This window comes from Arvicola amphibius, chromosome 10, assembly GCF_903992535.2.
Source record: "Arvicola amphibius chromosome 10, mArvAmp1.2, whole genome shotgun sequence".
Lineage (NCBI taxonomy): Eukaryota > Metazoa > Chordata > Mammalia > Rodentia > Cricetidae > Arvicola > Arvicola amphibius.
The window spans coordinates 31,501,174-31,573,262 of record NC_052056.1 but is presented as its reverse complement, the minus strand read 5'-3'; the positions used below and the strand labels follow the sequence as shown (position 1 = coordinate 31,573,262).

General features: G+C 36.3%; 1 protein-coding gene across 3 annotated transcripts; it reads right to left on the bottom strand.

Annotated features, from left to right (window-relative positions):
* Positions 1-29,533: 29,533 nt before the first annotated feature.
* On the bottom strand, positions 29,534-53,796 carry LOC119825183 (casein kinase 2 subunit alpha' interacting protein). Of its 3 annotated transcripts, XM_038345899.1 has the most exons (3): positions 45,752-45,884; positions 31,541-33,578; positions 31,229-31,335 (listed from the first exon to the last, which is right to left on the bottom strand). In XM_038345899.1, the coding sequence occupies exons 2-3, from the start codon at positions 33,287-33,289 to the stop codon at positions 31,315-31,317; spliced, it is 1,770 nt and encodes a 589-aa protein (XP_038201827.1). In that variant the 5' UTR covers positions 33,290-33,578; positions 45,752-45,884; the 3' UTR covers positions 31,229-31,314. The 3 variants fall into 3 exon arrangements, with proteins under 3 accessions (XP_038201826.1, XP_038201825.1, XP_038201827.1); XM_038345898.1 differs by lacking the exon at positions 45,752-45,884 and adding an exon at positions 53,687-53,796 and having other exon boundaries at positions 29,534-33,578; XM_038345897.1 differs by having other exon boundaries at positions 29,534-33,578.
* Between the last annotated feature and the right edge of the window lie 18,293 nt (positions 53,797-72,089).

Genomic DNA, 72,089 nt, shown 5'->3' with positions numbered 1-72,089 from the left:
GAAACTGCTTTTGCCTGTGACAGGTCAAAATAGAGGTAAGTGGGAAAACTAAACTGAATCCTGGGAGAAAGTATGTGCAGTCAGTGAGATACCACGTAACCGACTCCGGAGACAGATGCGCCAACACATGCCAGTAGCCCACGAGCTCATATTGATACACAGATTAGTGGAGATGGGTTAGTTTAGGATATAAGAGCTAGCTAGAAATAGTCTAAAGCTTTTAGCCAAACAGTATTGCAAATAATAATGGCTTCTGTATGATTATTTCGAGGCAGGGTGGTCGAGAAATGAGCTAGCAGCCTCTGCCAACACAGCTGAGAACATAGAAATCTTGAGCATAGAAAGCAAGCAAGCAAGGTGACTGGGAAAAGTAATTGGACAAAATCTCACTGACAAAAAGAGAACAGAATGGAGGGAAGCTGTGAGTGTCATAATCCAAGAAAAAGGTCTTCACTTCCTTTTTATTTAACATACATGCGCTGGAGTGTCTTCACTCCCCTGTGCTGCTTCTAGGCATTTGGAGTTATCTACAGAGCAAAGTAGGCAGAGGAGAAAAATGGCTAAGCATATGCCATGTGGCAGGAAATTAAAGAATGATGGTGAGAATTAACATGAAAGATGACAGGAGATGGTGCTTTCTAGCTTTGTATAGTTGCAAGCTTTAAATTGTCCCTAAGACCTTCACCACAGTGAAAGTGCAAACAAGTCTCTTATGTTCTAAGATTACATAGGATCCCCAAGGATATGTCCGGGAAGGAAGATGCTCCTGAGGCCACTACCTTTTCATCTTTTCTTGTTTAATCTTTTGCTTTGCTTTGTTTGAGACAGAGCCCAAGCTATTCTAGAAACACTATGTTACCTAGAAGGGCAATCCCTCTGTCTCAGCCTCCCCAGTGAAGAGATTAGAGGTGTGAATCACCATTGATGGAGGACTCCCATTGGCTAATAAAGAAACTGCCTGGCCCATTTGATTGGCCAGCCCTTAGGTGGGTGGAGTAGACAGAACAGGAAGAAGGAAGTGAAATAGATGGCTCAGGCAGATTCCACACCTCTCCTAAGTTAGTCAGACCACCGTGCATCTCCTCAGGGAGACAGATGCAATAAAGCCAGCCACCAGGTCGGAAGTGCTGAATCTTTCCTGGTAAGACACCATTCATGGTGTTACACAGATTATTAGATATGGGTTAGTCAAGATGTGAGGAAGAGGCTGAAGTTAATGGGCCAGGCAGTGTTTAAAAAAATACAGTTTGTGTGTTGTTATTTTGGGGCATAAGCTAGCTGGTGGCCGGGAGCTGGGCAGGATGAAAAGCAGGCCCGCAGCTCACACTACACACCATGACAGCCACCATCATTCTCATGGAGCCTGATCTTCAGAAGATTCTTGATCAGAATGGCCTTCAGGTTAAGTAAGGGTGGCATGAAAGTGGTAAGTAGATCACCACGTGACTTCCCAGAGAAACAAAGGTGACTGTATACATTTTAGTATTTCAGAAATAGACTCATGTGATGATTTTGCGAACTGGAAAATCCAGCATCTTCAGGATGAGCAGCAAGTAAGACAAACATGAATGTCAAAGATTTCTATTGATCTCATTTAAAATCACATTCACAAACCATCCATAAATTTAATGCTATCATGTCCCAGAAAATTGCTAGTGCAAAGGGATCTCCAAAGGTACTTTAGAGGATTATTTAACATGCCCACCAGGATGTAATGTAGTTCACACAACTTATCTCAGCAGCTCTACATAAGCCAACACTTCTACTTTATATTTTAAGGGGAAAAAATCTCACATTCACCATTCTGAATTCGTTTCTTTTCTCTTTTATAATATAATGTGGAGAAACACATTCAGCATTGAAAGTTGTGAAGTATCCAAAAATAGTCAATCTGGTTCTCCTTATAAACACTTGAAATATAGCCATTTAAACATTTGCTTAACTTGTACTTATTTGCAGAGTTAAGTGCTCAGCGAGCCATAAAAGAGTCAGGGTGACATCAATCTATAGATTTATTATTGCCATTAATATGTAGCTTGGGGAGGGTGCCCAGAGCATTAGTTCTGAGTTATATATAGATTTCTAATTGCATCAATAACTGTAGTATGTTTTACTAGTCCACTCTATAAAACACACAAAATCATTGGAGGTAGTTTAAAAGGAACATTTTCAGTATGCCATTTGGAAAAATAATCAGTTTCATCAGTGATGTTTGCTTTTTAATTTTTAAAAGATCTTATTTTTAGTTGTGTATGTGTGTGTGTGTGTGAATGTGGGGTGTAAAATGAGTATAGCCAATGAAAGCCAGAAGGTCATCTCTGATTTCTCTGGAGTGTGAATTATAGGCAGTTGTGCACCCACCAATATGGGTTCTGGGAGTCCTCTGCAAAAGCAGTATACACTTTTAACCCCTGAACTACTTCTCTGGACCCTTTTGTATGATTTTAAGGTATTTAGGTTATGTATATGTGTGTTTGCTTGTGTGAGTTTGTGAGCACCATGTGCATGCATGAGCAAACACAGGCACTGGATCTCCTAGAACTAGAGTTACACACTGCTGTGATCCCCTGAAACTAGGGTTCTAGACTGCTGTGAACAGCAACAGTGGTGTTGGGAACTGAAACTGAGTCCTCTTCAAAAACAGTCAGGGTTATCTCTCCAGCCTCAACTTTCTAAAAACATTTGTAAATATCTCTCTTCTGAGTTAGGTTGTGTGGCTGGCAGCATCTCTACTAACTTTAAAGAAAGTCATTGGTGCTCAGTCCGGTACACCAATGTGTGGCTCTGTCTCTATTTTCATCCATCGCCAGATGAAGGTTCTATGGTGATATGCAAGATATTCATCAGTATGACTATAGGATCTGGCCTTTTCCTGATCCCTCTCCTCAGCTGCCCAAGGAACTAGCTGGGGGCATCTCCCTGGATACCTAGGAACCCCTCTAGAGTCAAGTCTCTTGCCAACCCTAAAATGGCTCCCTTAGTTAAGATATATACTTCCCGGCTCCCATATCCACCCTTCCTGTATCCCAACCATCCCATTCATCCACGCTCTCCCCATCCTCCCCTTCACACTTTTCCCTCCCCATCTCCCTATGAGGAGCAGAAGGAGGGAGAACATGAGCAAGGAAGTCAGGACTGCAAGGGGTGCTCCCACCCACTGAGTTGGTGGGGCTGATCTAATCGGAGCTCACCAAGGCCAGCTGGACTGGGACTGAAAAAGCACAGGATAAAACCGGACTCCCTGAACATGGCAGACAATGAGGGCTGCTGAGAAACCAAGGACAATGGCACTGGATTTGGCTCCTACTACATATTCTGTCTTTGGGGGGGGGGGGAGAGCGGGGGAGGGGAGGCTAGCCTGATTGGATGCTCACCTTCCTAGACCTGGATGGAGGGGGGAGGAACTTGGACTTCCCATAGGGCAGGGAACCCTAATTGCTCTTCGAACAAGAGAGGGAGGGGGAGTGGAGGGGGGAAGGGGAGGTAAATGGGAGGCGGGGAGGAGGTAGAAATTTTTAATAAAGAAAATTAAAAAAAGAAAGTCATTTGGATAGAACAGTTACTCTTCTATGGGCATTACAAACACTGACGTCTAATTTCCAGAGGTTGGGACATTATCTTCAGTTCCTTTTGAGCATAATTTAAAATGTGTAAAGGAGCCGATGTTTAGAATGGCACCATTAGTGAAAAATGGTATTGTAATTGTTTTCATAGGCAGAGATAACAGGGAATTAGGAAAGATTATAACACATAAAGTCTTTTGGTAGTCCAGTGAACTGCACAGACAGAAAGAAAAAAAACGTGCATTTTAAAACTATTCAGCAAGGAAAGGATATTAAATGAGTAAATCTTTACAACCAGCTAGTGCAAAGGGATCTCCAAAGGTACTTTAGAGGATTATTTAACATGCCCAGGATGTAATGTAGTACAATTATTTGTAGTGGTTCTATGCTGTTTTCTTTTCTTTCTTCCTTCCTTCCTTCCTTCCTTCCTTCTTTCTTTCTTTCTTTCTTTCTTTCTTCCTTTCTGTTTTAATGAAGCTGCTATAACAAGTCGCAACTTTTGTATAAAAAGTTAACACCGGGGATTTTAAGAAAGGAAATCACTCAGCTATTTTGCTAATATAGATTCTGCGTTTTTGCATCATTTCAAGATTTCCAAACAGTGAGCAGTCTTATAGCATACTAAAGGCTTTTGAGTGCCACATAAAAGTCATCAAGAGCCCAGTAGCACAGACTTTATTTTCTAAAATATCTTTTGAAGAAGAGTTGCTCTCCTTGATACAGTACCAAGGTTTGCTCTCTAAATTTTAACTTCAAAAGTGGATTTTTCACTTCTCTTTGGCCATATGCATGCTTCTGAGATATAATATTTATAGAAGTATTTTTACTATGACAAGGGTCTAATTTATCAATCAGGGAAATCTTTATATAAAAATATAAAATAGAAATATTGGCTGAGTAAATTTAAAATACATTGAGATGTGTACTTGTCCAATTTTGTTGGCTTAGTTATATATAAAAGGAGTGAAATCTTGTATTTCATGCAAGACATAATTTATCCTGATAGGATTGATTGATGTATCATTCTTGTACTCTTCACTTCCAATCACCTAGTTATCTATAACTCAATCAATACTCAACAGCACAGCACTTGAAAGTAAGGGATGGTGCTAGACAGGTGAAAATGTTCTCAATCTTTTCAAAGCCAAAGAATGATGATTGACATCTGTGGTAGTGATATAGCAAAACAGAACAAAATGGAATTTCAATAAATGAAAAGTAAATTATATTTTGTTATTCAATCCAAGAACAGATATTTTATACTGATTTCTACGCATATGTCACAATTAGTGACTACTTGTATCATGAATGATTCAGGATAATTTTTAATGTATTATTAAGCATATGCTACTATTTTTGCATATACCTGAGAAAAGCAATGGTTTGGCTCACATATATAGATACCTTTAATGCATGTTAATGTTTTTTAATCAATGAGAAGCTTAGAATTTTATTTTTGCATCCATTTGTACATACATTTAATTTGTTTAGAAACTATGTGCATAGTGTAATAATTGTTGTGTAAGCTTATCAATAATTGATTAGACACATGCATAGAGTACCAAATAATATTTTTTAAAAAGCAGCAGTGCTCCTAATCTGGCCATAGTGATGCATAATCTAAGTATTTAGGAATCATAGGTAGGAGGAGTGTCATTCACTGAACACTAACACCAACTACAGTGAATTCTAAGCTAGTCAGAGCTACATAGTGAGACCCGGTTAATCAAAGAAACTCATGCACTTAAAGCCAATGTTCCTATTGGTAAAATCCTCTTCATGTTTAGTGTCTGAGCGCCATCTAATTAAAAATTACCCCTGGTTTGTATCCTATGAAGTGAAGAACTAAGTAAGACATGGAAAAGCAAAAAACATAAGAAGACATAAAAACCAAATAATGACATGAAGATTAACAGCATAGTTTATTTTGACAGGTACATGTTTTAATTGAGTGTTCAAAGTCATGTGAATTATCCATTTGTGGGATTTTTCTTGTACAAGTATGGGGACAACTGGATAGGCATATGAAGGAAGGAAGGGGTGCTGATGGAGTACATGTTAAAATTTATGAATCACAAATTGACCATGAAATATACCTTGAAACATATGGAAAAAGACATTAAAAGAGGCAGTGTCCAAATCATTTTAAAGAATTTTATTTGGAATATTCCATTTGTACATCATACTTTGTATTTTAAGTAAAATCAACATTTACTTATAATGAAAATTAAAAATGGTTATAATTTCATCTAATGATTAGAATGGTAATTTTCATGAATTTTTGTTTCCCATTCTCAATTACATAGCGAACAAAGTTCTGTATACCTTCATAACAAAATATAATAAGTCAAATGTCACACAGGTTTGTTCACAGGCCAATTTGATGGGAAGGCTCTTGACTCTAGCTTGGGTAAAGGTGAAATTAAAACTAGCCAACACAAGGATGCCAGATGCCATAGGACAGAAACAATATCAAAATCAGAAGGAAAAAGAAGAACATCTAAAGACGTTTACTTGCACTATCAGATGACCAAAATTAAGTGAATTATACCCAAGAGTTGCCCAGGATGTAGAGGCCCGGCTTCTTTATGCAGTACATTAGTTACAGATATAATACAGCACTTGGGAAGTATGAAATAAAAATGAACAGGCATGACAACCCAGCATTTCCTTCCCTAAGATTTATCCGATCATTGTAAGAACGTCACAGGGAATATAATCTATATTAGAAATAAATAATTTGACACATCAATGTAAAATAATGTCCAAATAGCTAAATAAATATGGGACACAAAAATAACTGAAATATGTAGGCAAACTTTTAAAATGAATGTAACTATCTGTAAATTAGAGGAAATTGGAAATATAGTACTGAAAGAAGAATCCAGAAGATTTTTAACACTTCTATTAGTTAAATAAGGGAGAGCTGAAAATGAAGGTTTATGTAACGGGGTTAGGAAGAGGAAAATAGAAAGACCAACAGAAAAAAAGAATGCAGAAGGGAACATGTTTGGATTAATGATGCTTCAGAAATAAATCATTTTGTTAATCTTTCTAAAACTACAACACTCGTGCAGGAACATTATATAATTCTAAATGCAAACAAGATATTTGTATAATTATCTTTTGTATGGTGTTTCCTAGGATGAAACAAATAACTCAGAAATTGGGCCCTGTAAATTTCACTTACTTTATGAGTCATAGGAAGCCTCCTTCCAGGATGGAACATTTCAATTGACATTGCGACATGATGTCATTTGTGTCCTTCACATATCGTGAATATACCTTTGACTTAAGATTCTCTACCAAAACATATAAACCTATTGAGCATAAGGAACCATATTTGTATTCTACTAAACAGATAAATTAAATATTTGTGGCTTTTCCTAAAGATGTATATTTAGATTGTTTAAATTTTGTATCTACTAAAAAAAAGCCACAAACTTGTAAAACACAAATATACCTTTCTTACAAACTGTCTTACTTATAGAAGTTTAACTACAGAATAAGTACCTAAACAGAGTGATGAATTAAAGATTATATAAATTTTAATTATCTGTTGTTACCTCCAGATTAAAAATGATTTCATTTAAAAATTAAACACCTAGAGTTTCTATTTTTAATGTTTACATATTTGAGTCATATTAAATTTATTTTAATCTGAAGGAATTAGTGATGATATAATTTTAATGAATCTGTTATCTTGGAAACAGGTACGAAAGCATCATTTCCTCACATTTCCTACTTGCCAGTTTTTCCTAGGATGTTCAGTCTTTCATTGATTTTCATTCCTCTTAATAACATAAAACTTACATTCATGCTACAGTGTTGTATTTTAAACTGTAGCTTTTCTTAATGTCTTTCTTCGATATTTCCTTTGATATTTTCAAGTGGCAGTTTCAAAAAAATAAGTTATAATTTTGTCACGTTTAAGGAAGTTTGTCATAGTAGTTTATGTGGCTAAAACTTTGTTTATTAGTCACACATTGAAGTATGAACATATTAATTATTTTAACACAACAGGGTAGAAACAAATCACATTGTCTTTTTAAAATTTTCTTCTTATGAGCATTGTATTTTCTAAACAAGCTCTTCTACATTTTATTATCTTTTAATTACATCAGTGAATGGTTTTACTAATTGTATTTCTAAGTTTATTATTTTTAAATAGTAATTAAAATATATTTTTTTCTTCTCTTCCCTTTTTGCCCTTGAACAATACCTTCAACCTGCTGAGTTTATTTAGTGTTACTTAGCTTTCATGACTGACCACTTGGTTTTAGATAATGAATTAGGAAGCTCTGTCCTAGGAAAGACTATTTCTCCTCCTCTCACCATTCCTTGGTTGTCTGTAGATCTTGTCTATGGGTAGGGATCTGTGAGATTCCTCCCTTCCACATTTGCATATGTTTGTGTTGTCATTATTCAGGTCTTGTTAAAGCAGGCTGAAGTAGCAGGTGATTTCTAGGATATACTACATATGAAAGCTAATACTTTTCCATAATAATTTGTCAAAATTATTTTGCCAGATATTTCTATATTTGAAATTTCTAGTCATATACTCATGTTATATACAGCAAGAATAATAATTCACACTTTCACTTCGATTTTGACTTTCATTAATACTTTCTCTTGACAATTTGCATTCGTGAGAAATTTTCTAATAATACTGAGTAATAATGGGGATAACAACTCACTATCTATGTCTGTAGAATTTACTGCTGACAAAATGCAAGAGTTTGAAACAAAAACAATATTTTTCTTCTACATTTCTTTGCTCATTGTTATGTATCTTGGAAGTTCTTCTGCTTATTTTATTTAGGGTTATTCTTCTAGATGAAATACTCACTGTTAAGTTTATCTTGTTTTCATACCCTGCCACAACATTCTATGTTCTTGTTCTTACAATGTACTTTTTCTATAACATACTGAGATTTTCAGCACTGAAATTCTAAAGTGTATAGTTAATCCCAACACTTGAGAGGCAGAGGCAGGTGGATCTCTGTGAGTTCTAGACCACCCCGGGCTATATAATATGTTCCAGGACAACCAGAGCTACACAGTGAGACCATGTCTCAAACAAAACGAAACAAAACAAAAGGATGCAGAGAAAAAACAAAAATGCCCCAAATTTTTTTAAGTCTTGAAACAAGATATGGCTAAATTATTTCTGCTACCTCTCCTTGTAAAATCTTACATTAGCTCTCAGAATAATTTTCAAAGAACAGGAAAACTTTATTCCCTGAATGAAAGTGATAAAGACATGCTTAGACTTAACTGTTCAACACACCTGTAACTATCTGGACATGGCTCAGTTACCATCCACAGTTTTTTATGGTGTTAGTTTGAGCCTCATGGTGGCAAATTGGAAAGTTAAAGAGGTTTTAAGGGTTGAGCCCAGTAAGGGGTTCTTTGCACCACTGGAGAAGCACCATCAAAAGATATAAAGATGCTTCTCATTGGATCCTTGTTAATTCTCTCAAGAACTGTGCTATAAAAGCTTGAGTCTGACTTACAGATGATACAAGACCAATGACAGACATTAAGACATTAAGAAAATGTTATTTGTGGTCAGAGTCAGAGTAGGCACAGTAGTGAATCCTGGGACTAGAACTGAGCCTTACTCCCTATGAGTGTTTTTTTTTTATGCCTGTGGCTGTGGTCAAAGGAGATGTGAGGCTTATAATATTCTTATCTCTCTTCCTTCCAGAGCATGTGTACAATTTTTAAGCTATATAACTTTTCTATGTATATTCCTGAAGACCTATAATTCTTCCTCTCTTAGAAGCCATTTATTACCTGTAGCTCTTCAAGTAGGGGTGGGACCCTGTGAGATTTCCTTGGTCCTAGATGGAATGTCAACCATTATTGTCTCTGTGAAGGTCATATTTAGGGCATTGTTACAATGTTATAGGTGCAGTGTCCCTGTTACTTACAGAAGAGTTCCAGAGAAGACAGACATGTTTTGGACTTGGGGCTTGTACAATTTCTCTAGTCCCAAGTGGCAGTCCATAAACACTCATAAATATGAGCAGCACTAAATTGACTCAGTGATAATAATGATGACATGAACTTCAGATGGAATGGATAAGGCACTGGAGGAGTGGTGGGGTTGGGGTAATGTGGGATGGAAATAATTAAGAGTGAGTACTCATGTATGAAATTCTGAAAACTAATAATAAAAATAAATGTGTAAAGAATTCTTAGCAGCCATGCTCTCTGGCAGGGGCACAGCCTCTCAGCTATGGTGCAGCGCTAACCTAGAGCCTCATGGGGCTCCTTGGTTCCTTCTCTAGTCTGAAGGAGTTGAAATGTGTTCTCCCTATCCATTATAGTTATTAAAGAGTTCATCTGTAAACCCACCTGGAGACATCTGTTATTTTTATATGTTGAACTGTCTGAACATTTTCCTCTTCCGTCTTCCAGTTACTACTCTGTTGATTTGTTTTAAATTTCAACCTGGATTGATTTGGTTTTTAATTTCCCTAGGAAATTACACACTTCACAGTTTGTTTTTTAAACATGTAGGGACCTAAAGGGGAAAATTGTTCAAATCCCTCCATTCTTGATAAATTTACTCATTCCAAAGTATAGTTTGGTGTATTTTGGCTTCATCCAAATTTTGGTCAGATAAGGATGCAGACTGAACTAGATAAAACCTAAAAAGAATTTCATCAATTGTGACTTCATCAAATAGTAAAAACAGCCTAGGAATAAATGTTCTTTGGGAATGTTTGACTTCAAGCATAGTATACTACTTCCCAAAAAAACTCAATAGGCCCACTTTTTCCTCTGGCACTAAAAGAGATTTGCGTTTTCTTGAACAATGGATGAAATCCAGGCTTGCTAGCTGAGGCCATGCCTTATGAAAAGTTGGTGTATTTAAGTGTGAAAGTAACCATTCATGCCGCATGTCAAAGAGCTTACAGTATAGAACACAGAAGTGGGACCGAGTCAGTTACCAGATAGTCAGTTCTTAACTCCACTCAGCTCCCATCAGGGCATATTCATAGAGAAGAATGGGGTGTGGCTTGTGGAAGCCCTTCAGAGCTACTGAAAGCAGAACTTATATAAGATCTGAAGAGAAATCTACACTCGAACTCTGTTTTCTTTCGTTGGTACCAAGCCCACCCATTTCTGCACATATTCTTTAAACTTTGTCAAGGCTATAGTCACTTCTTTATTTCATTAAAGACTATGTTTTCTCTGTTATTTGGATTTGTGTTCTGGTTTTTCTCGTGGCATTTTTAGAAGACAAATTGAATTAAAGCACTTTGCTCTCTCACATTTAATCTAAAATCAAGTTTCTTATTCAATTTTGTCATTTCTATTTTAGGATTATCCAAAATATTTTTAACAACAAATTGCATCTTAGTAAGCTAAATAGTTGAATAGAATAACCTGTTTTCATCCCAATAATTAATTTTTCAGTTGATTTAGCTTAAGATTTACTTTTAAACATATCAGCTTCACAATACATATAATCTAATATAATATGGATGTTAGGTTTTGTAGATACTTTAGAATTCTGTCTTTAAAGTTATAAATTTCAATTTTGGTATTTTATTTCAAAAGTCATAACAATATGTAATGTGTTGGATTTATTATTCACTAAAATGAGTGTGGTGATTTAACTATATTAATTAAATAAGAAAAGTATGAGAAACTGAGAGTTCAAACATGTACATCTGTTCTCAAGCCTATACATGCCAAATCTATTGCTGGTTTTATTTAAATCACTGTGGAGCAAACTCTTCCTTCTGTCATATGTACTCATCCTGAGTTTCCCAATTAATTTCTATATTTACTTATATTTATAACAAGGGAAGGATTTGATTATAAGAGGAAGAGATTTTTTTTAATATTCTCTCAAAAGTATATTCATTTCACCTATCATTTCTCATTATTCTCTTAGGACATTTCTCTTTTCATTTCTTCATTCAGCTGTATGTGTAAGCAAGAACTTAACATTTGCCAAAATCTGTGCTCATTTTCTGGAAACATAATATTGAGCAAGATGAATACTGCCTGTCCCTGCATCTCACTAGAAATATGGCAAGAAAGTTATTTTAAAAGTGAACTGAAAAGTATAATGTACTTTGACAAATGCTAACATAGAAAAGGCACCATGGCTAAGATACCAGAAAAAGCTCAGACACCCCAACTTAGAGAGTAAGAGACAATAAAAATGAGTATTTGTGGGTGTGGCATCATCTTTCCATGTTAACTCTCTATTACGGCCCTACGCTTCGAAGGGCCTCTTGCCTGCCAGGGCACTTGGTACTTTATTTAGGAGGTTTGAACAGTCTTTGAATTTAGAAGACAGAAAGCCATTTTTCTCATTGTTTGTAGACATTAGTATAATTACTTCTCCCATGAAGTTTGATTACTATAAAGAGATAAATCACTGGAATCAGCCAAAAACAAATCAATAGAACATATTGAAATGAAAAAATAATCCTTGTGTTCTCAGGTATCTGAGCTTAAAGGCTCATGACTGTAAATTCAGAATTTTAAGTTTGAAGATTCATGACTGTACATACAAGATTCCACCAACTCTTTACTTATTGAAGAAAAATTGACCTGTTTTATTCCAACAATATTAAAATTATAGACTACCTTCCAAATAACATTTACAGCTTTATAGCTTTTTCTGGACTTTCTATTGACAAAAAAGAAAATTCAAATTTTTCAGTTTATTAAAATAAATTTCAAAATATATGAGGGTCATGTGAAATAAAATGATTATTGTAAGCTTAAACATGAAAATAATTTTTCTTCATCTATTTTGGCTTAACCATCAGATAATACTCTAAAATATCTTAAATTAAAAAAAACTACTAACAATCATTGTAGACAATCATACTTTAATTGTCTATTAATTGAGATCATTCAAGCCAATTTACATGTCTCACACGTGTACTTTTAAATAATGCCATTGAGATATTAGACATTGTCCATGTAATAAGTTTCTAGATAAATATTTCTTGACACTATGAGAAAGATGTTGGTAAATAAATTACTGACATTGAAATAAAGAAATAGTATACAATGGGATATTTTCACCAACACATCTACTGTATATGATATGTTACATCTCAAAGGCTGTAACTCTATAAAGGCTGTAAAGCTCTATAATTAAAACACATTTTTTTCTGAAAGATTTTTGATTTCTTACATTGATATAATCAACCAAAATTTTACTTCACCCAGATATCTGGACCTAGGACCTTGAAAATTGACTGTATGTTTGTAACTTTCCTACTTCATAGGATTATTCCCTTGTCGTGGTTTGAATAGTGATACCCCAACTGGTAGTCTCACATGTTTGAATTCTTGAGCAGTAGGAAGTGGCATTATTGGGAAGTTTGGCCTTGGTGATGTAGGTGTGGCCTTATTGGAGGAATTGTGTCAGTAGGGGTGGACTTTGAGGACTGAAACCCACCAGCTACACCCAGTGCGGCACACAGTTTCCTAATGCTACCTGATCTAGCTAGTCTTCTCCAGTACCATGTCTACCTGCATGTCACCATCATTATGATAATAGACTTCACCTCTGAAACTGTAGTTCATCCCCAATTAAGGGTTTTCCTTTATAAGAATTGCCATGGTCATTGTGTCTCTTCACAGCAGTATAAACCCAACACATCTCAACAAAGATACAGTGTTGATAGAAAGGATAATAGAAAAACTGCTTGACTGAATGGACAAGGCATGGGTGGGAAGTAACAAAATGGTGATATGTGTAAAGATTTGAAATATTATCTCCTAAATATTCAAATTAGGAATCTGAATATGTAGGAGATAAAACATGGCAGGTGAGGAATCCAGTGAGAATCCTCATGGTTTTTTTTTGTTTGTTTGTTTCAATGAGAAAATCCTGAAAGGAGACTAAAGGGAAGCAATCCATAGGGTAGATACTCAAGAGAAAGGATCTATGACCTTTTGTGCACACTTCATGCAAAGTTGAGATCCTAATAGACATTGAAGCACATCCCTTAGATACAAAGGAGACATTTCGGCGATAGGGAAAAAAATGGCTATAATAAGTTTTCCATCAAGATGTTGAGAAAGTAACTAACAAAGGGGATGTGTTTTCAGGGAATCAGAATGTAAGTAGTTACTGAAACTGATAATGGATGGTGGGAAAATGGAAATTTTAGTAGCATCAAAAAGGTTTGGAAAAAGCATGATTTAAGAGGAATTATTGACTGTTTTACAAGGACATACAACAAGGTTACTGAGCAAGGCTGAGGAGCCCATTAAGTTCTGGAGATATTAATTTATAGTGAGCCCATGAGATCCCAGGTGGTCACTTCTAGCACTTTCTTGACTACTCAAGTTTAAGTGCAGACAATTTATTGTTAGACTTATTTCCAGAATTGAGATTCTGCCAAATAGGTACCTCTAAAAGAGAGTCAAGGAAGTTTACATTGAAAAGAGAATGTTTAAAAGAAGGACCTACTTAATCTAGGTTGCAGAGCAAGAAAAAAATTAAAATCACCAAGGCAGTGAAATAAAAAAAAATAACAGACTAGAATTTGATGGTAACAAAATGATCATGATGATATTTAACAAACAAAATAGCAGAAAAATGATAATGTAGCTAGCTGAGAGAAAAGGAGAACTGGGAGGTTCAAAGGGGATAAAATCTGATGACTCTGAAAATCTGGTCTGGAGTTAGATGGGAAGTCAAGGAGATCGGCCATGCTGCCATCCTGGCATCCTGGAATTCTGGCATTCGTCTAGCAACAGCTACTGTTTAAAGATAGAAGAGCATTAAGTCTATTCAAATTGATATAAGGAGCACAAAAGGTATAAAAGAGGACACATATTAAGGAGCAGGTACAGCTGATCACAACCAATATCACCTTTATTCTCTACAAAATTCAAATTTTGTTCTAGATAGTGATACAATTATTAAAATATATTTTATTTTGTAGCATTCCTTTCAGGATATTTTACATGACAGTAACTAGATCTTCAAAAATGGAGTAGAAGGTAACAGTCAGATGCTGACATACTCAGTTGGAAGAATGGTGACTAATGTGTGCCATGATTATCATTAATGAATAAAGAAACTGCCTTGGACTGTTGATAGGGCAGAACTTAGGTAGACAGAGAGGACTAGACTGAATGGTGGGAGAAAGAAGGAAGGTGGAGAGGGAGACACCATGGAGCCACCAGAGATAGATGTGTTGAAACTTTGCTGGTAGGCCAAGACCTTGTGATGTTTCACAGATTAATGGAGATGGGTTAAATTAAGATGTAAGAGTTAGCCAATAAGAAGCTAGAGCTATATCCCAACCATTGGATAGAGAAAATGACAGAGCCCCACATAGAAGCTCCGGATTGAGCTCCCAAGGTCCTGATGAAGAGCAAAAGGAGGGAGATCATGAGCAAGGAAGTCAGGACCGTGAGGAGTGCATGTACCCATTGAGACGGAGGGACAGATCTAACGGGAGACCACCAAGTCCAGTCGGAATGGGACTGATGGAACAGGGGACCAAACCGGACTCTCTGAATGCGGCTGACGGTGGAGGAGGACTGAGAAACCAAGGACAATGGCAATGAGCATGAACTCTACAGCATGGACGGGCTCACTGTGAGCCTTGTCAGTTTGGTTGCTCACCTTCCTGGAGTTATGGGGAGCTGGGAGGACCTTGGACTTAACATAGTGAAGGGAACCCTGATAGCTCTTTGGCTTGGAGAGGGGTGGAGTGGGGGTATGGGTGGAAGGGAGGGGAGGGAAGGGGGAGGAGGAGGGGAGGAGATGGAAATTTTTAATAAAAAATGAGAAAAAAAGAAGCTAGAGCTAAGGGATCAAACAGTAAATTATTAATACAGTTCCTGTGTGATTATTTTGGACCTAAGGTAGCCAGGCAGACAGGACAAACAAGCAGACCCTCTTTCTACAGGTGACATTTCTGTCATTCATCACCTTTTCCTGGTCCTCAATGTTGACACAATAACTGGAGCTCAAGATCCAAAGTGGACCCACAGGTGAACATAAAGGATAATACTAAAAAGTAGGACCTGGATGCTCAACGATACCTTGGCGTTGCCATACTCCTCTGACGTCCTACTTCCAGATACTTTATGTGGGAACAAAATGCCTTTCTGGATTTAGCCACTGTTTACATAGTTTTGATTATTTGTTTGTTTCTCTTAAATTCACTCAGTTAGTATGTGAATTCAAGTTACATTTAAAAGAATATTTTTTCAAGTGAGGTACTTTAAGAGCAAGGAAGTAAGCTACTGCCTGTAATGATTGTAAAAAGTCCTTGTTGATTATAAAATTAGAGACACAAGCAAATAGTACAAAAGAGAAAAAGAAAAACATCATGTTGACAGTATGAATGTTTTATTCATTAGGAGATGGTTTTGAAAAGAGAGTAAAAAGATAAGAAGTCATTGGACACTTTATGTGATGGTTTGCTTTGGTATTAAGAAATGCAAAGCCAGGCATGTTGACAGAAGTTGAGTGTTTGAAATGAGATTTTATGAATTCAATACCTACCTGGGCTATCAAAGAAGACCTATTTTCAAAACAAAGCAACTTATTTTGACAAGGGAGAATTATAGTTGAGTATGTATAATATTGGATATGCACACAATATATGTGCTTATAATTCTATATGAGGAGAAGGAGAAAGGGGAGCATACAGACCAAGACAGGCACTATTAAATGATGTGAATTTCTACTTATGTATGCTGCTGCTCTAAGTGAAATATCTAAATGAAGTAAAATCAATTTAAGGTTCTCAATTGAAATAAATACACACAACAACTAAAGACATGTAGGTTTTACACAATAGTGCACAGACTGCAAGATATGCTTTCACCTGCATAGCCTTAATTTGTGTTTTGGCTGGTGCTTACAATGGGATACTTTATTAATGAAATATATTTAGGCTTTGATCAGACTAACTTTAAATTTTCACTCAACTTCTAATTTATAAGTATTCTGGGAGGGTCTTATAGTTGTGAAGTTTTGGAATTAAAACTGAGAAGTTCATAGTGCCTTTGAGAAATAAATGTTTCAGGAAAATTCTGTGGCATACTGTTTATGCACCAGCAGACACTTTAATAAGCACTTCACTCGTCTACTGAAATTCTATCCAAGCCAAATAATATAAGGAATAAAGTTATCTCTTAGCTATTTCCTTCAAAACACAGCTATCCTTTTCAAGACTCTACAATTCTTTACCCAAATGATTCTTGGTAAATATTGAGACATGGGCTAGGGAAACGGGTTGCCTAATTGTAATCTTAATGTCTCTATCATCTTCTCCCAATCCGTCTCCAGCCCCGAACCAACTCTGTAGCACACCATCTGCTGTGACCTCCCCTCCTCTCTGTTCTCATCTCCAGCAGGTCTCACAGATCTCCTCTTGCCTCCCTGCTACCAAATTCAGCAGGCTTTCCCTGGGAACATGCCAACCAAGGCTCCAGAGAAGCAGGTCGGTCAGCAAAACAGGTAGTCTAACTTCAGATCTTCACTCTCTTTCCTTATCTCCAAACAACTCAGTAGCAGACCATATGTTGTTGCCTCTCCTCACTCTCTCTTCCCATTTCCAGGGGACTAAGGAGTCTTAGTAGAACACTCTGATTTCTCCTCTCCTGTGGACACCTTCATACTCCTCCTCACTTCTAGCCATCCCCATTCATAAGTGTCAACTCCTATCCTCCTAAAAGCACATTCTAAGGGTACACTCATTGGCCATAGTTGGAAGGAGATTCCCTGCCAGGGAACCCCGAGAGGAAGAGAAACAAAGGACCAAAACAAACACCCAGCAAAGACAAGACCAGATATCATCACCTAGAATTACAATCATCCCAACCCAGGTTTCAGATGCCAGTGTAAAAACACAATAACAGCCAGAACAAATTGTCTTCACTACCATTCAGCAACCCTCACATAGTAGGCTATAAGAAATTCAATATAGCTTAAACACAAGACAAGGACTTTGCCAGGTGGTGGTGGCACACAACTTTAATCCCAGCACTGGGAGGCAGAGATGGGTGGATCTCCATGAGTTAGAGGCCAGCATGGTCTACAGAGTGAGTTGTAGGACCGGCTCCAAAGTTACAGAGAAAGCATGTCTCGAAAACAAACAAAAGAAGAAGAAAGAGAGAAAGAGAGAACGATCTCAAAATATCCTTTATAAATACAATAGACATTCTTAAAAACGAAATGAATAAATTCCTTAAAGAAATCTATAAAGACATAAACAATCGTGAAAGGAAACTAGTACTTAAAGTGGAAACAGAATCGATAAAGAAAACCCAAACTGAGGGAAATCTGGAAATGAAAAATTTAGTAATTTAAATAAGATTCACAATGGCAACCCTCACCAGCAGAATGAAGGAGAGAATTGAGTCAATGAAGATGAGTTAAAAGAAATGGAGTTCTCATTCAAAGAAAATGTAAAATCTAAATAACTCAAGGAATAAAACATAAAGAAAATAGGAGTCATTATGAAAAATCCAAATATATGGATACTGTGATAGAGGAAGGAAAAGAAATACAGATCAAATGAAAAGAAATATTTCTAAAAAACAAAAAAGAAAATTTTTCCAACCTAAAGAAGGAGGTGCTCATGAATGTACAAGAAGAACAAAGAACATCAAATAGGCTAGACCAGAAAAGATTTTTTCCCTAGCATGTATTAATCAAAACACTAAATATACAGAAGAAAGAATATATAAAGCTCAAAGGGAAAAACTAAGTAAATTATAAAACGATAACTACAAAAATAACACCTGACTTCTAAATGGAGAGACTAAAAGCAAGAAGGCCCTAGATGGATGTTCTTCAAATTTTAAGATACCAGAGATGCCAGGATAGACTACTATGACCAGAAAGCATTCAATCACAATAAACGGAGACAAAAAGAAGCTCCATGGTAAACCATGTTTAAGCAGTCTCTCTACAAATCCAACAAAACGAAAAGCATTAGAGGGAAAACTGTAGTCTGAAGAGGTTTATCAAACACAAGAAAACACAAGGGCTAAATAATCCTAGACAAATAAATTAAAATAGGAAGCAAATCCACACCACAGAAACAAAATAACGGAAATCAGCAAACAGTACTCATTGATAACTCAATATTTATGGTTTAAATTCCCCCCAAAAATAGAGAGACTGGTACTGGAAAGAGACTCAGGATCCATCTTTCTTCTGCATCCAAAAAAAAAAAATCACACACCTCAATATCAAAATACTTGCCAAATGAATGCAAGAACACATCAAATCAACCACCATGATCAAGTAGATTTCATTTTAGAGATTAAGGAATCACTCAAAATACAAAAATGAATAAATGCAATAAACCATATAATCAAAATGAAAGAAAAATATACACGATCATCTCATTAGATGCAGAAAAGACCTTTGACAAAGTCCAACACCCTTTCATGGTAAAAATACTGGATAGAATAGGGATACAAGGGATAAAGGAAATTTATAGCAAGTCTATGGTCAACATCACCTTAAATGGAAAGAACTTTGAAGGTATTCCACTAAAATTAGGAACTTGACTAGGTGATCCACTCTCTCCATAACTATTCAATATAGTACTTAAAGTCTTAGCTAGAGCAATAAGACAACTAAAGGAAATCAATGAGATACAAGTTGGAAAAGAAGGAGTCAAAATGGTTTTATTTTCAGATACTATAGAGAATATATATAAGTGAGTCTAAAAATTCCACAAGTGTTGGGAACAATTGGAGTCCTGGCCTTCAACTGCTCTTTCCTGCTAGAACCTTCTAATTGAAGTTACTGAAAGCTGTGCCTTGCCTAGAGGATCAGAGGATGGGATTTTCACCTGTTGGCCATTGACTGCTGTGTATTTAAGCCTCCATGGTGCTATTAAAAGAGGGCTTTGCACCAGTGATTGGAGGTCCATGTGTCTGTCTGTCTCTGTGTGTGTTTCCTCCACCTCCAGCCCCTTGCCAGAAGCTCGGGAACTGGATTCTAATGCATAGAGCGCAGATGGGGGGCGCGGTGCACGGTGCACGAGGAAACTCTTATAGCTGATAAATACATTCAAAAAAAGTAGCAGGATACAAATTTAACAAAATCAGTAGCCTTTCTCTATATAAACAATAAATGATCTAAGAAAGAAATCAGGAAAATACACCTTTCACAATTACCTCAAATAATGTGAAATGTCATGGGATAACTCTAACTAAACAAGTGACAGACTTAGGTGATAAGAACTTTAAGACAATGAAGAAAGAAATAGAAGATATCAAAAGATGAAAATATCTCCCATGCTCATGGATGAGTAAGATTAACATAGAAAAAAGGCCATTCTATCTAAAGCAATCTACAGATCCAATGCAATTCCCATCAAAATTCCAACACAATTGTTTACAGATTTTGAAAGAGCTAGTTTCACCTCTATATAGAAGCACACAAAAAATGGGTAGCTAAAATACTCCTGAGTAAAAGAACTGCTGAGAATATCACCATCTCTGACCTCAATTTGTACTACAGAGCAATAAAGACATTATAGTCAAAACAGACATGTTGATTAACAGAATCCAGTTGAAGACCTCCTGCAACCATCCTCACACCTGTAGACACCTGAATTTTTATAAAGAAGACAGAAGATATTTTATGCTATTTGTGGCTATCGTGAAAGGTGACGCTTCTCTAATTTCTTTCTCTGCTTCCTTATCCTTTGTATATAGGAGGGCGACTGATTTTTTGGAGTTGATCTTGTATCCTGCCACGATACTAAAGGAGTTTATCAGCTGTAGGAGTTCTTTGGTGGAGTTTTTCGGGTCGCTTATGTACACTATCATATCATCAGCAAATAACGAAAGTTTAACTTCTTCCTTTCCAATTCGGATCCCCTTGATCCCCTTGTTTTGTCTTATTGCTATTGCTAGAACTTCAAGTACTATATTGAAGAGATAAGGAGAGAGTGGACAGCCTTGTCGCATTCCTGAATTTAGTGGGATAGCCTTGAGTTTCCCTCCATTTAATTTGATGTTAGCTGTCGGCTTGCTGTAAATAGCTTTTATTATATTTAGGAATGACCCCTGTATCTCTAATCTCTCCAAGACCTTTATCATAAAGGGGTGCTGAATTTTGTCAAATGCTTTTTCTGCATCTAATGAGATGATCAGAGGACTGAGAAACCAAGGACAATGGCAATGAACATGAACTCTACAGCATGGACGGGCTCACTGTGAGCCTTGTCAGTTTGGTTGCTCACCTTCCTGGACTTAGGGGGAGCTGGGAGGACCTTGGACTTAACATAGTGAAGGGAACCCTGATGGCTCATTGTCTTTGGAGAGGGGTGGAGGGGGGTATGGGTGGAAGGGAGGGGAGGGAAGGGGGAGGAGAAGGGGAGGAGATGGAAATCTTTAATAAAAAAATGAGAAAAAAAATAAAAAAAAGAAGACAGAAATACACACAGAATAAAGGCAATATCAATACCAAATGTTCCAGACCAATTGCAAGGCTGCATGTAGAAGAATCAAATGGATTTAGTCTTATCATTCTTCATAAAACTCAACTCCAAATGGATCAATGACTTCAACATAAAACCTGGTAAGCTGAACCTGACAGAAGAAAAAGTAAATAATACCCTTGAACTCATTGTCACAGGAAAAATCTTTCTAAACAGAACACCATTAGCACAGGCACTATGGTGAACAATTAATAAATACAATCTTATGAAACTAAGAAGTTTCTACATGGCAAAAGAACAACATCATTCACACAAAGTGAAAGCCCACAGAATGAGAAAAAAATTTATTAACTCCACAAATGACAAAGGGCTAATATCCAAAACATATAAAGAAATCAAGCTAGATATCAAGAAAACAAATAATTTAACTTAAAAATGGGGCACAGATATAAACAATGAATTCTCAATAGAGGAAACTCAAATGGCTGAGAAACTCTTAAAAATGCTCAACATCCTTAGTCTTTAGGGAAATGTAAATCAAAACAACTTTGAGATTCTATCTTACACCTCTCAGAATGGCCAAGATCAACAAAACAAGCAACAGCTAATGCTGGTGTGGATGTGAAGTAAGAACACTACTCATTCAATGCTGATGGGAGTGGAAACTTGTATAGTTAGTGTGGAATTGGTGTGGTGACTCCCTAGGAAGATAGAAATTAATCTACTTCATGATAAGCTATACCATTCATGGGCATATAAGGAAAGGATGCTTCCTCCTACCACAAAGACACTTGCTTGACCATTTTCATTGCTGCTCTATTCATAATAATCAGAAACTAGAAATAATTTAGATGTCCTTCAACATAAAAATTCATAAGACTATGGATAAATCTGCCATTAAAGAAAATGAAATTATGAAATTTACAGGAAAGTGACTGGAACTAGGTAAAAATCATTCTGAGTGGGAAAACCAAGTTCCAGAAAGATAAATATAGTATGAATTCTCTTATATGTGGATATTACTTGTGAAACTAATGACAAGAAAACTACAGTACATATAACATAGAAGTTAGATATAAAGCAATGATCATTTTTGTCCTAAATTATGCAAAATCTATTATGTCATCAAACTGCAACTATAATTAAAGCACAAAGCAGATCCAATGAACTAAGAAAAATAGACTAACCTTTGTTATCTGAGAACAGGGTGAGAATATGCTTCCACGAACGAGATGATTCTTACATTTGCTATCATCTGACCTTGGATTTAGAAAAAAAAAGTTCCTGTTGATTGTAAGGTACTAGTTTATAATATGTGGCTGTAGCTACCCATGAACACTAGGTTGATATTCCAGTTCCACATTTTCTGTTTGTTTGCCTTTCTTGTTGTTTTTTTCCCCATGGAAGACTTTAAGCTTCAGAATTTGAATGATTTCTCAGAGATTTCAGAGTTTGGAAGAAAAGTGGCTTGCATAAAATGAGCAATTTATGTCATGTATAAATGAAGACTGAGGTTAGTTACACTTTAACTTGATAACTTTAGAAACTTGCACATTTTATGAATTTACATAAAGCAAAAAATGATGGTAGTTTACATATGTCACAGTAAGTAAACATGGAGCGATGAATATAATGTATTAGTTAACCCAGAGGCTACTGGTAATTATTTGCTACACTGTCAAGAAGAGCATGAAGAAGGACATCATGTCCTGTGGAATTTAGTAGGGAACAGGCTTAGCTGTTATGTTGCTACATATAGCTCCCCTGTGCAGACAGCGCGAAGGGCTATTGAAAATATATATCTTACTTGGTTTTCAGGTGAAGAAGGGAGATTAAAAGAAAAAAAGTCACTGCACAATTGTCCCATAGTTGCCCCACGTCGAGAATTTGTATACAAAACTCCTTGATTAATTGACACTAGTGGAGAAGAGGACAATGTATGGTGGCAATTGTCAGCAAGGACCACAGTCCTCACAGATTGATATTAAATTAAGACAAAGATATACTCATGGACTTTTTCTTAGAAAAGAAGAAGCTAATAATATACGTTTGCATTCTACTCTAGTGTTCTATTTGCCAAGAAGAATCACAAAGGCTGTTCTAGAACAGAAGTTAAAGGAACTGCCGGAAGAGCATAGGAAAAGGAGTAGTTAAAAATAGCACTTAAGTGCAAATCAAATTTGAATTTTGATTTTGGAGGCAGTGATCTAGTCTACCTATCAGAGGAACAAAGCTTCATAGAGACCCTGAAAAGAGGGATAAGACAGGGACCAAGGCTACCAGGAGGTGGCAGGTGCTGCTACTCTCAGGCAGTCTGCTTACTAGTTTGTCTTGGTCCTCTGGACACCCTGCTTTCTCCAGTCTTTCCTACAATTATCCATCATATTCATTTATATTCACATAAAATTTCCCAAATAATTGAAAAAGCAATGAAATGGATTTTATAACATTTATAAATTAAAAGATTCCTTTTAACATCTGGTAAATCATCTTCTCATATTTCCATTAAAGTCATTGAAGATGAAACTTAGCACTCTAAAGTTGAACATCTCTGGCTACAGAGTATATGGAAAGAAAAGGTGGTAAGCCAACCTGGAACTAATCTTACATGTAGCCTTTCTACACTCTCAGAAACATACATCAGCTGTCAAAGCAATCTTCTCAAACTGTACTATAAAGACCTGAAGTTCGCAATGGACAGGCCAGGCACCAGCTCTGAAGAACCCTGCACTAAGATTTACTTAAAGATTTCAAACTGTAGGTCTTCAAGTCCAGGGGCAAAAGAGAGAAAACCTGAGCTTCCCAGGAAGCTTCTATGACCTTCCTTCCTGTCTTGGCTTTTGCATATGTTCTTTATTCTAGAAGAACAACATGCCAGGTTTTCAAGTACTGTTTTTAAAGCTATTATCTTACACTTTAAAGTATTATCAAATGTCACCAATTTGTGCCCAGAAAGTGGTGTGGCTTATTTAATATTCAGTGGTCCATGCCTTAGAAATTCATAAATTCTGGGGTATTATTATTATCATTATTATTAGGTAATAATTCTCTAGAAGCATGTGATAAGTAGCAATTATTCCACATGGAAGATGACAGTGATTCATTTAAAAGAAGCTCCATTTAATAAAATAGATCCCAGCTGCCTAATTTTTTTTGGGGGGGGGGCAATACTGTTGTGGTTGAAAAGTAAGGGAAAGTGTCCTTCCTAGACAAACAAATAGATCAAAAATCCCAGGCATTTAAATATTTCAACCTAACAATTACAGAAAATGCATGGCAAATGACTACCTGAAAGGTTAAACTCCCTGAAAACATGTCAACACTCTTAGATTCAGTGATTTCGTCAAACAAAAAAAAATCATCCCAATATCCAGTACATTTCCATACTGTGTGTGCCCTGGCCAGTTCACTACTAACAACTTACATCCAGAAAACTTCTGTTGAAAGAAGATGGGTGGGAGAAGAGGAAGCAGAGAACTTAAGCTCCACTCCTTAAGAGGAAAAAGGGAAAGAACTAGGCAGGGCACAAGGAATGTACCCAAACTAGAATATCTAATTTCTCCACAGAGGAAGGAAGAGCTGTGCTGGCAATGCCTAGAACTATAGTGGTTTGTATGCATTTCAATTTTATGTCAAATCAAATAATTGTGAATCTTGACGAATGTTCCATTTCAAAAGTATGTAATAAGATTATTAAATGACCTTGTAAATAGTCCATAAAGGATAGAAAAGGAAAAAATCCATATGTATAACAACTCAGAGATGTATCTTGCTGATGTGGGCATTTGAAAGTAATGAGAAGTCACTGAAAATTGCAAGAGTTCAATTAAAACTCAAGTGAGAGACAGAAACAGCAACAAAAATGGCAGAGGAGGAGGACAAGGATGCAAAAACAAAAAACTTCAGACAATTTTCTAGATTTTCAGAGAAAGAAAAGACCAATATAATGCTAGGAAATATTGGAAACAAAGCTCCCGCACTGATGCACAACTAACTGGGGATCCTAAAGAAAGCACCAGACCACAGGAAACAGACTTTTGCAAAGTTAAGCAACAACAACAGTGATGATAAAAAACATTGTATATGTATTCTACAACCTAAAGACACTGGCTAGAAATACATTTATATTAAAATTTAAAAAATAATTTAACTGAAAGAGGAACAAGATGGTAGCAGAGAAAGTTCATCTAATATTTTGCCCCAATTTGAACATCCATGTTCAAAATGACTTGCTTTCCTGGTCAAGCCGATCTAGGAAGGAACTCAAGTCAGGAGCTTACTTAAGAAACCTCAAAGAAACACTGCTTTCTGGCTTGCTTTCTCTGGCTGGCCCAAATACAGCCTTGGTCTAATTGCCCAGGGATGTCACCATGCACAGTGAGCTGGACCCTCCCATGTCAATCATTAATCAAAAATGTCCCATAGTGGCTGGGGAGCTAGCTCAACACTTGTTGGCCTGGAGGGATGGCTCAACTATTAAAGGCTAGGCTCACAACCAAAAATATAAGAACACTTGTTGCTCTTGCCGAGGACCACAGTTCAGGTGCCAGCATTCTAATGGCAGCTCACAACCATCTGTAACTCTAGTTACAAGAGATCCATATTCACATCTGGGCATTTCAGAAACCAGGCAAACATTCAGTATAGGTACATTCACAGGAAAAATACTAATAAATACAAAATTAGAAACATTTTTTAAAAAGAAGAAAATGCCACATATACATGCTCACAGGCTAATCTGATGAAAGTGATTCCTTAAATGGGGGTACATATTTCTGGGTGACTCTAGTTTGTGTCAAATTGACAAAAGCTAATCAGTACAAATTGTATAAAAATGTGCTTTTGACCCAAATTACTATGAACAATGAATATGTGCTTATAAAACAAGTAAATGAAATAAAAATTTTGGATCTTATTCAATTTGGAATGTTTCAGTAAATTTCAGATTGTGTGAAATTATTTATTTATAACCAGATCTTAAATGATAAACCCATGAATCAGATGTAAGCTGCACATAATGGGGTCTATTTTCCACATGTATGCAAAATAGAATATAAAAAGGGCATTGAAATATTCTCCTATAATTTAAAAATAAGTGCAGGAGCACCATGTAACCAGAATTAGTTCATAGATTTGTAATGAAATTGTACATTGTACTTATACACAGATCTATGTGTCAACATACATATATATATATACACACATATACATATATATCAGTAAAAGTTAAAATAGACATCTTACAGGGATGAACATTAAGCGCCCATGAAAAGAATCAGACGCTTCTCTTGTAAAATACATTATGATAAAATATGTACACAGTTTTAAAACATATAAAAGCATTGTTGCTATGACCCTATAAACATCTAGTATGTTAAATATAATAGGAAATGCATTACAAAGCAAACATATTTATGCTCTAGGGAATGGATGAAAGAATCTGGATGCTTATGTAGATCAGTAGGTAGTGGCAATTACTAAAGTTTTTTTGTAAACAAAAGAAAGAATTCAATAAGGCTAGGTGGAAATGAAAACATATGCAACACATACCTCTAGAGGTTTGAAGTCTTTCATAATGAAAGCTGAACTGACTATTAAAATCACATACATCAATTAAATAGTCAAAGAAATTATAGCACTTAGTATTGAGAAGAAAATACAGAACATTTTCTGTATCTTAGGGGGCATTATTTCAAAGCAAATTTTTTTCCATAATGTGTGTTTTATTAAAATGTGTACTTCCTATGGATTTGGATGACTATGAACAATAAGTAGAAAGGGGTAGCAGAGAAAACCCATATGCTACACAGTCAGCAAAACTAAGAGCAACAAGTGATGTGTTCACTTTAGAACACCTTTTCAAGTTTTGATTATAATAGATTTCCTTAGAATTTTCTACTAGAAATCTATGCCTGAAGGGAAATATCCATTCTATAAATATTTTATTGCAACTATTCCCTAATAAAATCTACTTTTTACAGTGTTTTTTATTGATTTTGATTGAGCTCTACATTTTTCTCTGCTTTTAATTAACATTTAAGTGTTCCCTTCCAGTTATTCCATCTTCCTTGTTTGTATGAAATATTTTTAAGATATTTGCCCACAACCGTAAACATAGCACTCAGGAAATGAAGCCACAATGATGGCAAGTTTCAGCACCTCCTGAGTGCTGTGTTTATTGGTGTGTGCCAATAAATCTGGCTCATAATTTTTTCCTGAAGATTAATCTTAATGAATAAGACAATAACAAAACAACTCTTTAGGGTTTTCCTATAACTGCCCAATTATCATCCAGGTATTATATGAATTGGCATGATGGAATGTGAATTCATAGGGTCCATTTTCTAGGGCCCTGCCCTTCATCATTATTTAGATTTTACTGATATTTTGAGATCATTTTTCAAATAACTTCCTTTTTCAATGGACAAATTGAGAATACTTGTACCTTTCTTTAAATATTTCCTCATCTCTCAAAAATCTGACAAAAAATCTTTCTGACACTGACAACTGTAACATTTTTTTCTATACCAGCCAGCCAGCTCCCAAATAATGACACAAAGACTTTAATTATGAAAGCTGTGCCTTTAGGTTAGGCTTCTTCTAAACCAGCATTTATAACTTATACTTTATTTCTATAAATAATTTACATTAATCTATGTTCTGTCATGTGGCATTACCTGTCTTCCATCTGGTACCTCCTGTTTCTTCTCTGTGTCTCCCGATGTCTCCTTTGTGCCGAGATTCCTTCTCTTCCTCTTTCTCCCTGGAAGTCCCAACTGTACCTCCTGCCTAGCTATTGGCTGTTTAGTTTTTTTATTACACTACTATCAGAAATGCATCTTTACACAGTGTACAAGTACCCAGCAACAGACAGTATTGTCCCTTTTGTGGACTTTAGCTCCATAGAAGATACCAGACAGAGTCAGGTTGGTTTGGTTCCCATATATTTCATGAAGTTTCACTTAAAGCACGTTGAAAGTCGGCATTGTTAGAATCAATGGCAAGATAAGCAATGTATGGTGCAACTCAGAAGTTTTTAAAAAGCAAATAACTTTAAAATAATGTTATAAGGAAAAATATACAGGAGAGAAATGCTAACAAAACAAAGTGAATAAGAGAGAGGGCAACAGGGAAGATAACAAAAAAAGGTACTCAGATGCCATTTGCTTTTTTAGCATAGTATGAACCACGCCAGTGGCCATATGACACAAAGAGCAGAACCTAGCTTTTGTTAGTGTCATGCTTTGATGCAAACACCACAGTATCCCTTGATGTTGATGTAAAGGTCATCAGGGCTACACTGCAAGATGGTTTAAAACCTAAACACAACGGAATCCCTGACATACCTGAAGACAGGGTAAACAAATAGAAGGAACAGTGGTCCTCTTTTTTCCCATCAACAAGACTGCATAGAGCTTAGGAATGAAGCTTCAATGGAAAGCTAAGGGAGTAAATTACATTTGTAAGTAAATACTAGTTGAATGCCTCAGTCTGAATTAACTGAACAAATATACGCTGGATGTTACAGCACCATTATTTTCTAAGGATATCCTCAGAAGTTTAAGGTAAAAAGAGCCTGTGTTGGGGTTTCTGAAGAAGTTGCAAAAGACCTTTAGCATATTAACCTACCCTAGTACCATTTTACCTATGCTTTTACCAATATAAAAGGTAAAAAGAACATGATTGACTGTATTAAAATGATTCAGACCAAAGAAGCATTGCTTCAAATATTGTTTTTAAGTGAAGAACGTCAATAGTAAGAATTCAACATTCCACACATTTTAGAGTACTTTATTCCAAAGGTACAGTTTAAAATAAAAGAAATGAGTAATTTTTCCCAAGAAGTTTTTAATCTAGTGAGTTAAAACAAATAGGAAAAGTTGCATTTTGTTATAATAACAGAGATCAATACAATGTATGAACATAATGTGTTCTGCTTAGAGGAAAGCCAGTTGACCCTCTTTGTAAGCTGAAAAAAAGAAAGTTCCTCAGAACATGCCAAGGCAAAGCAGATCCCTTCTGGATAAAATGCACAAATAGAAGATCTTTCCAAAGAAGAAGACTGTTTGTTTAAAACACATGGTGGGATAAAGCCCTTACTAAAATGTATGCATTGTAAAGAAATCAGAGTATCTGAAGTGACTAAGAGGAGACAAGAGAAGTCAGTTATGAGAAAGCATCATGATTTCAGCCAGGGAGATGGCTCAGATCCTGTGGTACTTTGAATGAGAATGGTCCCTATAAGGTTCAGATATTTGAACGTTTAGTCCCCAGTTTATAGAACTGTTTGGGGAGGATTAGGAGCTATGTCTTTGTTGGAGGAAATGTGACCTTGTTGGAGGTATGGAAGTAGGCTTGAGGTTTCAAAAGCTCACTTTGCTGCTCCTCATCTCTCTCCTCTCTTTTCTCTCTCTCTCTCTCTCTCTCTCTCTCTCTCTCTCTCTCTCTCTCTCTCTCTCTCTCTCTCTCTCTCTCTCTCTCTCTGTCTCTCTCCCCCCCTCTCACTCCCTCTCCCCCTCTTTCTCCATGTGTGTGTCTCTCTCTGTCTCTCTCCTCTACTCTGTCTTTCTCTCTGCTTGCTGCCTGCAGTACAGGGTTTAAAGCTCTCAGCTACTATGCCAGTACCATACTTGTCTGTTTCCCACCATGATGATCATGGACTAGCCTCTAAAAATATAAGCTCGCCATTAAATGCTTTTTTTATAAGAGTAGCATTGGTCATGGTGCTTCTTCACAGCAATAGAACAGTAGTTAAAACAGGTGGTAAAGGCAGTTGCCATGTAAGCCTAGTGAGCCAAGTTTGATCTCTGGAACCCACATGAAGGAGGAAAAAGAGAATAGATTCCAGAAAATTGTCCTCTGATCTCTATATATAAGTACTATGGTACACACAAAAAAACCACACACACACTCACACACACATACACACACTAATGATAATAATGATGATGATTATTATTATAAAATAAAAAGAAAGAAACAATCATTCTTCATCTAGGAATTTAAGTACCCATAAAATAAATGATGACTGCTTTAAGTTATAGACAATGGAGAACTATCAACTTTATGAATCTCAAATGCATTCAGAAGTAAAAAATACATTTTTACTAGTTATTCCTACAACCGTGATAAATAACTATATCCTAACCAGTATAAACTATGATAGTGATGGTGTTTGGAGTAACAGATCCTAGCAACAATAAAACCATGCAATTCATGCCATGAGTAAGAGACAGTCCCATGTGAGTATTAAATAAAGATGAAAATTGCCATAAAAATGAGGAATTATGTCTGGGTCATAATGAGCTTGAGATGTTCCAGCGATGTTTAGTCTGCATTCTGAACATTTGGGTTGGAGAAAGAGGATTGTAAATTACTAGTTATTATTATAACTGATTATTGGGTTAGGTCTATCACCAATCTATCAGTAAATTCTGGAAATGAAGCATGTTTTTAGGTATTCTTTTTAGTATCTCAATGGCTATATATATGAAAGGAATAAGCAAATGACATTAAAAGCCATGACTGAATCACGATCACCATTCCATAGAGCTATTGACTATTACTCTCATTGCAAATTCCTTACCTAAGATTGACAAAATGAATCTCGGAATGTGTGATAATGACAAAAAAATTCTAGAAGCTCATAATTGAAATGATTTCTTTTGTGGATGTTCTTACCTATTGAATGAGACCTGGATTTTCGTCAAAGCTAGAAAAACAGATTTGCATAAATTGGCTTAATAATACTGCTGTTAACATATGTTATGAAGGAAAATAGTCACACACTGTTTAGAGTCAGATGGGATGCTTATTTCTGTTGTTTGGCCAACTCTGATAAACTTATTCATTATCATTTTATACAGTTGCTGCAATAAGAAATGAATTCTGTTAAAAATGTAAAATAATGTATTCAGATTTTAAAAGATACCAATTTATCCTCCAACTAACAAATGCATTTTAAAAATAATATTTCTTCTTAAATAGGTGCTTCATTAGCTAAAATAGAATCATAGTTAGTTTTTGATAAGAATATAACTAAGCACAGTAGAAAAAAGTGTTAGTGTTGAAGAACTAGAAAATCTTTGCTTTCAAAGAGACAGAAAGTTGATTTAATCAGCATTTCTCATTTTGGAACTTCGTTTGGAAATATCTGAGCAGTGTGTTCGGTCCCCTTTTCCCCTTTTTCGTGGATTTTGTGTTGCGAGTCCTCACACGCTTGGTTTTCGGTGTTGGTGATTGTCTTCTTTTGGTGGTTTCAGAACTTGTACCCCGTATGAACTCAAGCCAGGAGACCCCTGGAGGTAACCGGTGGTGACTTCTTATGTTAGTAACAACATAACCTGAGAGAGGAGCAAGATTGGAGTCTTTACAAGGAGAGGGTGGAGAAGGAAAACCAGTAGAGGAAGAGGAGGAAGAAGAAGAGGAAAGGGAGGAGCAAGAAGATGAAGATGATGAGGATGGGGCTTGAACTGGGGCTTGAGGCTGAGGACTATTTCTGTTTTTAACATAAAGCAGCCAGTCAATAGCTTGGGGCTCTTGACTTACATCTTTGTCTTCAGAGGATACAGCCAACCACTTTTGGTTTCTCTTGAGTCCCTGGATTAAATCAGATTCAGAAGCAGGGAAAAACTGTGTTATCTTCTCTAATTCTTCAATATTATCATCGATGACTTCTAGATTATCATCAGGTTTATTACCTTTCATGGGAGATTGGTAACAGGATGAGGCAGAAGTCTCTGGGAGGGAAAGGATAAGAACTATTTTCACGTCTATTTTCCCATCAGATCTGCTTTCAGGTGTCGGGATGACAAAAAGTGTGGCACACCGAGGATCTTTCTTTCCTGTAAGATGACTACACTGAGATTTTATACAGGAAGCACATTCTAAACAAACAGTATATGTTGATGAAAGGCGGGGACCAGGGTGAGGATTTGGCCTTCCCCTCATTCTTCGAAAGAGAATTTGCCTAGAGAGATCCTTCTGGATTGTAGACTTGGAAATAGAATTGACAATTTTATTTACAACATCAACAGGGACAGTACCACCTTTAATAATGCAGGGATGACTATAATCTAAGGACCATGGGACTTCATTCTCTGGTTGCGGTTTAACCTTTTGTTCAACACTAGCTTTACTCTGGAGTCTGGAACTCGGAATTGAAGCATTTTTGTTCTTGATGCAGGGTTTGGGACTTGATACTCTTTGGCCTGAGATATTTGGTTTAGGAGGAACTGATGATAGGGGACGGGCTCTGCATTTGTCTTTGAGTGAAGCAGTATTCTGGACCTTGTTGTGACAAGCAGGTGAGCTGAGGGTCCTGGTTCTAGGCTCACATTTGAGCGCTGTTTTAGGTTTTGGTTGCCACGTTGGCAAACTCGGAGATGGATGAACAGAATGTGGTGGTTTCCTTGATTTTATTTGGGAAAGAGGCAAACTTTGAACATTGTTATTAGAATTTGATGCAGGACTTTTCGAAGCTTTACGTTCAGACAATGGTGAATTCTGAGACATTCGATTGGACTCCAAAGAAGAAGTCGGAGGAGAGTTATTTCTTTGAAGTTTGGGACGGAGTTGTGGTGAGCTCAAAACTTTTTGATTAGATTCTAATAAAGATGACCGAACACAGTCCAGTAAGGGTTCCTTCTGTGACTTAGATGTACATAATGTTAAAGTAGGTTCACTTGGACTCAAGTCCAGAGAAGGTGAAGTCCAGATGACATTTGGGGAAGGTGTTTCTTGATGTTGAAGGGTAGATGGCGATGGTGTTGGGACTCTTTGAGTAGACTCGAATGAAGGCGATTCCCAGCAAAGGTCAATACTTGACGATGTCTGAGTCTTTGGGAGTGATAACCTTGATCTCAAAGCTAATTGGCTAGGTTCCAGCGCTGAAGCATTGGTAAAGCTGGGTGAAGAGATTGTCGGGGGCTTGTGGTGAGACACAGGTGAACCCAAGGATTTCCAAGAGGTATTAAAGGAACTTTTCAAGTGGAGGTCTTTCGAAGGTATTGTCGGACATTTGGAATATAATGATGAAGATTCCATAACCCTCTTATAGGGATCTTGTGTCATTTTAGAGCTCGGAGAAGTCAGCGTAGAGAAGCTCTGGGCCTTCTTGTTAAAGCTTGGTCGCGGCACCGTGACTGTATTTTGAGACTGTTCTTTTGCCACAGGTTGGCTGTTGAATTGGTTTACTGCATTACATGTGTATTGATGTGTAGGTGAATTGATTGTAGTTTGTTGCTGAGAGTCATCTAAATGCACAAAACGTTGATCATGATATGTTAATGGCACCATCTTGTGCTGTAGCAGAGATCTTTTGGGAAGCAGTAGCTTACAGGGAAGTTTTAGGAACAGTCCTTAGAGCAAGAATCCATGGGCAATGGCCACTTAAATAAACACTAATAGTTCTAACTTCTACCTTGTTATGTTTGTGTTAATGGAAATGGTGTAGAATGTATCACAATTAAGTAGTAAATGAAATTGGGGAGGGAATGTCACCATTGAAGTCTATCTTCTGTCTTCCATTTAATTTCCAAGAGCTTTTTGGTTTTATTCCTCTCTGTCTCTCCTTACGGAAAAAATCCTGTTAACAAAATAGTAAAGACTTTAGAAGAGGTCCTCAAAGGATAAAATTTTCTTAAACTTTAGTACCTAGAACCTAAGGTTTATTCGGTAATACCCAAAATATGTACCTCAACCACCTCGCATATCTTTTGAATTAATTTTTCTAAGTGCATTACACATCTACAAAAGAGATATTTTCAATTTAATGAGCTAAAGACTAAAATAATAAATAGAAATCTCTAACAGTTCCTAGGATAAGTACTCAAAAACCAAGAGCAACAATTACTTCTACTTTATCAATTATTGCATTTCTTTAAAACTTAATTAAAATATTCTCATGCCAAACAACAGCATCTTAGGAAAGATGAAAGGCAAGTCGAAAATATTGGCTTCAGTTCTCATTTTTGTCATATTTTGTCATATTTTGACTTATGTCTAAGAATCTAAACACCTAATTGAAGGTCTCTTGTATATAGTCCCATTGCTGTTTGACACATCAGCACTGAAAGTGTGGGCTGTGCCCTTCTAACACTCTCAAAAACTTTTTGAAATGTATTTTTTATACATTTCTTTAGACCTGGCTCTCTTATTTCTGTCTAGGTTCCTACATTATTCTGTATTTGAATCTCATCCCCAACATAGTTCTCAGCTACATCATTGTGGTGATTTAAGTCAAAATGACCCTCAAAGGATCATAAATTTTCATGTTTTTCCCCAAGTTGGTAGAAATGTTTGGAAAGGATTGAGAAGTGTGGTCTTATTGGAGGAGGTACGTCATTTTGAGGTTTCAAAAGTTCATTCTGCTCCCAATTAGTGCCCTCTCCCTTCCCGCTTACAGATGAGTTATGGGCTCTCTGCCATTGTTTTGGTTTTATGCTTGCCTGTCTATGCCATCCTCCCTGCCATGACGGTCATAGACTCACCCTTTGAAAGGGTAAGCCCAAAAAACTCTTTTATAAGTTGCCTTGAGTGTGGTGCTTTGATGCAACAATAGAAAAGTCACTAGGGTAATCACCATTTCTCTTTTCATCTAATCCCTAAATGAGGTAACCAATTATGTTTAGGATTTGAAAAGAAACTACAGAAGTTTCATAAGTAGAAACTCATTCCTGATTCAAGTGATGCTACTTAACAAGATGTATACTGAGATACGAGACATGATGGGTTACTGCTTTTTCTACCCTCCCATCCCCCTACCATTACCAACCTGATAAATGGTGAAAGCAGTGTATTCCTCACATATATCAACTTATTCAAGTACTGTAGTGGTGATTGCATTATTTCTAAAGATGGTCCGCTTTTGTCAAGGATAGTTTTCTCACACTTATTCTCATACTCCTAGTAATTATTTCAGGCATATCTTGAGCATCTTAGCACATTTGCTTTTAAGTGCTCAGTCATCTGTATCAACAGTATTCAATGATCACATATCAATCTTACAAATACTGGATATTAGAAAACCTGGTTCTTGTTTTCTCTCCTGTTTCAAAAGTGCATTTCCAACTAAACATCAAGCTTCTCTTCTAAAAGAGCTGAAGTTAATTCAAACACAAGTTAAATAAGACCCAATTGATTTAATTCTTCTTCTAGAGAAATTAATTTTCTCATATCTTCTGTTGTAGTCCTAAAATTTAGACATGTTTTTAGAGTCTTTATAGTGACAGGGGTTAATTTCATTTTCTGAAGCTATTGAAATACCATGATTTGCCCAGTAATGGTGGTACATGCCTTTAATCCCAGTACCTGGGGGGCAGAGGCAAGTGAATCTCTGTAAATTAAAGGTCAGCATGGTCTAAAGAGTGAGTACCAGGACAGCCAGGGCTGTTACACAAAGAAACTCTGTCTTGGGGGAAAAAAGAAGATGGATGGATAAATAAATAAATAGCAATATCTATTGATTTTTGCCTGGCTCGTGTCTTATATTTCCAGTCTCACCATTTCAGCCTTTCTATAGCCACACCACATCCAAATTAATGTGTGATTATAGCTATTTCTATAAATTATTTGCCCATTTTCTGCCACCAAACATGAAACAGCAAACTCTTTCTAGACAGATATCCCTGGTGCTAGCTCATGGATTTTGCAGACTTTTGATATGTCTACAAAGGAGTGGTGAATGTAGACTTTTGCTGATTTTTGGTTTTGGTGTGATGTGATTTGTTACCTAATATCTTAAAGAGAAAAAAAAGTGCACTCTGTGAGACACTGAGTGGCATTCTACACATCTAATGGCTTATATCTAACTCTCTGCAGTCTCCCCCTTCTTGACTTTCACATCATCTTGCTGTGTAATAATACCCTTTAGACTTTTAAATCAATAAGCCATCACTTTCACTTAACTTTAGTAATCAAATTTAGAAAGCAAATGCAAATCACAGAAAGCCCCACATGTGACAAAACAAACAAAAGACAAACAACTGGGTTATACGGAGGGTATATACTGGACATTACAAAGAGAACCCAAAGAAAAACATATAGTTATCCTCCTGGTTATTGGAAGTAGACAAGATTGCCGGACAAAAAATGGGAACATGGGGGTGGGGTGGGATGGGGGAATGGGGGGATGGGGAGAGAAAAGGGTGAAGTGGAGGATGGGAAGAGCTTGGGGGAAAAGGATGGTTGGGGTATAGGAAGGGTGGATAGGGGAATAAGGAATTATATATCTTAGTTAAGGGAGCCATTCTAGGGTTGGCAGAGACTTGACTCTAGAGGGGTTCCCAGGTGTCCAGGAAGACGACCCCAGCTAGTTCCTAGGGCAGCTGAGGAGAGGGTGCCAGAAATGTCCAGATCCTATTGTCATACTCATGAATATCTTGCATATCACCATAGAACCTTCACCTGGCATTGGATGGAGAAAATGACAGAGCCCCACATAGGAGCACCAGACTGAGCTCTCAAGGTCCTGATGAGGAGCAAAAGGAGGGAGATCATGAGCAAGGAAGCCAGGACCGCGAGGAGTGCTTTTACCCATTGAGACGGTGGAACAGATCTAACGGGAGACCACCAAGTCCAGTCGGAATGGGACTGATGGAACAGGGGACCAAACCGGACTCTCTGAATGTGGCTGACGGTGGAGGAGGACTGAGAAACCAAGGACAATGGCAATGAACATGAACTCTACAGCATGGACGGGCTCACTGTGAGCCTTGTCAGTTTGGTTGCTCACCTTCCTGGACTTAGGGGGAGCTGGGAGGACCTTGGACTTAACATAGTGAAGGGAACCCTGATGGCTCTTTGTCTTTGGAGAAGGGTGGAGTGGGGGTATGGGTGGAAGGGAGGGGAGGGAAGGGGGAGGAGATGGAAATCTTGAATAAAAAATGAGGAAAAAAAAGAAAAGAAAATGAAAGAAAAGACAAATGTGGAGATTAGAAAGACAAGGAAAACACAAACAGCCACTTCAAAACTGAGGATATTTACATATTCTGCTCCTATGTGACAATAAAAGTTCAGACTTCTCAGAAGCCAACAAAGTGCCCATTTAAACAACTGAGTGATGGATCAGGAAACATCATCAGAATATGATAGACAAAATAAAAACTGAAAAAAACACTATCTGCAAAGAACATATATTAATTAGAATGCTCATAGGTTGACATAGTCTGTTTGAGAAATTCCCTAGTTAGATCCATTAATAAAATTAGTTTCATTATTAAATATTTATTAAATTATTAAATTTTGACTACAAAGAACTTTACAGTAGACATGTGTGCATTGAACAAGGTATTCTTTGAGTTTTTCATAATAACTCCAAAGTAGAATCAAGTGTTGATCAATAATAGAATATATAAGTAATGTATATTCATTCAAAGAAATATCAAAAAATAAAAATTAACAGAAAATGTAACACTAATACAACTGTATACATGAATCTTACAAGGAAAATATTAAGTAAAAGAATCATATTACCACAAGATATTTCATGATTTTCATGATTTTATGTTTGAAACAACAAAAGTTAGTAACCCTGACTGCATTGCTAAAAATGAGGGTGATTGGTGAGGTAAGGATCAGGAGAACACAAAGGCACATCTGGGAAGCTGGTGCTGTTCTGTCTCTGGACATGGATCCTGATGGTATAAATGAGTTCACTTGGTGATAATTGAGCCCTAACACTTACGTTACGTGCATTCTTGTAGATCCCTTCACTAAAATAGAAAGTGTTAAAGTAGATGACTTGAGACTAATTAGAAAAGACACGTCTGAAACAGAATTGCACTGAAAGGTGAAACATTAAAGAACAAACCAAGATCTGGCTCACAGATGCAATGAATCTCACACTCCATCCCCCACAACTCATATACCAAAAAAAAAAAAAAAAACAGAGAAACAAAAATGCAAGGTAGAAATCCTGCTAACCTATAAACAAGAATAAAGGAATTCAAAACAACTGGACAGAGCTAGAATTACCTAAAGAATTACAAAAAAAAAAAACAGAAAATATCATTTCTGAATGTTTCTACTTTCAGAATTACTCAAAAATGTCATTTCTGTTTCAGAAGGATATCTTGAAATAAGCATAGAAGTATTACAGATAGCAAAAGAAAAGCTAGATTCTGGACAAAGTTAAAATTACTGCAGAAAATGAACACAGAAACAAAATCATTAAGTTATATATTCCCTGTGATCTAATGCTTTTGTTCCTGATTTGATTCAAATGTTCTACCAATAGTTTCATATTTGTCTTCAAGGTAAGGTAAATATAGAAATGTTCTCAATTTTCTATGAAAAGTCCTGTATAATTCATATATTTAAGGATGACAAAGGTACATACATAAAGAAAATAATTCACAAGGTGAAATAAATGAAATCCTTTATCATTATTTAATGTGTGTATGGGTGTTTTGTCTGTATGTATAAGTATGCCATGTGCATGTGTACTTGCCTGGAGACCAGAAGACAGTTTTTGATTCCCTGGAACAGGAGTGTGGACAGTTGTGAGCTGTTATGTGGGTGCTGAGAATGAATCTGAGTCCTTTGGAAGAGCAGCCAGTGCTCTTAAACACTGATCCACCAGCCCAGCTTTATTTCTTGAATGTTTTTACCTTCAGAGCTTTAATATAATTTATCTTTTTCCTTTTTTTCCTTCCTCTAAACCCTCCCATATAGCCCTCCGTTCTATCATTCAAATTCATAGCATCGTTCGTGTGTGTGTGTGTGTTTATAATTATACTTATATTTATAATTATCTCTTTTAGAAGATAGCTTGACTGAATAGAGCAGTCTTGTTGGCATTTTCAGCTTTTGTTGTTATTATTGTTGTTGTTTACTTTCAGCTCTTGAAATATGCCATTCTTTACATTTTTGTGTTTGAGAGTTGCTAAAAAGAGAATTGATAATATTCCTAAATTCATGCCTTTGTGAGTGAGTTGGTGTTTTGCCCTCATGCTTCTGTGGTGTGATGTAAAGCACACAGAACCACAGCTCCCATGATATCACATGACCTAATAGGAGTGCTGCTAGAAACACCTTATATTCCCTACATGGTTGATTTTTCACTTTTGGAAGTATTTTCCTGGACTGAAGAGACTACTCAGCAATCAAGAGCATGTACTACCCTTGGGAAGACAGGAGTTCCAGTCACAGCACCCACACTAAGCAGCTCACAGCTGCCTACAGCTCTGTCCTCAGGTAAATCTGATCCTCTAAGTCCACAGGCACCTGCACTCATGTACACACACACACACACACACACACACACACACACACACAAAGGTACACACACATACATACCTGCACTCATATACACATATAAATATACACATACCCCCACACACACCTGCACTCATGCACACATACCCATAGACCCCAAAACACTACATGCACACACTTAATTTAAATTAACTCTTACTATTGATAAATTTTTGTAACATTAATATTCAGTTACATTAATATGAGATTATGATTCAATGTTAAAGAATATATTAATATTCAATTTTCTCTGTTTTTCACAAATTATCTCATTTTCACATTTATACATAATATAGGCTAGATATCTTTGCTGTTAATTCCTAATCATTTTTTATTAGCCCATACTTCAGAGATAATTGTTGCAAAAGTTAAAAGCAAATATTGAAAGCTAAACTATAAACTCCCTAGGTGGGACCCAAGTATAGTGTCTCACATGTTACTAAGTATTCCTACATTTTAGCAATGTATGATAATTGACTTCAATGCATTTAATTCATAATGCATGTGCTTACAATCAATCACGTAATTGTTCACTAACTTTACAACATATTAGTTTCTCAATATTGTTTAGCACTCAATAAAGCCCTTGCGATGAAAATTTCAGATACTGTAATTTGATTGCTTTATAGTATGTTTCTAACAAATGATTGAAGCACATTTTGTTCTGGAATATTTTGCACTAAACTTTCTAGGTGAAATTTTGCATGAATAGTTTAAGTTAGGTTTCTATTGCTGTTTTTATTGTTCCAGGGCCAAAAACAACATAAGAAGGAAAGGATTTATTTCAGTTTATAATTCCACATCATAGACCATCATCACAGGACAGAAGAGGAAGAACTCAAGCAAGGTAGGAACTTGGGGTCAAGAATTGGAGCAGAAGCCGGGGAGGAGTACTTCCTGGTTTGCTCCTCCTGGCTCGCTCAGTCTGACTTTTTATATACCCTATGACCACCTGCCCAGGGGAGGCACCACCCCCCATGGACGGGGCACTCCCACGTTAATCACTAATGAAAAACAAATTATCCACACTGGCCTACAGGCTGATCTTGTAGAAGGATTTTCTCAATTGTTCCCTCTTCTCAGATAACTCTAGCTTGTGTCAATTTGACAGAAACAACAACAAAAACTAGAACACTGCCCTTTCCTTGTTAACCAAGCCACAACGTAACAATATGCTGGATAAGTGACTACACACACATTGACCTTATCAATGATAAGGAAATGAAGTATCAAGTCTCCAGAGATCAAACATTTCTGCCAAGCACTTTCTTCGTAGAAATGGTCCCTAGTTATAAATGAGCAGTGACAATACTTTCAGTGTTATGTGAGACACAGTGCTCGAGAAAGCAGCTGCACAAATAGAAGAGCCATAGAGAACCATGGCGCGTTTGCAGGCCTGTTGATCACACCGCATGTCTAATTCAAAATATTTTGCTTATACAAAATCACGAAGAGAACCTGCAAAGGATAATTTGGAAGGTTGTATATTGCACTCATTTTATTTGATTCATGTTTTCCACTTCACAGAACACCCCCAGCTGTCTGAATCTAAAAGGATTAGATTTCAGTAACGCATAGTTTCTTCCAAATGCATTAAACTAGCTAATACATATACATAACATTTCCATACTAGTGTGTATGACATCGGTCAAATGTTAATCTTCTAGAGATAAGAATGAAATATTATACTTGAAATTATCATATTTGACAAATAGCAATATTAACTTCTTATCTTCCTTTTTGCAAATGTAGAATGCCATTTTTTGTTATGACAACAAACCCAAATATTGTCATGGCAGGTAAAATTTCCATTTTCTGCAAATTTTTATAGATTATATATTATATAACATTTGCTGTTCAGAAAGAAAGGCTTCAATTACTTCTTAAAATGACTAGTAGTAATGTCTTTGACAAAATTTTCACTAGGTCAAATCATTTTACAATGTTTGCCATTTAAAAGAATAATTCTTTTGTATCCATGATTCATGATTTAAAATATTTTTATTTAATCTCATTGTTATTTAATCTAATATTTGTACAAACAACTCTAGAAAAAATCTAATTATGAATGGAATTAAAACCAATTTTTGTTATCTTCCTTACCATTTATTATTCATTTGTTTATATTAGTAACAGTATGAATTGGTAGAGACATGGTCTCACTACATTGCCCAAAATACCCCAAATTCCTGGGTTTGAGGGATCATCTTGCATGAGTCTCCCATCCAGCTTGGATTCCTATGTATCATACACCATAGTGCCCAGCTAACAGCTTCCATTTTAAAATATAAAAACTGAAAGGTCTATGAGACAACCTTATAATATTTCCAGTACAGATTAAAAGTTATTTTTTTAACTTTAAGTGCATTGGTGTTTTTCCTGTATGCATGTCAGTGTGAGGGTGTCAGATCTTGGAGTTACAAACAGTTGTTAGCTGCCACATGGGTGCTGGAATTTGAACCGGGGTCCTCTGGAAGAGCAGTCAGTGCTCTTACCAACTGAGCCATCTCTCCAGCCCGAAAAATAATTTTTCTAAACATTTTTCTTTAGCATTATACTGAAAGTAAAAAAAAAAAATTGGGAAAGAGAACAGAAGTCTTCTTCTACTACTGATAACACATATATCATAAATTTGAATCACCCAATCATTCTTTTATGTTTTTTCTGTCCTGTACTTCACACAGTTCTACTCCCAGGAAACTAAATGATGAGCAAGTATGACACTAAGTACTCATTCAGTCCTCAACACATTGTGAGTTTCTTATTTAATTTATTTTTCTTTTATGTACATTAGTGTATTGCCTGCATGTATGTCTGTATGAAGATCCTCTAGAACGAGTTTAAAGACAATGGAGAGCTGCCATGTGGATGTTGGGAATTGCACCTTGGAAGAGCAGCCAGTACTCTTAACCGCTGAGCCATCTCTCCAACCCCAAGTTCGTTCTTTTTGTTTCTCTCTTGTAACCCCTTCCATTGACACGAACATCCTTGCTATTTCATGAGAAGCCCTGGCCTGGCCCTGCAGTCCACATTCACAAGATTTGACTTTAGGCTTCTTCTCTCCAGCGTGTGATAAGAAGGGCTTTTTCCCCACCATCCTTCTTTCTTTCTGGTCTTAGAAAGCTGTTTGATTTCTGTTTCTCTCTTCTGAGGGATAAATACCCTTAAGAACCGTCATCCTTTCTCCCTGTCTGCTGCCCGCATCTGTTTTCAGTCATGACCAACATACCTTCCTAGGGCTTCCCCTCATCTTCCTGACCTTTCTCTTCCGCCAAGATCTCTGCACCTCTTCTCTCAATTTGCACTCTATTTTCTGAACTCTGTTCTAAGACTGTCTTCTACTTCACGTTCAAGTTCATTGTTTTTGTACATTCTGGCACTTCTGGGTCTATATAAATTGCTATGTCAGCAATTTTAAGTATTTGAGGTAAAAAGCAGATACTCCATAGAAAAACAGTGCCAAACACCAAACCCTTAATATAAACAGTATGTTTATGAACTGCCTGGTGCAGGCTAATATATCTTCAAACATATATCTAGCCAGAGCATTGAAAGTGTGTGTGACAGGAAAAAAAGCATTAAAATTGTGGGACTTGAAAATCACACTTATGTAATATTTTCTCAAATTCCTTAAGCCAGAAGTATCTAAATTACAGAATTTGTACCTCAGAATTTTCTTAAAGCACACACATTTCTTTCTATTTTTAATCCCAACTTAAGGGTCAGTTTTCCAAAGAGTTAAATTTTATTGTATAAAAATCTCATGTAAACGTATTTCAATTCATTGAAATATGTGATAATGGGTTCTATCCAGTTTATTTTAGGAAACATAAAAACCTCATAAGCAACAATGTTCAAACAGGAAACTAAACAATAGTGCTGAGTTGGTCATCTTTCTGATGTGGTATTATAAAATCTAAGTCAAGCAGTAAAAACTAAGACCAGCTCTAATATTTCCTAACTTTATACCTTGGGTAAGTTATTTAAGGTTGCCTCTTCACCTGTGAAACAAATATAACTATCCTTATCTCATAGAAGTGTTTTAAAAAGCAACTGTGAAAGTGCAGAATTCTTGGCATAATATTTAGTAATTCATGTATGATCAATAACTCATTTAGTTTTTTTAAATATTTATTTAATTTTAGTTGTGTATGTGTGCACCCTTGTGTTTACATGTGCATGTGCACATAAATAGGTGCCTTTCGGGTTAACCTGACACAAAATGCCCTTAAACAACCCTAGGTTCCCACATCCATTGCTGAAGTCTCCCTTAAAGCTGTGTTGGAGCTAGCTGCCTTTCTTAGCTGGAAATCAGCTTACAATTATCAAGCAGAAGATCAAGCACAAACGAACCTCTTAATTAATGTTCCAGTGACCCTTGACGAGCTCACGGGACAAGGTAACTTTGTTCATCCCATTCATCAGTCACAGATAGGCCATCAAACCTACTACCAACAGGTTTCTAACTTGACCTTCAAAGTTCCTAAGGCATGCAACCCATGATACCCTTCAGCTTACTTCTGTAATCTTATTCACAATCAAGGAAACTTTTTACTGATATTCTCATGCATGTCAATGAAGCAGTGGAGCAAAGAGTAGACCTGGGTCCCATTAGGGAAATGTTAGTCAAACAACTGTTTTGGGATGGGCTTAATCCCGCTACCCACAATGCAGTTGCAGAGGTCTGCAATGAGAACAGTTACAAGTGGGTACTGGCTACAAGAGCTATTGAACCCAGTAACTGTCCTATTGCTGCACTCAGTGCTTCCCTGCATGTCCTCCTTGCAGACAGGTAGCAAGCCAACAACACATCCAAAGTCCCCCAAGTGTATGGATCTCGCTGGGGATGCAGCAAACCAGGCCATCTGTGGTGTGACTGCCCCTATGTCCCAGATGCAATAAGGGATTACATTGGGCAAAAGATTTCAGATCACAGCCTGCCACAGCACCTGCCCATTTAAACTCCAGGCAGGGAGCTCCTCAGCCCTGACAGTAAGAAGAGGCTCTGGTAATCCAAAAATCTATTGGATACTGTTCATTTTTCCATGCTTCCCAATGCTTGATGAACAAGCTATCAGAGGCTTGGTGAACACATGTACAGACATCACCATATTAATGGTTTATTGATTGACTGCTTGAGCATGCTGTTCCTGGGAACCTATGGTAGTTTTCCATAGCTGTATATTTATAAGAAGACAGTGGAACTTGTCAATATTTGAGTCTTGGATGTAGGTCAGTGCAAGAGTTCTTGTTTTTCACACATGTCAAGCCTCAGATTCAAATATCACCAAGAAAAGGGAGGAGTGAAAGATTAGTGAACAAGTAATGCAGAAATCATACCAAAGGAGATTTTTATGATGGCTATATATATATATATATATATATGTGTGTGTGTGTGTGTGTGTGTGTATGTATATAATTTGCTCACATGCTAATATAGTATGGAAATATAGTATAAAAATTAATACAAATCATATAGACTTTAAATTTCCCAATCTAATATTGATCTTAACTAAAACTAAATTTTTGATTTTCTAAATAATTATATTATTTCAATCTCTCACAATTATTTAGAAGTTTTCCTAGCTGAGCATTGTGAAGCATGTCTATATTTCTGGCGCTCTGTAGGAAGAGGCTGGATTATTACGAGTTCAAGAACTGCCTGAACTACATGGCAAGTGTAAGGCTAGCCAAGACTATACAGAGAAATCCTGTCTCCAGACAAAATAAACAAATAAAAAAGCATTACTTATCTTGGCTTCTATTTTACAAATAATTCAATAATTCTTTTCTATTCTAAGTTTAAGACAATTCTGTTTTACTGTGGACATAAAACATAGGTCTCACCTCAAAGGGAAAAACAGATGGGTTTGTACGGGGTCCAAAGTGAATGGCTATTACCCAGGACATAAATACAAATTGTTCTGGAAGACATGTTCCAATATGGAAATGGCTACATGAACTTTATAGTCACAAAGTAAATTTGTAAATCAAGGTATTTTCCAAAGACCCTGGTAGACATCAGACAGGCAGCGCACAACAAAGCAAGGATAACGCCACAGCAATGGTCTGGAAAGTCAATAGATCCCAAACTGTTTATCTGAAAGTTGGACTCATATAAGGTGAAACACAGAGGAAGGCAATAAATGAATATTAAGAAGCCTAAAGTTAGCTCACGATAATTCTCACTCTGGATTTCATTGTTCCACTCTGTACAGGAAGTCTCAATTAATCTTCTTCTTAGAAGCCTTAATACGGGAGCAATTTTTTTTTTCTCTAGGAACTTCAGTTCATGTTAGTAACACAAAAACAGAAGTACTTTACCAAAAAGAAATCTCTTAATTCATATCATTTTTCAAAAATGTGTGGAAATATTAGAGCAATTATGAGGCCATTGAAACTAAAGAATCTGATAAGAAAACAACTCTACATTCAAGAATTTAAACCAGCATACAATCAATCATAGAAATACATCATATAAATTTTATTACATTTTTCTTTTACCTTGGTATAACAGCCAGATGAAGAAATAACCTCAACATCAGCTAGGGTAGAAAACCAAGAAGCGTGTTCGTTTAAATCCTGTTTCTTTATTTTTTTTTCTTTGTGGCAATAAAACATCTCTCTTCTCTCTTCTCTCTTCTCTCTTCTCTCCTCTCTCTCTCTCCTCTCTCTCTCTCTCTCTCTCTCTCTCTCTCTCTCTCTCTCTCTCTCTCTCTCTCTCTCTCTCTCTCTCCCTCCCTCCCTCCCCCTGCAGAAGCTACATTGCTGAAGAAAAATGTGGGGCAGGCATGACTCAGACACTCTTGACTTCCATATCCAGACCTTCAAGAATAACAAACTTTGTTTTCTTGGCAAGAGCTAAAAATTAATCAGATATATCATTAAAAAGAAACCACCTTTACACCTCTCTGGTGTCTGGCGGTTAGCTAATAGAAGCCCCTTTTGTTATTGTAATGTTCCTTCCTTTAAAAAACTCATGAACTTCTCTAGGCAAAAGAAAGATAAATCTGTCATTTATTAAATTGTGCTCTCCTTTTGAGTCACCTTTGAACTCTTGCACCGGTTATTAAGCAAGGCAGCCAAAGTTTCTTTTTGCACCTGCAAAGGACAGTTCTATTACAATTAAGGATCATTTCCTCTTCTTTGAAATTCAAATAATGGTGCTAAAATAGCGTAATATTTTCTATGTGTATCTGGTCCGGCTATTTCCTGACATATGTGAGGAAGTAACAAGATTAATGTGTTATAGTAGTACAGAAAGATGCTGAGATAATTCCTAGGAGTCTCAAGAAAGGCTTCTAGATTTTAGGATAAATATAGAGTTGTATAAACAGATCCCTCTGAAAAGATTTTAAAGGAAGACAACAAAATATAGCATCAGCTTTTTCACAAACAAAAATATGGTAAACATTAATGGTATTTATGGCAAAACATACTAAAGAAATTTTTATTTCTACTACCCATGAGGGTGACTCTTCCAGAAGGCTTACATCTCAGGCACTTTATTCTTCCCAGAACCATACATCCTTTGAGGCACGCTCACACACACATGGTTGGCAGCAGAATGTTCACTATTGGACTGTTACAAAGTTCTCCCTATACACCTCTTTTGGAATGTCTGGAGATTGGATCTAGTATTTCTGTTAAGCAATTGGATACACTGTGATCCTAACTCCTTGATTTTTGTTTTTGCCTGGTGCTTTTCCAGCTAATTTAAAGAAGAACTTACTTTTAATTGCACATTCTACTTTTCTGAATATAATTTTGCATAACGTTTTTTCTTCATTTACATTATCGCTGAAATCAAACTGCCAAATGCAAAAGGGAGAGTCAAAGATTAATAAGTATAAGAAATTCACAAAATGATTGTGTATTTTCTACAACTGGGTTTTACAGCTATCATGAACTTGAGAGCCATAAAAAGTCTCAAGTGTCATACATAGATCTAATCTACATGGGAAGTAGAAAAAGACAAGATCTCCTGAGTAAATTGGGAGCATGGGGATCTTGGGGTATGGTAGGCAGAGGGGGGAGGGGCGAGGCAGGAGGAGAACATAGAAAAATGTAGAGCTCAATAAAAATCATTAAAAAATGTTATTGAATCAGACATTAATAAAATGGATCTGCTACGGTTGAACGTGCTGGCAATCCCACTATTTGGAAGGTAGGGACAAGCGGATTGAGTGTTCAAAAACAACCTCAAATGTAATGCCAAACATGCTATAGTTATTTGCTATGAATTCTGAGACAAATGTCACTAATTGAGTAGGGTCATTAATGGAATATACTTTGTTTTCTGTTAATGGCCCTCTAATAAGATGAATTCTAGTTACCTCAAAGCAGATTGAGACTACTGAATAGGAAGGCAAAAAAAAAAAAAAAAAAAAAAAAAAAAAAAAAAAAAAAAAGAAAAAAGAAAAAAAACTGGTCCCCAGCTCTCATTTTAGTAGATTTTAGTTGGACACCAAAGCAAATAAGTGTGAGAAATTAACTTGACATGAACTTAAAAACTTGGAAAAAGCATCATTTTGGCCTGATATTAAAAGAGTATCAATTGTCTTTTGCTGAGATTATTCAGACAGTTTTTAAATCAGGCAGATTTCAAATAAACAAAATTCAGCACATTCAATTTTAGGACAGCAAATTTCTTTTTTCCAGTCTTCTGCACTAAGAATTTGACTGGTGCATTTTACATTTTCTTGTTTAAAATTCTGCTAGCAGGCATGAAGATGATTGGGACTTCCATTTGAACAATAGCATGAATTCCACAGATGCAGCTCTTTGGATTTCGTTGTTACACTGCAGTGGGTAACCATCCAGCAAGCTATCCCCGCCCCCATTCAGCAATGTGCTATCAAGACCAGATGAAGAGTCTCCTCCTCCCCAGATAATCAGGGAGCATTTAAAAGAAATGCATACATAGTGATAGAACTTCCAACGGGTCAATGTTGTTTTGATTATTTTAATTATGAACTTATGTTTATTTTGTTTTCAAATTTATACACTTTTACGTTTTTGTAATGAAATTTAGAATTTGTTTAAATTTCAGGAAAGGATTACGCTTAATGAAAATGCATCCTGTTAGCTTGATTGAATTCAACCATCAGTTACACTGTGAAATGTGGCCAGAAGTGACTTAGGATAAAACAGATATTTTTAAAGGAGAAGAAATTTTACTTATGTTCCTTTCCAATTTAAATCCTCTTGTCAGTCTTCTGGAGTTATCTTGGTAGTATGTCACTCAACCCCTCTAATCGGAAATCTTCCTTAATGATTTCCACCTTATACTTTCATTTAATCCAGCATTTTAGTCAGTACAGACTGACCTTTCATTGCTTCAAATGTGTTACCGCTTAAAATTCGCAAAATATTTTGGCATTTGGTACTGCATATTACATAAAGTGTTTATGAGGTTTAAATGTAATGTGTTCCATCTTGCTAATTTGGGTAAGGTTGTTCAGGCTCTAAAGCTTTTTAGTAAATATGATTTTCTTCTCTCTCTGTCTCCTCTTGCTCTCCTCTCCCCCCACCGTTCTCTCGCTCCCTCTGTTCTTCCCTCTCTCCCTAAACATCACATATATTACAAGGTATTTCAAAATATCTTTCTTGAAGAAAGATTTCAACAAGAGAGATGTGAACAAGAAAGTAATGAAAGATGAATCTGATCAAAATGCATTGTATGAAGAGGAAAGTGGGGAAAAAAAAACAGGAGTGGGAAGGTACCTGGGGACAAAGAGGCCAGAGACAGAATGAACATTAAGAATGCTTTATATGACCCCAGGAACTATATTAGCTTTGTGTGTGTGTGTGTTTGTGTGCGTGTGCGTGTGCGTGTGTGTGTGTGCGTGTGTGCATGCTCGCTTTGTGTATGTATTTTATGAACTTATTCCATTTGAGGTGACAATGTTCCCCCAAAGAGTCACAGACTGCTTCACAAACCCCAGTGTCAGACATGGCAAACCTCTTATCAAGTTTTCTGTCAGGGGAATTAGATAAACTCCAAAATAATATAGGCCACTGCCCTTGGCTGCCTTGAAGAACTTAGTTAAGCCCCTATTGCAGGAGTACATCATACTTTTCTGACACAGGAATTTGAAAAATAGTTGGAACGAACTCACAATCATCCTCCCTAATGGACTAGCTTTCCTAGCATCTGAAGGTGCAGGGTAAGCTGCTAAGGGAAAGGGGTACCCAATGTTCCTTCCCAGCTGTTAAGCCTATGAACCACAGCGTGATCAGCATAGTAAAATACGCCCAATGTTGCAATAGTGGCACTTAATATACTAGGAGTAGCCAAACAGTAATCAAATCAGGCTTAACTGCTACTTAATGAAAGTGACTTTATGCCTGGTAATGTAAACCTAGCCAACTACACATGGCTGGTTGATAATTCCTGGAGGAGAACGTACTACTGCCACTTTCCTAAACGTGTATAATCCCTAACTGTATCCTAAATGCTCATCCTTATACCTACAGATAAATACAGCACTCACCTCCTATCAAAGAAGTTTCTTTTTGCAGAAGATGGAGAAAGTCACAGAAATCTGCAACTGGACTGAGTTCAGTCAACAGCTAACCATGGAGACTAACCCCAGTTGGTATGTCTACAACACAATCCCTGCACCTCAAGCTCTGGGAACATCTCAGAAGAGGGTTCAGAAGGATTGTATAAATGAGAGTACCCCGAAGTCTCCTACAGAATAGTGTACTCTACATATTGCTGGGAAGTTGTATCCATGAAATCTCAACAGCATATTTGCCTAAACAAGACCTGCACCATGGCAACACCAGTTGACATGCTGACACAGGAGAAATAGAATGGGGCCCTATGCTTAGATGGTGAGCTACAGGAAACTAATGGATGTAACTAAAAGAAAGGGAGAATTAATCTTCTCTAGGAACTAGCTCCCTGATAGTTTATCCAATCCTGAACCTGCCAGGGCTAGATACATACGTACAATCATCACTAAATGAACTCAGTAGGAGATACATATGTGTGCATATCAGTAATAAAAAATGTCATGAATTTGAGAGGGAACTGGAATGCAGAAGTTGGAGAAGTTAGGATGGGATAGACATGTTATAGATATAGTACTTGTATGTGAAATTCTCAAAATATCTGAAAATACATTGCATACACACATAAAATGATAAGACAAATAAAGTTTTAGTTTTAGTTTAATTAATTTTACATTGGAACAATGTCTCTTACAACGTTTCTTGTGGCCTAATAGCTATCGACTTTTGGGTGGCAAAAAGAAAAAAAACAGGATGTTGATATACTCTACTGTATCTTGTTACACCTCTAGTCTTAACATTGTAGAGATGATATCTGGTCTATCTAGTATTTAGACAATTTTGTTCTGACTGACACATTTTGGCTTGACACAACAGAAAAATCTGAGCTCAAAACAAGATACACATGTTTGATAAAACATGACAGGATGTTTAAGTCCTGTGTATTTACAAAAGAGAAGGAATGAGCACATGCTAAGATCGTGAGCTGCAGACACCCACAAAGCAGTCACACCCAAGGACAAGAGAGACCACTGTGCAGAAGTCACCTCCATGAGTACCAGGAGCAGCAGCAAGGGCACAGCAACCTGCACGATAGTTATTGCACATGTGTCTATGACATGATACTTTGACAACATAGGTGTGCATAGTGACTCAGAGGATTCTGCCAACTCTCACACTCTGTATGTATCAAGTTTCTCACGAGAAGATGTATATGACAATGCCACTGTGATGTGGGTACCATGGAGGCTTCATGATTCCTGGTTTTAAATTCTGGTTATGTCATCTTCCCAGCCATCGATAACTTATTTTTCTGCTCAAAACTGTTTTGCACACTTGTAGCCAAGAGTAAATTAACTCTCACTGAGTTAATTTTTCTATTTAAATATTATGTTCCAATAGAGAGCTAAAATCTATCTTTTTTTATGTTAAAGCCAGTATCAATCAAACATTTAGATGAGACAGCCTTGTCCGTTAGTAACTATTCAGACCCCAAAACTTGATCTTATGCCTTCTCTGCCTTTCCATTTAACTTCACTCACATACTTGAGACTTAGTGGCAAGTTCAGCACAGACTTGGAGCTCATTGATGGAATGAAATGATCCAGAACCATTTTCAAAGAATAGTCATTGGTGAGGTATACAGATCAGCGCATATTACATGAAACATAGAGATGCTGAATTAGACTTGGAGCTAACTGCCATGTAAGAAAGAAAGACAGTAAAACACTAAATCAAATCCACCTCTTCTGACGACTGAGATGGTTTCGATTCACTTTCTGTCTTGTGCTTGTTTCCAAATTAGTTTGTGTGTGTTTGGGATGTTTTGTTCTATTCTTTTTTTTTCTAGAACTGCTTTTACTGTGCACATTAAAACAAAATAGCGTGATACGTTGATGTCATTTCCTTGATACATAGGCACATAGTGATTTGTACAGTTTAAAAATTAACACCATCACCACACTATCTTCCATTTCCATGTGCATTAGAGTGCTTAAATCCATTCTCATGCAGATGATTATATGTTTATTTATACTATATAACTATTAGTTACAGTCAGCATACATTTCTGTAAGTGATAAACTTCAGATACATGATAATGAAAGTTTTATGTTTTTATTTCTGCTTACACATATTATATGTGAACTTTCATTAATTTTGAGTTATACAGAAATGAACTGAAATAAGAAATTAACTTCTAAACTTTGGATAAATATTTTCCTTGGTAATGGAAACCCTTTCCTAAAACATTCTCCTAAATTAAAACCATTGTGAAAATATTTAGTGACTGGAGCTACTTGTCTGATTTCTGAAAGTATGAGCTTTATGAACTAGTATAGGTTACTTTTTCTGTAGAAATAACTTATGAATTAATCTTTTAAAAATGAGAAGGCATTGCAAATGTGTAAAACAATAAAAATAAGTTACTTATTAATATATATAAATTTTAGAGAAATTGAAATATAAATATCTGGTAACTTAAACAGACTCCAGAAATAAATTTTTTAAGAAAAAATTCGCAGTTACTATTGGGGAAATTATTAATTATATTTTGCATATTTTAAATATTATATGAGATATGCAAATGAAAATTTATATTTAGTGTATTAGGGGCTGGAGAGATGTCTCAGTAGTTGAAGGCTAGGCTCACAACCAAAAATATTTAGTATATTAGTACATTGATACAAAGGATATAAAAACTAAATCATAACTCTCCTATTCATATTATTTCAAGATATTTCACTCATTTTGCCTTATTGATTGTTTTTCTTGACTACTTAGCTTGCAGGTACTTGGGGAAACTTAAGACAGCTCTTTACAAGTTATATATATTTAGAGCCTTCACACACTTATATGACAATTACACTGTTGCTATTTTTCTTTTTTTATGTTGTTGGGTTTTTGCTTTGGTTTGTTTTAGGCTGTTGTTGTTGCTTTTACTTCTTTTTTGTTTGTTTTGTTTTTTTTTGTTGTTGTTGTTGTTAGAGATAGGGTCTCTATATGTAGTCCTGGTTGTCCTGAAACTTGTGATGTAGTCCAGGCTGGCCTCAAACTCGGAGAGATACACCTGCCTCTGAACTCAAACCTTGGCCTTAAAAGTGTGTAACACCATACCCAACTGCTATGTTTTTCCTAAAACAGGTTCCTTAATAGCTGAATCATCTTGGAATATTTTTAGAGCATTATCATTCCATGAATTTCAAGTTAATTTTCTTTTCTGTTCTTAGCATAAATTTCTATGTCTTCATATAATCAGGTGATGGTTTCTAACTCTGAAATTCCAAACCAACTATCTAAGGCGGGAGCAGATCTGTACTCAGCTCTAGAGACAGACCGGGCTTAAGTTGGGTGGTTTCATTGTCGTCATTGTCTGCTTTATGATTTACTTATAATTAAATCAATTCTTTTTTTTGTGGTGCTGAGTTCATTTTATTTATTTATTTATTATTTATTTATTTATTTATTAAAAATTTCTACCACTTCTATTTCTCCATTTCCCTCCCACTTCCCCCACACCCCACACCCCCTTCCCCTCCCTCTCCAGTCCAAAGAGCAGTCAGGGTTCCCTGCCCTGTGGGAAGTCCAAGATCCTCCCCCCTCCATCCAGGTCTAGGAAGGTGAGCATCCAAACAGACTAGGCTCCCACAAGGCCAGTTCATGCAGTAGAATCAAAACTCAGTGCCATTGTCCTTGGCTTCTCAATCAATTCTTTTAAGTCTTTGTTTAAAATTTTAATGACTTTTATCTTTTATTGGCCGAAGTTTGCATTTCGAAAGGAGCCTACCTCAGGTAGTAGTCACAGAGAACAACAAGCCTGCATTGTCATGGGTGGAAAAAGGAAAGCTAGGTCATTACACAGTACATACATAAAGGTTTAGCAATTTTTGCTATTAAAATTTGCAAGAAGAGTATACAGACCTTCTGAAGAAATGATTCCTAGGATTGTTTCCTCTAATTCCAGATGGCTTCTGGGAGTTGTGCTCTGCTGGTAGAGTTTTATTTCTTGATAGTAGGAGACAAGTGCTGTCTTTCTGAAAAACAAAAATCATTTTTGGCTATTGAAAATATGAAATGAAGTCATGAAGATTGAAGGGAGATTTGACAGCAAGTCCACCGTTGCTGCAAAAGGAAGGCAGAACTATTAGGTTACAGTGCTCGACTTAATAGAACCCTAAGTGTATAAGCATCCCCCCTTGTAAATGAAACACAAGAGGTACAATAACTGAGGGCAACCACAAAAATTATTGTCTTCAGTGATAAAAAGCACAAGTTATGGAAAAGTACAGTTGGGATAGTTTTATCCAAAGGACATGGTGCAAACCAGGGAGATCTAATGATATGAAAGAAAGTAAACTAAGTTAAAAGATTGTCATTTTTTTCTCATTTTTTTATTAAAAATTTCCATCTCCTCCCTCCTCCTCCCCCTTCCCTCCGCTCCCTTCCACCCATACCCCCACTCCGCCCCTCTCCAAGACAAAGAGCCATCAGGGTTCCCTTCACTATGTTAAGTCCAAGGTCCTCCTAACTCCCCATATTGAAACATGAGAAAATGGAGGGAACACAATTCAGACCCTAACTATATCTTGTACAAACACCTAGCAAGTGTGGTTTCTGTAAACACCTGTCTCAGTGGTTAAATTTTGGATTTAATTTATTTAATTTAAAATAGCTTAATCCATATCAGATATTTTAAATATTTTTTCTACTTTGTCTAACTGCAACTATGCAAGTTGACTCTAATATAAATTAGTAAAACATCATCTGAGACGAAGCATTCATATTGTACTGCTTTCTTCTTATTTCTTTTTTCTGTAACAAATCCTTAAGTCATAATCTAGGAAATATCATTCTCAAAATTATATTTATTTGTCTTCTCCAGATTTTCTTTCCACCCCTTCCCCCTCTAATATTGTTTATCTTCCTCATAACCAAGTCTATGGCTAAGTACATGCAATGGGATTAAGTGAAAATATACTTTGATTCTGCAACCAGAAAACATATAAGATGTTAAACAATCTCATTGCCAAAAGCTTTCAAAAAATTCTTGGTGCTTAACTTGTTCGTAGGGGTAACATTTTTTTCCAGAAAATTTTATCTCATTAGCCATATTTTCCATTGAAAAATATTAGCTTTATTTAAACTCATTGAGAATAGAGGACTATTATAAATACCCAATGTGGGAGAAATTTAAACATTGGCACTGACATGAAAAATTTGTCATTAAGTCTTTATTGTCTGGTGACCATCAGATGCAAGACAAATGACCATCTATTATGCTAATCTATTATCATCTAACAACTGTGATTTGGGAATTGGGTAGGGCCCCACAATTAGAAAAAGATGTATCTTCATAATAATGGTAATGTGTTATTCGGGTGCTGTGCCTACCAAAGTACACATATTATAGTTATGCTGTACTAGAATAAATAAGATGCTACAATTCCTGGCTAAATTTTGGCAGAATCTGGGAGATATTGAAAAACACCAATATCTAATTTTCTCATTCGTTAAAATAATTAAAACCCATGATAGAAGGTTGGGCATGATTGTTTTTTTAAATGTACTCTCAGATGATTTTGATTCAATGGAACTGTGATACAGTTCAGAAAACTTTTAGTTCAGAAATGATTCTTCATCAATCCTTTGAGCTTCCCAGACTTCAGAATATGATTTCATTTGCATTGAAAAGAGTAGTAACCAACATTTAAAAAGAGTGACTTGAGCCTTTAGGGAAAAAAAGGGGGGGTTTTACTGATATTTTTTACATTACTGGAATTTATAACAATTTTTATAAAATTTATTAAACATTTTAAAACAAAAGGAAATGATTCTAATAATAATATACAAAATGTTTAGTCTTAAATAATATTAAAATTAGAATTTTATTTTTTTCTGAACCGATCTGTCCTCAGAGAATGAAGCTTTGCAACTAGTAAAACCTAAATATTTATGACACTAAATGCTACTTAAGAAGAGAGAAAGTCTGTCATGAACAGAGACAGAGAATAAATGAGAGAGATAAAGAGAGAGAGGAGAGAGAGAGGAGAGAGAGAGAGAGAGAGAGAGAGAGAGAGAGCCCTTCTTTTCCCTGTAGACACTTGGAAGTTTTCAGCAGTAGCAAAATGACAGTTGTAATTATTAAAATTACTCTTGTGTGGCGAGTACTTTAGAGTACGATGCCGACAGGCATGCAATATGTTAACTGGGGAACAATCTTTTCTTTCAAAAATAAATGAAATTCTGAGCAATATTCCACTGGCTTTCATCAAAGCACCTCTCAGCACCCCGGTGACATTCACTTTCTCACACATTCCCATGGAATTCCCAATAAATTCTTATTTCATAAGGAATCCCATACTACCAAGATGTATTTCATTATTAGGTATGTTCGAGAAATTCCATTTAACTCCAACTACAAAATGGACCATGTCCTTGGTTTCTTATGTTTTATATAATCACATTTTCAGAAAATCTCAAATAATTTATGGTTATGTAGACATGCTGAGATTAAAATACTATAAATTTAAAAATTGTTTCAGAAATATATTCTATTTAGTCTCAAAGTAGAGCTAAACTTTAAACTACATACTGTAGACAATGTTATATTTATATTTTAATATACATTTCTAAATGCATAATTATTCTACACAATTCTATTTTAAGTATCTCATTGTCTAACTAAGACCACTCCAGACAGGAGAAAATGTCAAGTAGAAGTGACAGTGTCAAAAAGAGAAAGAAGTGGTTTTAAATTGCTCCAAGTAGAACCAAGATGTTGCCAGTTACCTAGAAGAAACTTTGAGATCAGTGTACAAGAAAGAGAACAAGGCACTTTAAATAAAAACAAAAAAAATGAAAATGGGGCTGGGACTGGGGCTTTGAATGTGGCTCAGTGAATAGAGTGGTTAGCAAGCATATGATGCCCAGAACTTCATAAACCAGGGTGTGGTGTTGCACACCTAAAACCTAAGCATCTCTGAAAGAGGAAGCAGAAGGATCATGGAATTTATGATCATCCTTCCATCCATACTGAATTTGAGGCCAGCCTGGGATACATGAGACCCAGTCTCAAAAGTCAACTATTTTATGTGTATTACCAGAGTCTTGTGATTCTGTAGCTGTTCTGGTTCAGGATACACAAAGTGAGAACTCACCGTTTTTGAAATTATACAGCTACAAACAAGGGGCTATAGAAATTCTCAACCAACCCCATACGCCATGGAAGAAGTGGTTCGCATTCTCTCAGACACAGGGAAGCCCCAGCCCAAACCTGAGTGTTCATGCCCCTGTCAAGAGTAGGCTGTTTTCCTAACCGACTCAGGAGAGGGATTTAAATATTTGAGTTGGTTTTTTTATTGGTTTGTTTGTTTGGTTGGTTGGTTTTTTCTATGCCAACCCTTCCAGCTGCCAGGCAAATTTCTGCTGGGACTAGATAACTAAGAAGAAAAGTCTGCACTGAAATCATTATTGCGGAGAACAGAGGCAGATTTCAGAAGGATAAATAAATAATAAGCATTAACTACAAACAAATATGGCTATTTACTGTATAAATAAACTAAATTGCCTGCCTGTTTTTCTGTCATATTTTCCTGTGTGTCATTCAATATAGAATATAGATTAAAAGTATATAATTTTCGGGGTCTATCTCATGGGTCTTGGACTCAGACACAATGTCAAGTAGCTCTGAACTTGTTTGCAAAAAAAAAAAATGTTTGATATAAAGGATACTAAATAATTCATGTAATATTTTAAAATGCAATACACTATACTAAATTCTTTTCACATCTCACTATTTTATGAGTCCACATACCAAAATAGGTTAGCATGGGATGAGACGTTCAAAAGAAAAACACCCTTTTAATTTGGAAATAACAGCAACATGCTCGTTCGCTTTAAATTTTTTTAAAAACAAGCTTTGTGTTGAAAGATTTTGACAAAATGTAGATGGATGGGCTGACCTGTATTCCATCCCATCAATGCTCCAGAAGCAACTCACGATGGAGGAGCCATGCTCAGATACGCTGTGCAGTGCTCAGGGATGGGTACTGCCAGCACACCGCTGTAAACATCGAAAGCTTCTGCACAGCATCGAAGCTAGAAGGATGCGTTGCTGAGTCCTCACTGGCCTTTAATTTTAATGGCGCTGCCACCTATTGATCTGTGACTTCAAAATGTCATTGGATCCTTTTTATTACAATGGTGCACTAAATTTATAGCAATGAACATACAAGCAGTATCCCAATCACAAAGGAAAAGATACAAACAAACAAAAATTAATAAGTTAGTTAATTAATTAATAATTAATTAATAATTAATTTAAAGATAGCATTCCTGCATCCCCTTAATGACCAAATGTCTGACTGCTTTAAAGCATTTTCAGGGCTTAGTTCAGACCTACTAACAACCAGGGGAAGAACTTGACTGCTGATTTTCTGAATTAGGGGGAAAAAAGAAAAAAAAAAGAAATCACTTGAAGGTGTCTCAGTGGAATTTAAGCTTTAATGAGGGAAATGGAACCCTCTCAGGAGGTCACACCTGCCAAAGCCATTCCCCTTTGGTTGTTGGACCAGAAGAAACACTACACCTCCACGATCTGGCTTTAGGGCTTACAAAGCAGGCTCAATACATTAACACAGCTCTGAAAATCCAATGACCTTTGCAAGGAATTATAACCCAGAGTTCCTCACTGTTCTGCAAGGATTAAGTGAGAGGATGTGCATCCGACTTTGGTATAGTGAATATGAGTGTTTCTCTCTCTCTTCCCATCTTCTCTCCACTTTCTTTATTTGTGGATCCCAGTACCCTTATTTAGAATAGCATATTATCAGTTTACCGATAAGAGAAGTGAAAATTGAGAGGTTAAATACCATTTCTTTAAATGGTGTTGTGATGAACGTTGAAACCAGTTTCAGAGAGGCCAGCCTGATCTCAACACACAGATCTCCGTCTTATAAAATGTGCCCCACCATTGTTATTAGCTGCAAAATGCTTTTTAAGAACAAAGCAGCAGACTCCACTAAGCCTGAACCCTGCGGCCCCAGTGCCTTGAAGGCATCGTTGCTGATTTTCTTTCTATAATCTACATGTGAAACTGAAAATCACATTCCACCTTCCATAGGAGCGCGTTGGTTGTCGCTTTAATTTTTGCTTGCTTTGCTTTTTCACCAGATTAAATAAACAATTATCACGATGTAGGAAGAAAATTAAGAAGGAAAAACACTGTCGATAATTCTGCCTCTTAAAGAATGATTAATACTGTTTTGTTCTTTGACTTTCTCTACTTTTATAGGACTGTAATGAAAGTTCTTCTGCATTTCTTTACAAAGTTAATATACTGAGAGCTGTTTTGCAAGTGTTTACACAAATATTGATTATAAAATCTTTGGATGCTTAAATTTTAATGAAACTAGTTTCCTAGGATATTTAAAGCATAATTTATTCACACAGTTCCTTGGTGGTCTATGTTAGTTATTTCTATTGGAATACTGTACTGGGGTGTGGAGGGGCTGGTATTCTCTCATCAGTTCATTAGGCGTGATGAATTGAATACTCATTCCTTTGAACTGATGAATAGCTGTTAACAGCACCAAGATGCAGCCATTTAAAGCAACCCCTACTCCGAATAAAAGGGAATGTCAAATGTATAGCATTTTCCTTTAAAGGATATGCTGTTTTAAATTTCTTTGATAAATTTTTGCTGGTATTTCAGATTTGCTAAGGATTGCCAATACGAATTTACAAATAACCTACTCCATACATGTATCTTCAACAGCAGCTTAAGAGAGATTCTGGGGCTGTAGAGATGACTCAGCTGATAAAGAACTTGCTGTGGAAATGTGAAGACCTTGTTTGAATCCCCCAGAACTTGAGTAAAAGCCACATACATGTGTCAGTAATCCCAGGGCTTCCGTGGTGAAACGGAAGACAGTACTCCCCGAAGGCTTGCAGGCCAGCCAGACTGTAGCATGCAACAGCAGCCAACATGGTAATTCCACTTCAAACAAGGAAACTAGCAAAAACCCACACCCATTGTGCTCTCACCTCCACACACATGCCGTAGCACACACATTCAGTATTTATTTGCACACATGTAGGAACATGAACAGACACACATGCACAAGAGGGAAAAAAAGATTCTTTCCCTTAAATTAACACATTATTGGTAACTTTAAATTATTTTATGAAATAAGAAGCAAATTTCTCTTTCTCTTCTATTTGACATCTGTAATAACTGCTATCCTTGCATCTGCACACATTGGACGTGCAGACACATACCAGTGCTTTCTGCCAACCTTTCCAAGGAGACTACATGTCACTCCACACATCAAGTCTACATCTAAGAAAACAAACTCTACTATCATCCAAAATAGACCCCTTATGAAAAATAAGTACTTCCCAGTCTCCTGTGGTTACAGAGTTTTGTCTCATTGGTGCCCTTAGTCTATGAGTCATGTTCTTCTCTTTATGAAATTGATCTCCAAGAGTCCAGGTGAGTCAAGTGGTAGATGATCCCATATTCAGATATGTCTGACTGTGCTTCTTATCATTAGACATATCTCACAGGAATGTAAAACTAAGAGATACACCTCCAATTGTTACATAATAAGTCTATGCCTGCCAAATTAAAGTCACAGGAAGCAGAAAAGGTTCATAGTTTTGTGAGTTAACCATACTTAGGATGCATAAGGTTACAATGTAGTCATAGCTGCTTATTACAGACTACACAGGGGGAATCTTATTTCTTTGAGGTAGAAAGCACTGAGTCATTTTTTGGATTCTGATTGGTTCCCAGAAAAGGTCTTTTTGTTGTTGCTGCTGTTTTTTGAAACTGGATTTCTTTGTGTAACAGATTTATTGCCAAAAATGTGAACAATAGAAGTTAACTTGTACCAGAAAATCAAAGCAGATATGCTTACATTTACTCCTTAAAAATATACCAATTTAACCTAACAATCCTACCAGAGGTGGGTGCAAAGATTTCTTATACTTCTCCATATTAATTACTTTTGGTTGTGATCAAATACTATGACCACTTATGGGAGAGTTTGTTTTGGCTTATGGTCCCAGGGGAACAATCCACAATGCTAGCAAGGCACACAAGCAGAATACTAGAGCAAAAAAACTGGGACATCTTCAGGCCCAAACAGGACGAAGAGACAGAACTGGAAGTGGAGTGACTATACATTCTCAAAGCCTACCCCTACTTCCATTGACATACTTCTTCCAGGAAGACTCCACCTTCTTAATGTCCCACAACCTCTCCAAATGGAAAGATAAATTGGAGACCAAGTGTTCAAATACCTGAGCCTGTCAGGAACAATTCTCATTCAAAACACACACATTCACAGCCATATAAATTCATTAAACTAAAATCAGAAAAAGTATATTAAAATATTTTTAGGCTACAATTCTAACAGCACTAGAAAATATGAAGAAATAAAAGCCTTACAAGTATTTCTAAATTTCTAGATAGCACATAAGTAAAATTAAAGAGAACCATGAAATTATGTTGAAAATATTTTTATACGGACTAATCTTTCCAAAATATTTAGATTTGAACATTTAACAATGTAAGTCAAGGAAATGATTTGCATTTTTAAATGATCTTTGAAATATGGAATGTATTTCACACATACAATGCATTTTCACTTGGGCAATAAATTTTCATTAATTATACTTTGCATGTATTTAGATTTAATAAATTTATCTCTGAAAGCATAGAGCTCTGTGGTTGTTAGAAATAATCTTTAAAAGTTTCCAAAACAGCACTAAAGAAGACTTTTTGAAACTTAAACAATTTCTAGAAAAACTGGTGTTTCTTTAATTATCAAAGCAAGCATTTAACTTAAATTTTTAGATTTCTGTGTTTGTGTGCATGTGTGTGTGTGTGTACTTAACACAAATAGGTATTCCAAAATTATTAGACTTTAATAAACTATCAGACAAAAGAAAATGATAAATGATTAGGTAGAATATTAGGTAGGTGATAGACAGATGATAGATTCTTAATAGCTACATAGATGATGTATACATATTGATATATAGACATAAAGATAGATGATAGATATGACAGAATGAGAGACCATATTATAATGTATTGTAAAATTCCAAGCTGCAGAGAAAACAATGTCTAACCTAGAAGAAAATAACCTAAAATCAAAAGTAAAAATTTGAGACTTGTTCTGAGCCACACAAACAACTGTTTCTTTTAAAATGTATTTTTATTTTTATGCATATTACTTGACAAAGAATTTTATTTCATTATGGCATTTTTCAAAAGAAATGTGTTTACATTGCCCTCGTTTCACTCTCATCCCTCCCACTTACTTGTGTCCTTCCCCATTGACCTCTCTTCCAGTTTCATGTCGCCCACATGTGAACTTTGCTCTTATCTCTTTTGTCAACATGTCTTGGTATGGTCACTTATCGACTTTTATCATTTTTATCTACTCTGATAATCCCTCATTTATGAAATACAACCATTAAAATTAGAATCTCCATATAAGTAAGGACAGATCTTTATCTTTCTGAGACAAAGTCAACTCACTTAACAATCTTTTCCAGTTCCATTCATTTTCCTTCAGATTTAATTTTGCTTCATAGTCAAGTAAAATTCTCTTATGCATATCTGCCACATTTTCGTTATCTATTCTTCTGTTTGTGGACGTCTAGGCTGGTTCCTTTTCCTCCCTACTGTGAATAAAGCAGTAGTAACTGTGGATGCACAAGTATCTCTGTGATTGTATATAAATCCTATGGGTAAATGCCCAGGAGTGCTATAGCTTGGTCATATGGTAATTTTACGTTTAACATTTTGAGGATCCTCTATCCTGACTTCCACAGTGGCTGTAATAGTTCACACTAATGAAAAGGCCCAGAATATGGAATGTATTTTAGTTTGACTATACTTTTGGAAATTGTTGTGGAATATTAGTTTAATATGTGTTACATTTGTTTATGCTATGGAACATTTGTTTTAATCATGCAAAGATCTGCTGCATTCTTTATGTTGCATTTGTGTAACTCTGTAAAGCTGTGTTACTTTGCCTGTCGGAAACACCTGATTGGTCTAGTAAAGCTGAACATCCAATAGTAAGGCAGGATAGAGGGATAGGCAGGGCTGCCAGGCAGATGGAATAAATCGGATGGGAAATCTAAGCTTGAAAGAAGAATGAGAGAGGAGGAGCAAGAAGAGGGGGAGGGGAGAACGCCTGAGGCTAGCCACACAGCCACACAGCTAGTCACAGATTAAAAAGAAAAAAAAGAATACAGAATAAAGAAAGATTAAAAAGTCCAGAGCTGAAACATAGTTAAAAAATCAGGATAATTTAAGTTAGAAAAGCTGGCTGGAAATAAGCCAAACTGAGGCCGTTTTTTTTTCCTTTTTAATTTTTTTATTAATTTTACATATCAACCACAGCTCCACTCCCTTCCCACTTCCTGACCCCTCACCCTCTTTCCCCCCAACCTACTCCCATTCTTTCCTCAGAGAAGGGAAATCCTCCCATGGGGAGTCAACAAAGCCTGGCTTTTTTATTTTTTAATTATTTTTATTTTTTATTGTTTTTATTGAGCTATATATTTTTCTCTGCTTCTTTCTCTTCTTCATCCTCCCTTTTCTACCTTCTCGCAAGATCCCCATTCTCCCAATTTATTGACAAGATCTTCTTAAATAAGAATGAGTCTCCGTGTATTTATTTGGGACTGGGTGGTGGCCATCAAAGAGTGACAAAAGAACACAGATACTTTCTCACTACTGTTAACAAGACAACTTTCATAATGATTAAGTTAAAAATTCAGTTTATATAGTTACTTACAAATGATAAACAAATATAAATTAAAGTTACATTAATAGGAAATTTACTTTGTTCTTTTTTTTTTTTTGCCTGGCTTCTTCATATTTTTGGTTTAATTTTTTATATTTAAAAATTTCCATCTCCTCCCTTCTTCCTCCCCCTTCCTTCCCCTCCCCTCCACCCATACCCCCCCTCTGTCCCTCTCCAGGCCAAGGAGCCATCGGTGTTCCCTACTCTATGTTAAGACCAAGGTCCTCCCAACTCCCCCCAGGTCCAGGAAGGTGATCAACCAAGCTGAGAAGGCTCCCACAAAGCCTGTTCATGCAGAAGAATCAGAGCCCAGCGCCATTGTCCTTGGCTTCTCAGTCAGCTCTTTCCCATACAATATCATAAGGATTTGAATTTCAAACATAAGTTACCTCTGACACAAGCAGCAGTTAAAATAAGAAATCACATTTCTGGAGTCAGCATTAAGAGTTCATAGACTTCTATTTGTTTTACTCTGTTTCTCTAAACATAACAAAAGTCTGAACTTTACTGATTAATTTTGGAGATTCAAAGCTATATGTTTATCAGAGAATTAATGATGTAAATCAGCCGTGAAACAAGAACTCATTATGAAGTTTGCTTCTTAGAGCCAGGAAGGAATTTAATAATACCATTTGCAAGTAGTTAAATCCAAGTTTCAATGTCACAAATAACAATAATAGCAATAGAGATAAAAGTTAATGATGACAGTATTAAATCTGTAAGAAGTGATTTATATTTTAACCCCAAAACACAAATTTTAACAGTTTTTTAAAGTGTGTTACCTCATGAGTTGGTAATTGGAGGGTTTGTTGAACTGCTCTTGGTCAAAGGTCACAGAGGACAAATTACAGTAAAAGACAATAATGACAAAAAAGCTTCCTGAGTGGGTAGTTTGCACAGTAACACAGACACACCTAATCTAGAAGCTACTATAACTAGAGATCTTGATGAATATAGGATCCTCAACTATCTGCAATATGAGCACATATTGTCACAGACTTAAAGGACAAGTGATTTTGTAGCTATAGCTAGGGCTGACTCAGAGTATGAAAGGACACCCCAAAGGACATAGGGCACACAGCCTCAGGATTTCTAAATTTGGGGACTTCATTAAAGTTACTGCCCTGATGTGAATTTCTGTTCACCTTCTCATTGAATCAACTTACGCTGTAAAGTAAATCCCTGTATGGTACTGGTCATGTATTAATAGTATTTAATTTTTTTTCATTGAATATTTAGGAGTTTTTGATTTACTGACAGTTTGGATATACTTTCTAAGCAATAGTTAAGTGAAAGGCCTCACGTGACATGCAGGGTCCTAAAGGAGTGAAAAATATGGCACTGTAATGCCTTTGCTGCAGAAGTTTGTGTCTATGACTGCTTCCACAACTTTCTGCAGTAAACAATAATTTAATATTTGACTGTTTCATTTTACAAGTGACCAATGAAACAAATACTGTATTCCTTACTAATACTAAAGACAAGAACGCTGACTTTACTGGGAAATGTCACAAAAGTAGAAATCTGAGAAAGTAACTCAGTGACTAAATATCTTGATTCTTAAATTATATTCTGCTTGTTGGCAATATTGTACACGACTGTTGCAAGGTGAGCTGAGAATTTCAGTTCACACCCTACTGAATAAAATGGGTTTTCTGCTTGCTTCATTTTGTATAATTAGTTACTGAGAATCCAGGTGGAGGGAATCCATTTTAGAGCAAATTTCCAAAACCATCTAATCCCACACCTTTTTCTACCTGGAAGAGCAAGCAATCCTTTTCAGCTGTTATAGAATCAGCTGGTGTAACAGGGAGTGCTATACTGTCTCAACCCATCCCGAGTCTTGGCAACTCATTTGGACAGCCAGCGAACTTCAAGCAGGCACTTCCAGTTTTTCAGAAAATGAAGGAAAGGAAATCTGAATGGGAGAAGGAGACAAAAAAGAGGAGGAGGGACAAGCAGAGGTGGAACTGGGAACTAGTAGGGGTAGGGAACTGCTGAGGCCATGGCTAATCAGAAAGGACACTTCGTGTGTATTATGGACCCTTTGTGATAATAAAACTGGAATCAAATTGCCTACCCAAGCCACTTGAGGCATTCAGCATCTTTAATTTTTAAAGTTATGAAGACACTTGACACAGAAGGGGATCAATTATCATCAGTTTTCGTGCAAATACTTACTTAAGCCATGCAGCGGGTCAGAGGCAGTAGGAAAAGTGCACGCTTGCAGCCACGTCCTGGCAGCTAATTACACTGCTCCATGGACCCTCTCCAGTGGGCTCAGTTGGCAGTAATGGTCATGGTTGATTTATTTGGATTCGTTTTTAGGGGCCTGGAGTTATAATAAATTTATGTATTTGCTAAAGATAACTGGTTTGAATCATGAAACCGCTTCACCATAAAAACAAAAGAGATTCTTCCAGCTAACTTGTTAGGAATTCAAATCCCTTGGAAAAATAGCATGGTACAACATTATGTATTTTATATATGGAAGCTTAATATTTATTTAATGAGGCTTCACAAATCACTGGGGAAGATAACTCTTTAGTGGGGTTACAAATACCATATTGTTTTTAGAATGAAAACCTTTCTCACTATCTAACTTCTATGGTTTGAATCTAAAATGACTGTGTGTGAAAGGATTGTTCCTCAACTTTGGCATTATTTAGACAGGGTGGCATCATACTGTGATGGAATACAGGCATCTGGCATGTGACAGAGATGGCATCCATTCTAATATGTGGGATGGCATCGTAGTGTGAAGGAGTAGAAGCATCTGGCATGTGATAGAGATGGCTTCCATTTTGAATGCATGCAGACAGAAGAGAACAGTGTGGGTGGAATATCTATCAGAGAGCTTTATTTTATGTAAAGAAAATTCATGAATTATTTTACTTTCTGTCAATCATAAATTTGAGTCTCTTTAGGCACTGGTCAGTTTCTGGATTATTAAACCCAATCTGGGTTTTGTTCTTTGAGATTTATTTTGATTTCTATGTTTGTGATTGTACACCATGAGTGAAAATGCCTTCAAACGCCAGGAAAGGACATCAGATCCCCAGGAGAAGGAGTCATGGGTAGTTGTAAGTACCCGAAGTGAAAGCATTAAGAATAGAACTCAGGTCCTCTGGAAGAGGAAAAAATACTCTAATGTGCTTGAGCCATCTCCCCACCCCCCAACATCCAGATTAACGATCATCTTTACTACCTGAGAGCAATCAGCTGATTCAGTAGGGAAGTCTCCACTTACCTTCTCATCCCATTCCTACAAAGTCTGAAGAAGGGAATGTTACTTCCATATTGTAAAAATAATAAAAAAATAGCAAATTGTTCTAATACACAAGAAAATTGAACTGCAGTTTTGAGTTCGGGAAGAAAACCCATCAGCAACTAAATGGGTGTTGTTAGACTTGTGATTAACAACAAAAAAAAAAGAACCTTCCCCCGGCTTGCCTCAATTTACTTGAGGAAAAGAACCTGCAAATTGTTTACATCACCACCGGTGACAACTACCAAAGTGAACAAGGTGTTCCAAGACAAAGCCTTTCTTTTCTTCCATTTCTTAGCTCTTAGCACTTTGTCTATCAAGAAGTAAGTTCAGTAATAGTGAATGGCTTGCTTTCTCTTCACATTATGCCTCAATGTATATTTTAATGAGTCCATTACTCACAAAAATAAGCCGATCATATAGCATGTTCCAGAATCTGTTCGAAAGAGAGCAGTTTTTTGGGAACGTAAAGCTTGTCAAAGACATTATTGGACTTAAGGAAAACAGATTTGGGTGGGACCAGTAGTGTTGCCACCTGTGCAGCTAAAGCAGAGCACAGACCTTTGTCAGCTGAATGGCATTGATTCCAAAATGGAAAGAGATAATGCTAAATGTGGCATAGATCCCCAGGAAACTACTCACATTTCAACCACCATTCCTTTGCACCCTTGGATCTAGGAACAAAATAATGTTCTGCATTAGCCCACAGGAAAACATAAAATATCCCTGTTTACACATTCCACATAGGCAATGGCATAAGAAGTGCACAGAAAGGGTGAGGGCCTTGGTTCATCTTCTACATGAATCATTAAAGGATTATTAAGAAATTAATACAGAATCTTGAGAGGCAAACACCCCCAAATGTGAACATTCATCTGGAATCTCCTGTTTTACATGAAGTTTCTCCTTTATTTCAGGTTGTAATTTAGAATGTGTTAAGACTGGAAAACAAACATTTAGACAATTCTGGGTGATTGATAATTAGCATAATAGTGAGCAAATGATTCCATTAAGACTTTCTACTCCATATCAAGCAGTGGTAGAATTGTAAGGCTACCATTCCCTGGGATGTTTAATCAATATGGTTAGGAGAAGGACTTTCTCTTTGTTTTATCTGCTTTGTGGTCTATGTGAAGTAAGAGATTGTTAGCTTTGGGATGGGAGCTAACAGCATTACATGCTACAGAAAAGCAACCGCCTGTACAATTCTCCTAAAGCAAAGTGAATAGATCCTCCCCCATCACCTCTGTCAGCCACATGAGGGTGGAACTCCCAGATCTTCTCCAGGACAAATTCCATGACAGAAACCAGTCTCTGTGGCCAATCACATGGGTGATAGCATGGGTCTGCTTAAGTATGAAATTTAACTATTATGCATTGTTTTTCTTTCCAGGGATTAGCAAAATGAGTGATTTTTAGTAAGACAGGTATACATGCTTGACCGCACTGAAATAAAACTCCCTCTGACTAAAGAAAGATATCCATTGTTTGGAAATACTATTGCAAAGTTATGGATTGGTTTTTAATATTAAAACCAAAGAAACAATGGCCCCAAAGCCCCTAGGGATTTCTTTTACTAAAAGCATAAATGCTCCTAGAGACCTGACCCTGGAGAAGTGAGCACCTCTTTTCTCCTTCTTAAAATGTTGCACATTTCAAAAATTGTATCTTCATTTTCAAAGAGATAAAGAGAAAATGAAATGCAATACTCTACAACATAAAGGTAAAACTTTTTATATTTCAGAGACTATTTAAAGCAAGTCAATATACACCAAATAATTACCCAAACTTTGCTTTTTTTCCTAGTTTACAATAAAATTTCAATGCTTATAGTTAAAATTCATCCTCAGTCTCTGGGCTATCCAGTCTCTGGTTCCTAGCCCTCCAGGCAGTGTCTGTCATGGGCTCTTTCCTGTATCTCTATCCCTGGGAGACCTGCTGCCCTGTCAAGGAAAATGGAAGAGGACTGAGTGAATCTGGGAGAAAGGGAGATGGGAGGGAGGGACCAGGAGGAGTGCAAGGAGGGGAAACTGGTTAGGGTGTAATTTATAACAGAAGAATAAATAAATAAATGAAAAGTTAAAATTTAAAGCGACATAATCATTATAGTTATTTATTTGACATTTTTATGAATATCGGCACTTTCGTAGTTTGGAATCTTTCAGACTTATTATCTTCCTCAAAGAATTTTCAAATACTTTCCCAAAACATAGACTAAAATTTAACACTACTCCATGACATTAAAAGATCATATATTCCCTATCTAAAGAAATAATAGAAGCTTAAAGTCAGAAGATCCTTTTAGCAATGATCTAATGCAAATCCTAATTTCAATAAGGGAAAATAATGAGGTTTGGAGGAAATGAATCATCTAAACTGACTATCTACACCTTCTATCTTGAAATACTTTTATACTATAAGCTTCCTAATGAATTAAAGATTAAAATGCATTAAAAATCGCCTTTGTAAAAAATTGAGTGCCTAAGAAGTCCTGAGTCCAGAATGTGTAAAGTAAAGGAGAAAATGATTTAAAAGAGTTGGCTAGCTCAGGTTCCCAAAAGGAAATAGATTATACACTCAAGCTGAGATAATTGGAAGAGAGTTTAATAAATGAACTGCTTGCCAAAATATGGACAAAATATCGACATTACAAAAACCAAGTCATCAGAGTCCTTCTTGTACCTGTTGAAATAAGTTAATACTCATTTCTCTTAAAATAAAAACCAATCTCCCTGATTAAGTAGCAAGCAGGGGAGGGCAAAGCCGGGAGCTCATTAAAGAAGCAGATGACTGGAGGTACTTACTGCTGCTGCTCAGATGGGCTCTGTTTGAGAAGGGAAAGTATGGAGGATGTAGGAACCGCTGGAATGATTTTTTTGGTGATGCTAAAGCAGACTGGACTAGGAGCATCACATACACTAACTACATACTCTATCTCTGAACTAAACTCAGCCTTCCAAATGCAATTTTTGCATTTCAGGAGCGAGCTTGAGCTGAGCTCCAAGTATATAATGGGTGAACTGAATTTACAACCAAGGAGCAGATTAGGGGTCAGTGGATGGAAAATTGCTAAAAGCAAACATTGAAGGCAAAAATGAATTCTGGGTAAATCAACAAGATTCATGCTGAAAGTAGGCCTCCATCCAGAAACACCCACATCACCCCTAAATATTCATCAAGGTATCATCTCCCAAACCAGATCTGACACATTCATGTGTGGCATGCTCTGTAAATTTATCTCCACAAATCTCTGGCCCACTGTTTTTATTCTGTTTTTCCATCTCATTCTTCTGGTTACTTAGTATTTTATTTCTTCCACAGGAATCTACAGGAGAGGCAAGCCAACTGAGTGAAATTTGTCTCCCAAGAAAGTAGAATCGGCTAGACTTCTAGGATCCTCACGTGTTTTTTTGTCCCTCCGCATGTCTACAATTCTCTCTCATTTTCCACTACCCAAATCATTTTCAAGTTCACACCACATTTTTTAAATTTTGTTACATTTATTTTTTTGTGTGTGTGAGAGTTTAGAGTAAGCACGTGCCAGGGTGGACTTATGGAGATTAAATAAACCAGCAAAAGAAAAATCTGCGGGAGGGCAGCAAGATGTCTCAGTGGGTAAAAGTACTTGCCACCAAGTATATAAATTTGTTGAGACTACATTGGTTCCAAACAACTATCCAAGGAAGTTCAAGGCAACAGCTTCAACGTCAAGTAGCTCTAATTCTGCATGAGACAGTCTGCAAAGTCATGAGCACATTAAATTTTAACTCTTTAAATGTTAAATTATTATCATCACCATTATTATCATAATATGATTATTATTATTATTGTTTTCTAAGTGACCATGGAAAGCTGATAACTTGTTGCAGAAACAATGACAAATAAAGCAAGCTATGTGGATCAAGACTAAGCTTACAAAGGATGAAGAAGAAAGAATAACGATGCTACCTCAGAGTCCCCTTTGTCATTATACTAAAGTGTTCTCTAGTGACAAGATGGTATTTTTCTCAAGAGTAATAAATATTTATTTCCATAAGTCAAATTGGATATTCCAGAATAAAGCTACAAGTTTTAGTACAGACCTTAATTCTTAGAACTTTTACATAATGAATGATATATTTGGGAATTCAATTTAATACTATTTAAAAATCAATAGAACTATGCTAAAGTTCAATGGATATTTGAAAATCTTTGAGAAATAATTTTGGAAAAAGATTACCAATGGATTATGACATACATGAGTGATATCAAAGTGGAAACATGGACTGACATGTGAAAATACAGTTCAAACCTTGAAATAAGGTATGCAGAACCACAGATTAAGCCCAGATTAAACTACATAACACTTCAGACATTAGTCCACATGATAAAAGGTAGCTTCATTTCTAAACTGGCTAAACACATTTGAAAGAACGTAAAATTAATCTAACAAATACCATTCATTCACCTCACAGGTTAATAAACCTATCATATTTTCTTTGGAAAGTTTTAGAAAGGCCTAAACCAGTGAAGTTTTGTTGAAACTTTTCTGTGAAATGTACCTATCCCACACATGCTAGTCCCTTTGAGACCATGATCATACTAAAGTTGTGGTATATTCCTCTTGCTGATGCCTTTATACTTTTACATCTTTTATTACATGTGGATATTTAATATATCTCTGTATCTCTCCACACAATATATTCGTGATACATTGTATCAGTTTCCTCAGGGTCTTAATTTTCTTAATTACCTGCTGCAATTGCTGTATATAAAACCACACATTTCTAATAATAGATATTTAGGTTGTTACTGATTTCTTATTGTAAACAGTGAGGTTGCATTGAATTATTTTATGTATATTTTCTTGTGCACATATGCAAGAGTTTTCCTCTAGTAAATACTGTATTTAGAATGCTGGAACCTTTTCAACTCAACTAAGCATTTCCAAATTGTTCTCAAATCTTACATCAATTTATATAATCACTGGTTCTTCATGGGGATTCCCTTTGCTCCACAGTCTTACTGGTACACAGTACTGTCAGTATGTTCGAATGTTTACTGTTCTAGTAAATGTGAAATCAAATAACACTGTTTAGATCTTATTTGAAAGCCAACGTTAAAACAAATTTTCAAGCAAATGTCTTCTAAGCAATCAATAAGTTTGCTGTGGATTTGAGGTAGCCTGCTACATTTCCATTTAACCCATATTATATAAAATTTTTCAAATAATCTTAACTCTAGGAAA

What these genes read in the sequence shown, in the direction of transcription:
- LOC119825183 (XM_038345898.1), bottom strand. Translation starts at nt 33,289, where the DNA reads ATGGTGCCATTAACATATCATGATCAACGTTTTGTGCATTTAGATGAC.